Genomic DNA, 59,940 nt, shown 5'->3' with positions numbered 1-59,940 from the left:
ACTTCACTAAAGAGCAAGCACACAACTTTGATAAGCCTGACCAAATTAACACGCTAAAACAGAGCGAGCTATGATATAATCATGTCAATAATCCTGCAAAATCCGTTAAAAAACCATTTGGGACCGTCTTTTTTTCTGTAAATGGACTGCCAAATTTTTTGGACCTGATTCTTGTAATGTAATGTCTTGGAAATACTTATGCTTTAAGACAAACCATGTGCAAATTCGTAATTCAACCCCATTGCTGAGTATTTTCTCCCTAAAACTGCAGTGGACAAAAAATAGTTTTTCTTTTTCAATCGCCCATGCTTTAATTTAACAACTGAAACATTTCTTCGAACAATGATCTCGGGACAGTCACATTGATTCACACGACAGAAATGAATAATATTAGAGTTAATTACAGCTGCGCCACTGCTCAGTTCTGTGTAGTCTTTTGTCTGGCTTTCTTTGTGTGCCTAATAATTTCACGTCGACAAATGTATTATACACGTTATGTTTATTAGCTCTGACAAAAAAGGGCTTAAAAAGTTTCCAACGTGAGGGGGCACCCGGATTTGAACCGGGGACCTCTTGATCTGCAGTCAAATGCTCTACCACTGAGCTATACCCCCATCCGTGTATCAGTTCTGTGTGTCTACATAGTTAAACATCAGCCTAGGATCTGTGTAGCCATGAATCAATGGATTTTCGCAGTTCACATATGCTTAATATATATATTTTTAGAATGCCCTAATATGTGTGTACATATATGTTGTCATAAAAAAATAGCATAACAATAAACTTGCATTAAAAAGGGACCTAAAAAAATATTCATACGTCGCGATCACATGATAACAGCATTTCCGGAGATTGACAGGAAGTGCATTTATGCTGATTGTAAAGACGAAATTCGCTTGAAGATGGTAATGTAGCGCTTCAGTTTGTTATTGAATTTATTTGTTTCCATTTCATCATTTCTTGATGTGTGTTATTGTCCTGCTCTCCATTCAGTGCGAAAGTATGTGCATTTGCTGTTAATAAAGCGCTTGTTTGTTTTGTGCCGGTGTTTAAGCTAACTTACCTAGCATAGCACAACATTTTGTGTTGGTTTATTTATATTCCAGGACAGATTAAGCAGTCATATTTTCTTTTTTTGAAAGTTTCGGTCTTTTATTATTTACCGCGACATAAATGAATAATATTAGAACATTTTTTGCCTCTCAGTTGTTGGCTTATAGATGAATTGTGATGCGTCATGGCCTTACTTTCACTTTGTATTAGTCTTAACGTTCCCTGTAAAGAGTAAAGACTGAAACTTAATGTAGAGTGGCAAATGTTAAACACTCCTTCAGGCCTTTTTAACCTGTGCATTTCCACATAATTTTCATTTTCTGCACATTTCTATAACAATACCGTGTGTTTTGTGCAGAATACTCGTGGCCTGCGCTCTCAGCTGAAGGACAGTGTTCCTGTCACAGGTCTGTGTCCACAGGCTGGCCCTTATGGGGTTCAAGACTCTCTACGCAGAGGGTGAGTTCTGGACAAATAAACCTGGAAATGTTTCTCATGCTTATTTATATTCTAAAGATTTCATTTTGATGTGATCATAGGTTCTCTAGTGTAAAAAATGAGCTTCTACCGAGTCATCCATTGGAGCTCTCTGAGAAAAATGTAAGTAGAAAAGTAGAATGACTGCTTGAGTTCATTGTCCAATGTGCATGGGCCTACAGAAGACATCTAAATGTATATAAATACATGTGCAAAATGGAGGAAAAAAAATTAAAGAACAGAACAAATTGGTGGTAAATGATGAAGCTCTTGCTAAGACCATTAGAGAACATTCACATTATTGTATATGCCATATAGGTATCAGTTCATTACCATAAATTATAAGCCTCAGAAACGTAATAAATAGTCATTAGCTCAATAAGTGTGTATTCGATACACCAATGCTTATTAGTGTTAATAAGTGGATTGTAGAGTTATATGTGGCCTGTCACGATTGATTAATCGTCTAATCATGGTTATTTGATGAGAGGAACCACAATAATTTAAATAATATTTTGCCAAAGAATATAAAAAACACTGTTGTAAAGTACAGTCAAAGGTCTTCCTTCACACATAATGAAGGTTTGTGTGTTTAATCATACTGCATTATATTTAAATATTAATCGTCACAAATTAAAGGGATAGTTCGCCCAAAAATGAAAATTGTCATTCTTTTCTCACCCTCATGTCTTTCTAAACCCGTAAGACTTAGTTCATTTTCGAAACACAAATTAAGGTATTTTTTAATAAAAGCTTAGAGATTTGTCACTTCATTGACAGCCTACACAACTGACACTTCAAAAAGTTCATAAAGAGATAAAATAAGTCAATTTGGACTAAACCGCTTGATTTATATGGATTCGTTTTATGATCTCTTGATTAACTTTTTGAAGCTTAATGACCCCTTTAAACAGTGTAACTCCAGCTTATATTATGTGAAACCAGTTTCAGCTCAACCAGGACAAGATGAATTTCAACACACTAAGGAACATCCAGGGTCTCCACGCACCCCTCAAGCTACAGATGGAGTACAGAGCAGCCAGACAGGTATTGTTTGTCACATGTAAATTCTACCATAAACACCCAATGCCAATCATGACCATTGTATTTAAACTAGGGCTGAACGATATATCGTTATCATATCTATATCTAGATATGAACTTTCAAGATATTACTATCGAAAAAAGCAACGATATAGATTTCCCCTCTCCGCGCTCGCCCTGCATACAACTCTGGCAGTCACAACAAACATCAGTTTTACGAGTGCCCTTGATTGCACCGCTAAAGCCAGCGCGCACTCACTACCAGGGACGTGGGAACTATATTGTGAGAGGGGGGCGGCGTTTCCATGGTGACGCGTCATTGCTTGTCACTTGACACACCGCAGCAGCAACAGCGCTGAATGAATGATGATCGGCTTTTATGTCATCTTTTTACTTTTTTATTCATAATATTCACAAATGTGTTAGCTATGGCATGAAATATCTGATATTCCGATTGTCAAATACATGCAAGTGGAAGTATATTGTTGTTTAAACACCTTTATAACGATCGCGTTAGTTGAGCTGTATGCGCGATGGGCGCCGCCGTGTTAGTTTGGATTTACAACCTCTATGTTCACGTGAATTCATCCACTTCACCCGAAACACTTAAAAGTGGCTGGTGAATTGGGAATAGAATAGAGTAAACATTGAAGTTACTTACACAATGTGTATCTGATATGAATAAAACGTGTGGAGTTATAATGGAAAGGATTATTATTACCTCTTCCATAGACATCAGTGTGTATTTTACAAACTCTAAATGTATTGTTTTTTTTGTACTTATGTGAATTTATATGTTTGAAACCTAAAATAAACAGTATGTGGTTGAAAACACTGAAAAGTTGTGATATATGACCGCTCTCAGCGCGCCTGTCTCTGGCTAAATTCAACATTTGAATTTAGCAGTTGATCATGTGATGCACTTGATCATATGCTCCAGGGACCAGCCTAGACTGATTACACCTGTGATCGTACGTGCGAAAGGCTTAAAAACAATACATTTTCTGAGACAAATTTTTGAAATGTAGGCTTAAATCAAACACATTTTAATTCAGATTCTGGTTTTCACCAAACACGTAGTCATATCGTATTGTATCGATATATCTGGCATGAAAATCGAGATATGAAATTGTCCATATCGTTCAGCCCTAATTTAAACATTGCCTTCTTTCAGATTCAGCGTTTGCCCTTCCTGCCAAGCTCAAATCTGGCCCTGGATACCCTCAGAGGCAGTGATGACACCATTGGCTTTGAGGACATCCTCAATGGTAGGAAGAAAAATCAGACCCGTTCCCTGTCGTGTTCTCAAAAGTTGTATTAATGGTTTTGTTCCTTGGTTGAGTTTGCGTTGTAAAAATCTGGTAATGATGATTGCGTTACAGTTGATTTGACAAGTGATTTTGGTGCAGTATACTAGGTCTTATGTAAACATTTCCCCCCTCAGATCCTGTCCAGTGTGAGATGATGGGCGATCCTCACATCATGACCGAATACAAGCTTGGTGTCCTGTGAGGATGGCGTTTCAGCACGAGCCCGTAGATTGTCTTATATGCATTGTTTGACTGCTATTTCTAATAAAATGTAATAATTCAGAAATAGTTTCTGTGGTGCAAAACATGACATTCAGCAGAACCTGGTTATGAATCTTGTTTATTACAAGAACATTGAAACACTGTAACTGGGCTTGGATGCATTTACACAGAAGTGTTAATATGAGATTACTTACAAATGAAGGCATACAAATGGCATACATATCTTTACAAGCACAATGATCAGGGTAAAATGCTGTATTTTCCTGAATGCTTTAAATCCTCAGGATTTAGACAAATTTGTTACATTTTGGGTTACAGCTTGTAATATTGTTTGTAAATATTGAGTATTGTGTACTGAATTTGTAACAATCATGCAGAAGCAATTTACACAGCAATGACTATAAAATTTAACAGCTAAATCTTCAGGGCACACACTTTTCAACAACTCAAAAGTTAGCCATGCTTTATGACTTAAAAAACAAAATCCAATAAAAAAAGGCAGATCGATGCCATTAGGACAAGTTCAATCCTTTCAGTCCAGCTTTTCTTCCTGGAAGAAATCTGCAGCATTGAGATGCTCTTCAAACTTCTCGTATTGCTAAACGGACAGAAGGAAAGAAAAAAAGCAATCAGTGTGATTGTACACATTTAAAGGGATAGTTCACCCAAAAATGACAATTCTCATCATTTACTCACCCTCATGCCATCCCTGATGTATATGACTTTCTTTCTTCAGATAAAGATTTGTAGGAAAATAATCGATCTCTGAGTCCATATAATGCCATTGAATGGGTGCCGCCCAGTTGACGCTTGAACAACCACGTTACCACGCAGTGATCGTGACTGTAATCCATACATTTTGGGATGGATCAATGTTTTCTGAAGTGAAATGATAGATGTCCCCCTCTTGATCGCTTGTATAACAGTAAACCGGAAGCAATTACTTATAGTTAAAAAGTTAAAAATATAATTTTTCTTACACACACCTGTCATTTCACTTCAGAACACACTGGGTCTATGCACACAAATGTACAGCTGACTAATATAAGGTCTGTATAAAAGGTTTTTATTCTATGGGGCTGTTGAATGCTTGAATCTGATTAGTTGACGAAAGTTCTAAGGTGTGCAATTATTTTCAGGGTAACGCACGGCTTAAGTAATTCCAGGCAGGTCTTGGCCGCATCACAGTTCCATATCACTTCGCCAAATGATTTTTAGTTATTTAAAAAGGTCCAGCCTTTTCTCTCTTCTCTCCCACTCAAACTACGGACACACAAACGCAGAAATGTGTTGTCGCCGCTGCTCTGATGATTTTATCAGTAAAATAGTTTAGCAACTTAAAAAGCTATGTGACATTTCTCACTAGCGAGGTAATAGTTATTTGTCAATTGTAAATAACAATTTTCAGTTTTGTATTATTAGACGCTAGTGCCAAGCACTGTTGAGAGACGCACATTACTGAGGTAATTCACATGCGCTCGCTCTCAATCTTTAATAACTCACTGCATTAATAACTGCATTAGTCTGCTATCAATGGCTCAAGACTGTTACTAGATCTAAAATGACGTTTTGGAATTAGCAATGGAGGCTTGGGTTTAGATGCGTAAGAAATAGTCCTGCACACAAGCGTTTTAAAGGTCCCGTTTTTCGTGTTTTTTTGAAGCTTTGATTGTGTTTACAGTGTGCAATATAACATGTGTTCATGTTTCATGTGTAAAAAAACACAGTATTTTTCACACAATTTACTTATCTGTATACCGCTGTTTTCACTGTCCTCAAAACGGCCAGAGAATTTCCTCGTTCTATGAAGTCCCTCCTTCAGAAACATGTAACGAGTTCTGATTGTGCCAGCGGTTCCCGTGTTGTGATTCGACAGCAGCTTAGCACACGTTGTCCGGGAAGGTCACGCCTCTTACCATAACGGGGAGATGAACGCGCTCAAACTACAGCCCCTGAAGGCCAAACAAAGGTTATTTGACTCCGGGATGAAAATAACAGCGTCTGGACGACATGGCGACAAACGCAACCGAACCGAACGCAACACTTCCTCTTCTCCACGAGGGAGCAACAAGACCACGCCCCCTTTTTCACGTATTCTTGTGGGCGGAGGTTAGTCGACAAACTGTTCTACTGACGTCATTAAAGCAGGGAGTACAGGGATGTAGTCCAAACCGGCCGTTCGCTGTAGGCTTTGAAAGGGAACTTCTGTTAAATAAAATATCTCGCTTGGCATTGAACTTTGAGCTTTATAATTTTACAGGTATTATTTATGCTCTAACAGCAACATTACACACTAATCAAAGTTTGAAAAATGGGATCACGAAGAACAGGACCTTTAAGGCCAAAATCTGACAAATGTCTTGAAATAAATCATCTGAACAATTTTTGTTTGTAACTGTAGTATAAGCTGAATAATTGATGACGGGCCGTTGAATTATTAGGAAAAATTACGCACACTCCGCTTTGTGTCGTGACCGCATTAACACCTTGTAAGGTGTGCATTATTTTTCTAATAATTCAACGTCAATTATTCCTTACTTATTGAGTTTTTAAACTGGTTTTGAGAATGACACACTTGGCATTGCTCGAGGATCTGGCGAGAGCGGCATATGTTTGACGAGAGTGACTAAAAGCTGTAAAGAAAAGGTTTTAAGAAAAGCCTTACATGGAGATGGTTTGGGTGTGTTTTTTGCAAAGTACTAACCTGTTCATTTAAAATACTCAAAATTCCGTAACATTAGAACGAGATTAAGGACAAACTCGTGTGCGTACGCACGTGTTGTGAATTAGCCTGAGATTTTTTTCTTGAGAGGTTCTGCTGTGCTTACAAATATGAAATACTCCACAATATTATTAGTGAATGAGACCCATTGATTCATCCACTGGGGTCGTAAGGTTTACTGTTTGTTTGTTTTTTAAGCGTCAACTGAGTCACCCATTCAGTGCCATTTTATAGACATGCAGAGCTGGAAAAATGTCCTATGTCTGGGGTCGCCAAAGTCTCCTGCAGAGTTTAGCTCCAACTTTCCTCAACACACCTGCCTGGAAGTTTCTACTAGTATGCCTTGTGAGATCTTGATAAGCTGGTTCAGGTGTGTTTAACTGGGATTGGAGCTGAACTCAAGACAGTGGCCCTTGGGTGAACTATTCCTTCAAATAGCTTTTAAAGGCACATAAAGAGCAGGTTCCATATTCCCACCTCACTGATCCAGCCTCCATCCTGCAGTTTGGTAAACACCTTGTTGACGGTCTCCTTAACTGGTTCGTCGTCCTCTCCTGTTTCTCCTTCCTGTACTTCCTTATGAGCTTCTAAAGCTGTACGACACCTCTCGAACAGATGGTATTTAAAGTGCTTAAGAGCATGGTAGACCTCAGTACGACTGGCACAGACTGAGCCAACAAAGAATGTCTGCAATTGTTAACATAAACATTTGATCAAAATATATGCATCTTCGAAAAATGTATGGTCAAAAAGTGATTTGCATGGAAAACAACCTGGGAATCATCAGGCATGAACTGGTCCTCCTGCAGGGAGTTGTTGTGGTACAACTGGCCAGAGAGCCGCACGTTGAAGCGTCCCGTCCTGTGAAGCTCACATGCTTCACATCCCTTCGTCTGAGTCCTTATCATCGTAACCCGCAATTTGGGATAACATTCTACCCTTTCCTTTTTATATATAAAATGGTAAATAGACATGAAAGTATGTATATTTATCTATACCAAACCATAACTGTTTCAAACATCATTTTCAAAAGAAGTGACTAATAGTAAAGCAAGCAATTATACTTAAAAATGTGACATCTTTTCATGAAAAAGACAGAGAAACACAAAGGGTTATCTTACTTTGTAACGTTCTTTCCAGCGGCTCCTTTGCTTCAGGTTCTCCAGGCGGGGAAGAACCAATCGCTCATCAAAATGAAGCAATGATGATTTCATCTCCTGGGCATATCGCTTCGTTCGTTCACCACCTTGTAGTCATTGATACAAAGTGAAATATAAATACACTATTCAAATGTTTGGGATCTGTAAGATTTTTTAAAATGCATTTCAACCTAGACTGCATTTATTCAATCAAAAATAAAATTTTTTTTGTATTTTAATATATTTTCAAAGTGTAATTTATTCCTGGTATGTCAAAGCATCACTACTCCAGTCTTCAGTGTTACATGATCTTTCAAAAATCATTCTAATATGATGATTGATGTTCAAGAAATATTTATTTTCATCAATGTGGAAAACCGGTGTGCTGCTAAATATTTTTTGTGTGAAAACTGTTTTTCCAGGATTCTTTGATGAATAGAAAGTTCAAAAGAACATCATTTATTTCAAACAGATATCTTTTGTAATATTTTAAATGTAACAAATAAAATGTTATTGTAACTTTTGATCTATTTAATCGTTGCTGAATAAAGTATTAATTTATTTTTTTAAACAAAACAAAACATACATATACATACATATGCTGGCAAAAAGAGTTGCAATGAGCAAATTGTCAAAAATTGGTTATTGTTATTTTCATTCTCTATTACAAAAACCTTATTGTAACTTTTGATCTACTTAATCTTTGCTGAATAAAGAATTCATAAATTTTTTTAAAGAAAACAAAACATACATACATGCATGCATGCACACACATACATTATTATATATATATGAAACCGATAATATGGGTAAAAATGGCCAAATAGATATTTTTAGTATTATCTCATTATTTGGCAGCAGGTATATTAGGCTGCTGTCACTTTTAAGACCTAATGCACGGATCCATTATACTGTTACACATGCGTCTTCTTTCTCTTTTTCTCTTCGTTTTTACATTCACTTAAAGGTGCAGTGTGTAATATTTATTAGGATCTATTGACAGAAATGCAATATAATACACATAACTATGTATTCAGTGGTGTATAAAGACCTTACATAATGAACCGTTATGTTTTTATTACCTTAGAATGAGCCATTTCTATCTACATACACCGCAGGTCCCCTTACAGTGAAGTCGCCATTTTGCGCCACGTTTCTACAGTAGCCCTAAACGGACAAACTACTCTACAGAGTGCAAGCTACTCTCTGCTGTCTCAGACGACGACAATTTTGTCCTGTGTCGGCCACCGTATCTTCTCTATGTGCTTCGAAAGGGAGGGGTGAGCGGTGGGCGGTTGCAATTCACAACCTCATTACTAGATGCCACTAAACTTTACACACTGCACCTTTAAAACATAACTGACTGTGTTTATGTGAATACTCGCCAAGACATCATTTTGACATTTTGTGTGTTTTTTACTTTATGCGCGCGCACAAAATCTGCAGGAATGAGTAAAATTATGCGCAATACACACAATCCCACGCCAAAATTCAACCCCTTGTAACAACAACAATATTCATCCGGAGCAAATGAAACAAGTGAGTGAGAGGAGGGTTTGTGTGTCAACTCGCTGTCGGAGAGACGAGAGAGATGAGAGAGCGCAGCTGGTATCATGTATCTATTCTGTGGAAAATGAGTACTGGAAGCATTTCAGATATTTCAGTGTCGAAAAATCTATATTTTTGAGAACACTACATTGCACTTAGTTTATTATTTCAGATGCCTTTTTTAAAGAAAAATTTACATATATATAAAATTCAACCCACCAAAGTGTCTAGTAGGAGTGACTGCGTTACACGGGTTGGGGGGTGTCAATGTCAAGCCCTGTATGTGTGTGTACACACACACACACACACACATATATATGTGTGTGCTAAGAAGTGCTAAGAAGGAAAGGAATAACTTGATGAGCATACTGTAAAGTGAGCTGAGGAAAGTTGAGTCCAGGACATTGATCAGCAAGGCTTTGACCACCACTTGAAAGTGTGTGCGCTGAGATCCTGTGATAACTGTAACGAGAATATAAACATAACAGATTTTTTCATTGGTTTAAACATTAAAGACACATCTACACGTTTCCAAACTGCAAATACAAAACAAAAGCCACAACCACATAGTCTTACACTGGCGTGGAAGATGAGAGAGAAAGGCCATGTCTTTGTCCTCCCCGTCTTTCTCCTGCTCTTTATCATTTTTCTGTTCATCTTCCTCCACAATAAAATCCTTCAGACTGTCACTACTATCAGCCAGTTTTTCCTCCTCGCTGCTGTTTAGAGGATTGTCTTCGCACTCTTTCTCACTAGATTCATCACCAGGATCATCTGCTTTACTTTGCTCTTCAACTTTACTTTGCTCTTCAACTTTACTCTGCTCTTCAACTTTGTCCTCTTTGATCTCCTCTTTCTCCTCTTCCTCTTCTTCTGAACCCTGCAGAAAACAAATAGACAATGGTATCCAGTTAACCAATGCTTTTTAAGTGAACGCTGTTGACTTTGTCAGATTACTATTACGGAAACAAGACTTTATATATGGTTATTAAAGTGTCGACAGTGGAAATTGTAAATGGTTGAAACGTTTTAATTTGTATACAAGCTACTCAGTGAATAAAAAAAGTTACACGAATTGGATAATTGGTGATGCTATAGTATAGATGAAAAGAAACATTTTAGTTTTTTACAGTACAGTACTGTGCAAAAGTCTTAACCATGTTAGTATTTTCAGCAACAACAACAAAAAAGCACCAATGTATCAGCCAATAATCGTTATGGGCTGAATAAATACAATAAATGCCGTTTTGATGCTCTTGAATGTGACCTGACAGATTGCTGTAATGCCTCAGTTCAAGCGGCAGCGTGGCGCGCAAGTCATCTCTCAATTTTAAGATAAATCTCCAAAAATATGCATGAATATTAAAAGGTATGTTGAAAGGTACAGTACAACTTACCGTAACCTATCCAAATCATGACTTGTGTAATCACTCAATAAGTGTTTCAACCGCGGGAAGACGTCAATAAAACAGCTAGGAAACAATAGGTCGCTTACTATTGTATTTAGCCTACCTCAGGAAAGTCATCTGATGAGCACAGTTTGTTAGTTAGCAATAAAGAAACACTAGAGAGGAGCTTAAGTTACTTACTGTTAATTATATATGTATGCTGGAATAAATGTGTCATGAAGACAAGTACTAATGAAAAATACCTTATATGTGCAATTGAGTTGTATACAAACATTTCAGTTTTTTTTTTTACTTGGGTGTAATTAGGTTATTATATCTGAAAACAAATAGCAGTTTAATATAACACTTTTGTTGTTTTCATTGATTGCAACAAATGTTATTGTGTACCAACTGAGAGGGTTCTCTGTATGGTTTGCAGCATTATTTGGGAGAGGGTTCTTTTCCATAAGAAAATTCAAACTATCGGTATCGGCCAATATCATTCTGAATAATCGGCTATCGTATTGGCTAAGAAATGGACAAGGAGTCTGACAACAGCCGGTATAATCTGATTTTACCATCAACGAGTCTGTCTGTGATTGCATGAAGAGAAAGAAAAAAACTGAGACAGACATGTAATCACTGACAGACTCGATGATGGTGAGACAAGATCATACCAGACTTATTTTGCATTCAAAAATCTCACTGGATTGATACTGATACAATTAATGGCAAAAGGAATGTTTGGAAATGTAAACTGATATTTCATGCTGAGTGCTGACACACTACAGCAAAATATATAAATAACTGGCTTAAAACCATTTCTGTGTGAAAATAGTAATGTGCCTAAGACTTTTGCACAATACTGTATTTCTAAAAGGAAAGTTATCCATCATATTTGTAGGTTTCAAATTGGGCAGGCACACATGAAATTGCCTGTAGCTGCATAGCAGTGTAAATAATTAATTTGAAAAAGGTTGAACCCGTGAATAGAAATAAACTGTTTGTTGCTCTGTCCTGGTCAACTTACCAACGTCCTGCGCCTGCGCCGCGGTGTGCCTGACTTTCTTCTCTTTGACAGCTCCATAAGTTTATTCTTTCTCTCTCTTCTCTTGGCTGCAGCTTCTTTAACCTCTGCCGCTCTCTTCTTCTCACGCAGAGCCTCGTCCTCGGAGTCCTCCGGCAGCCTGAGCCGTTTTCTCTGCAGTACTCTCCTGAGCGGCTCTCCGCCGACGTCGCTTGAGGACGCGCTTGAGGAGTCGCTGGAACTATCATCTAGGGCAGCCGGAGGGCTGGCGGGTCTCTTCCTCTGTCGACGGGACACGGTGCGTTTGTCGTCCGTCTCGCTGCTGTCATCCCCGTCACTCTCGCGTGCCCTGTAGGAGCTGTCGGAGGTACCGGACTGCTCTTCGGAGTTCTGGTATTCGCTCCCTGAACTGACGCTGGTCGTGCTGCCGTACGAGCCCTCGTCGCTGTCCTCCAGCATACGATCAATAGGATTCACGCGCGTCTTTTTCTTGTCAATGCGAGACTTTGGGGGCGCGCATTTTCGCCTCAACCCAAACAGCTTTCCTACGCTTTTCATCATTTTTGCGGCGAAAAAGTGACACTTGGTTTAACTACCAAGATAAAATGTTGTTGTTTTTTTAACTTAACCTATTTTAGCCCGTTGTTATGCATCTAGATACATGATGAGCAACAGGATGATGCGTGCGCGTGCTGTCAAATTACATTCCCGTCTCGTGAATGATTATTCAGCTATTTTTCTCATGTTAAATCATTGATCCGAGCATGCAGATAAAGCTCAATCTATAGTTGTAATCAATATTTGACGAGTGATTTGAATAAATATGCTTATCAGCATGTATCATTCTTCTCCAGTGCTACACGCGCCAATAACATGAGGGGGCGTGTCTGTGTTTTTGTTGATACGCACTTCCGTCGCTAGAGTCACATCAGCTCGGACAAACGCGCCACCCAAAGGATAGGAGAATAGCTGGACCAGATTTTTAGTCGCAAAATGCTCAACATTGGAGTTAAAATAGTTTTAGAATAGTATGGTATTCTCTAAAAGCTTTAAGATGCTTTCCTTTTATCGCTGATAACGTTGAAAGCTAAAGTGATTGTATAGCCTGGCCCTTTATCTAAACGCTCAGATTAAATCCTACATTTTCCTATCAGTTCTAAAAAATAATAATAATAATAATTTCTATTTAAAAGAATATTAAAGAATAAGGTTGCACTTTATTTTAAGCTGTCATTGTAACAGCTGTAATATATTTAAGTACTAAGTAATAATAATTAACAACATCTAGGTACTTATACGGTTCGGGTTTGTTTGAGGGTTAGTTGCATGTAATTATGCATAATTTACTGTTATTACTATGTACATGTAACATTTGTAACAAGGATAAGATTAATAATTGACTTATGCACATCAACCCGTTTGTTCCAAATTAATTATTGGATCAAAACAGCAGCGTAAGCTTCCAGCCTTAAACAACCAACCTTTTTATGCTATATAACAGTAATTCAAATGAAAAGCTGCACTAAAGACTTTTAAATACTCTTAAAGATCCTAGCTGCATCCAAACGGTTACCCAGGACTCTCAAACCCGGTAGTATTTCGGTGATGACTTAATGTCTATTTGGCATATTTGGAGATGGCAGACTGTCTCAGACCTGGCTGCAGTCATACTTTAGGTGTGAGAAAACACATGTAAACAAACAAAGCACAAGTAAACTTCATTGCCAAATTTCTTCAACTCCAAAATGCCCTTCTTATTTATTTAGGATTTTTCTGTGATGCAAATAAAAGGGATGACTGCGGCCCTCATGTGGCTGTATAGGAGAAAACACATTTACTTCCCTCCAGACACTGGGTGAATGAAATAACCATGGTCACTGGCCAGTGAATTTCAATAAGAGAATAAGGAATTCAAACCTGAAATATGATCACACTTCGGAAGATAGAAACATCAGAACCATTACATTTTAATGAGTCTTTGTGAAGTTGTCCCAAGGGCAATATCTCACCAACTATACAATTTTGGAACAAACAAAAAAAGTCCAGCTACACAAATGGTTGTCTTTAGCAGTGGTTTTATATGATGGTTTCAAACACTAAATAAGTTTTGTTTTAGGAATTCTGTCCTCCAAACTAAAATATTATATTTTTGTAATATAGGGGGGCCGGTGCAAAGCGAATCGGGCAGCAGTCGAAGGCGGAGGCCTAGACGACCCGATCCCTGGACACGGAAACTGGCTCTTGGGACATGGAATGTCACCTCGCTGGCGGGGAAAGAGCCTGAGCTTGTGCGTGAGGTTGAGAGGTTCCGACTAGAGATAGTCGGAATCACCTCCACGCATGGCTTGGGCTCTGGAACCACACTCCTCGAGAGGGGATGGACTCTTTACCACTCTGGAGTTGCCCATGGTGAGAGGCGGCGGGCTGGTGTGGGTTTGCTTATAGCCCCCCAGCTCTGCTGCCATGTGTTGGAGTTTACCCCGGTGAACGAGAGGGTCGTTTCCCTGCGGCTTCGGCTCGGGGATAGGTCTCTCACTGTTGTGTGTGCCTACGGGCCGAACGGCAGTGCAGAGTACCCGACCTTCTTGGGGTCTCTGGGAGGGGTGCTGGAGAGTGCTCCGACTGGGGACTCTGTCGTTCTACTGGGGGACTTCAACGCCCACGTGGGCAATGACAGTGAAACCTGGAGGGGCGTGATTGGGAGGAACGGCCCCCCTGATCTGAACCCGAGTGGTGTTCAGTTATTGGACTTCTGTGCTAGTTACAGTTTGTCCATAACGAACACCATGTTCAAGCATAAGGGTGTCCATCAGTGCACATGGCACCAGGACACCCTAGGTCGTAGGTCAATGATCGACTTTGTGGTCGTTTCATCTGATCTGCGGCCGTATGTCTTGGACACTCGGGTGAAGAGAGGGGCGGAGCTGTCAACTGATCACCACCTGGTGGTGAGTTGGATCCGATGGCGGGGGAGGAAGCTAGATAGACTCGGTAGACCCAAACGTACTGTGAGGGTCTGCTGGGAACGTTTGGCCGAGTCTCCTGTCAGAGAGATCTTCAACTCCTGCCTCCGGCAGAGCTTCGACCGGATCCCGAGGGAGGCTGGAGATATTGAGTCCGAGTGGACCATGTTCTCCACCTCCATTGTCAAAGCGGCTGCTCGGAGCTGTGGACGCAAGGTCTCCGGTGCCTGTCGAGGCGGCAATCCCCGAACCCGGTGGTGGACACCGGAAGTAAGGGATGCCGTCAAGCTGAAGAAGGAGTCCTATCGGGCCTGGCTGGCTTGTGGGACTCCTGAGGCAGCTGACAGGTACCGACAGGCTAAACGGACTGCAGCCCGGGTGGTCGTGGAGGCAAAAACTCGGGCCTGGGAGGAGTTCGGTGAGGCCATGGAAAAAGACTATCGGCTGGCCTCGAAGAGATTCTGGCAAACCGTCCGGCGCCTCAGGAGGGGGAAGCAGTGCCCTACCAACGCTGTTTACAGTGGCGAAGGGCGGCTGTTGACCTCGACTGGGGATGTTGTCGGACGGTGGAAGGAATACTTCGAGGATCTCCTCAATCCCGCCGTCACGTCTTCCATTGAAGAAGCAGAGGCTGGGGGCTCAGAGGAGGACTCGTCCATCACCCGGGCTGAAGTCACCGAGGTGGTCAAGAAACTCCTCGGTGGCAAGGCACCGGGGGTGGATGAGATCCGCCCTGAGTACCTCAAGTCTCTGGATGTTGTGGGGCTGTCTTGGCTGACACGCCTCTGCAGCATCGCGTGGCGGTCGGGGACAGTGCCTCTGGGATGGCAGACCGGGGTGGTGGTCCCTCTTTTTAAGAAGGGGGACCGGAGGGTGTGTTCCAACTATAGGGGGATCACACTTCTCAGCCTCCCCGGGAAAGTCTATGCCAGGGTACTGGAGAGGAGAATCCGGCCGATAGTGGAACCTCGGATTCAGGAGGAACAGTGTGGTTTTCGTCCTGGTCGCGGAACACTGGACCAGCTCTATACCCTCTACAGGGTGCTGGAGGGTTCATGGGAGTTTGCCCAACCAGTCCACATTTGTTTTGTGGATTTGGAGAAGGCATTCGACTGTGTCCCTCGCGGCGTCCTGTGGAGGGTGCTGGGGGAATATGGGGTCCGGGGTCCTTTACTGAGGGCTGTCCGGTCCCTGTATGACCGAAGCAGGAGTTTGGTCCGCATTGCCGGCAGTAAGTCAGACTTGTTCCCGGTGCATGTTGGACTCCGGCAGGGCTGCCCTTTGTCGCCGGTTCTGTTCATAATTTTTATGGACAGAATTTCTAGGCGCAGCCAAGGGCCGGAGGGTGTCAGGTTTGGGGACCACACGGTTTCGTCTCTGCTCTTTGCGGATGACGTTGTCGTGTTGGCCCCTTCTAACCAGGACCTTCAGCATGCATTGGGACGGTTTGCAGCCGAGTGTGAAGCGGCTGGGATGGGGATCAGCACCTCCAAATCCGAGGCCATGGTCCTCAGTCGGAAAAGGGTGGCTTGCCCACTCCAGGTTGGTGGAGAGTTCCTGCCCCAAGTGGAGGAGTTTAAGTATCTAGGGGTCTTGTTCACGAGTGAGGGGAGGATGGAACGGGAGATTGACAGACGGATCGGTGCAGCTTCTGCAGTAATGCGGTCGATGTACCGGTCTGTCGTGGTGAAGAAAGAGCTAAGCCGTAAGGCGAAGCTCTCGATTTACCGGTCAATCTACGTTCCTACTCTCACCTATGGTCATGAGCTTTGGGTCATGACCGAAAGGACAAGATCCCGGATACAGGCGGCCGAAATGAGCTTTCTCCGCAGGGTGGCTGGGCGCTCCCTTAGAGATAGGGTGAGAAGCTCAGTCACTCGGGAGGAACTCGGAGTAGAGCCGCTGCTCCTCCACATCGAGAGGGGACAGCTGAGGTGGCTCGGGCATCTGTTCCGGATGCCTCCTGAACGCCTTCCCGGGAAGGTGTTTCGGGCATGTCCAACCGGGAGGAGGCCCCGGGGAAGACCGAGGACACGCTGGAGGGACTATGTCTCCCGGCTGGCCTTGGAACGCCTCGGTGTCCCCCCGGAAGAGCTAGAGGAAGTGTCTAGGGAGAGGGAAGTCTGGGCATCTCTGCTTAGACTGCTGCCCCCGCGACCCGGCCCCGGATAAGCGGAAGAAGATGGATGGATGGATGGATATTTTTGTAATAGCTGTTGTGAACACAATAAAACCACACTGGAATACATTCAGACATCATCCAACTCACTATATTGCTAAAAGTTTTGGGACGCCTGCCTTTACATGCACATGAACTTTAATGACATCCCATTCTTAATCCGTGGGGTTTAATATGGAGTTGGCCCACCCTTTGCAGCTATAACAGCTTCAACTCTTCTGGGAAGGCTTTCCACAAGGTTTAGGTGTGTTTATGCAAATTTTTGACCATTCTTCTAGAAGCACATTTGTGAGGTCAGGCACTGATGTTGGACGAGAAGGCCTAGCTTGCAGTCTCCGCTCTAATTCATACCAAAGGTATTCTATTTTGAGGGTTGAGGTCAGTATTTTGTGCAGGCCAGTCAAGTTGCTCCACACCAAACTCGTCCATCCATGTCTTTATGGTCCTTGATTTGTTCACTGGTGCACAGTCATGTTGGAACAGGAAGGGGCCATCCCCAAACTGTTCCCACAAAGTTGGGAGCATGAAATGTCCAAAATGTCTTGGTATGCTGAAGCATTAAGAGTTCCTTTCACTGGAACTAAGGGGCCAAGCCCAACCCCTGAAAAACAATCACACACCATAATCCCCCCTCCACCAAACTTTACACTTGGCACAATGCAGTCAGGCAACAGGCAAGTACCGTTCTCCTGGCAACCACCAAACCCAGACTTGTCCAACGGATTGCCAGACAGAGAAGTGTGATTTGTCACTCCAGTGAACACGTCTCCACTGCATAGTCCGGTGGCGGCGTGCTTCACACCACTGCATCCGATGTTTTGCATTGCACTTGGTGATGTAAGGCTTGGATGCAGCTGCTTAGCCATGAAAACCCATACCATGAAGCTCTCTATACACTGTACTTGAGCTAATCTGAAGGCCACACGAAGTTTGGAGGTCTGTAGCTATTGACTGCAAAAAGTTGGCAACTTCTGCAATTTTACGGGGCCGCTTTGTGGCTGAGTTGCTGTTGTTCTCAATTGTTAAATATTTGTTAAAATGCCAACTCTAAATGATCTTACTGTATAATATGAACCACACAAATATTAATATCCTAAATAAAAATAAAATTAAATGAATTTTTAGTACATACTGTAGCCTATGTGTTTGTGATTTTTTTGATATATAATTTTTATATAGAATGTTTCCTGGACTAGTTTAATCTATGCCATGAATAATTAAGTCAGTTCTAGTGATGGGCAATCCGGCTCTTTTTCATGAGCCGGCTCGTTTGACTCAGCTCACTGAAAAGAGCCGGCTCTTTTGGCTCACAAACGGCTCTTTAATTTTTTTAAATGTTTTGTCTATGATAGGTGTGAAAACTATTCTAATTAAAAGATTAAATTAAATAATAATACTCACAATGTCTCACAATTTCTTTAAAAATGCATTGATTTATGAAAAAATAATACTATTAAACATTTGCATTTGCAACTGGTCCATTATAGAAGACTGCGTTGCTTTGGGTCACGGATTAGGCCTACTTGACTGAGTGGATACATCTCCACGTGAGGTGCTGGCTCCAGTCTCTCCTCCACCACCATCACTAGCAGGACCGCTAGTTTCTCGAAGCTCCGCTAGCTTCACAGTTGGGTGCACAGTTCACATATGCCGGTATAGGTTGTGGGTAGAACCGGCTTTATGTGAGATTTTGTTTTGGCAAATTCTACACTGTGCTTTAACATTGTCTACATCATTAAAATGATTCCAAATGCTGCTGTGTTTCCGACTCATTTTCCTGCTTTTGTTTGAACTTTTCACAGCTGTTTTTCCTCTCCTCTCCTCCGAGTTTGACAGTTGACACTGTGAGTGTGACGCGTGTGTGTGATGGCTCGGCCCCTCCCTCATGCCGTATAATTCGTTGACACCTCGTGTATGATTGACAGGAACAGAATGTGAGGCTGACCAGACAGTCGAAACGAATGTGTGCGCCTTTAGACCTATATCATTTTTTTTTTTGTTCTTTGAATTAGTCAATTATTGTAAATAAAATAAAATTCATTATTTAATTATGACATAATGATTTAATTTCTATAGGCTATATATATTTTTAAATAGAGTCGGCTCTTCAGAAATGCGAGCCAGCTCCCGTCGTTCACCTAAAAGAGCCGGCTCTAAGAGCCGACTCATTCGCGAACGACCCATCACTAGTCAGTTCTGAAGACAAAAGGGGGTCGAATCCGGTACTAGCCAGGTGAATCTCATAAAGTGGCCGATGAGTGTAGATTAAACAGTTTGAAGAAGTTTAATCTTTCAAGATTAACCAAAAGTTCCCTAAATGAAGAATGAATATGAGTATGCAATATTTTATTAATTAAAACAAGCTTTCGGTTGATAATCCTCTCTTTAGATCAGACTTCTCCAGAGCACATCAGCTTTAGAGGACAATCATCTGTAGAGGACAATGATCATCAGGAGCCTCCTTCCAGTAGCCCTGAAGTCTCCCCTACTGTCGAGGACCAACAAGTGGAGGACGTCCAGCCTCATGATCAGGACAGTCCAGATGAGATTATGAGGATCGGGGGGTGAGTTTACTGTTAGAATACAAAATATAACAAACACAGTCTTCTATATATAATAATTATATATTAATTAGAACACCATCCGCAAGAAGAAGGGGGGCGGATAATTTGGCTCCCTCTCTTCAGTGAGGAGTTGGCGTGTCATGTCATGTAGCAGATGATTGACACTGATGCCATGTGCTGTTCCAGGGCAGATTTCAATACGGAGACCCTGGAGGTCAAATTGACCGATTTCGGCTGTGGGGACCCCCTGAAAATCTCATCCTATAAAACCTAGGTTTGTATCTTTCAAACATGTTGTTTGGGACTTGGACTCTAATGACCAGTGTACCATGTCGTAATCAGACGTGATACATCGAGATGTACAGTATAAAAATGCAATAACACTATTCTTAGAAGAAGAAAATGCAATCATAATATTATTTTTATTGACTGATATTAGATGTCATTTCAGTTAAAGTAAGAAAATATGCAGTGGAAAAGCAAACTTAAAGGGTAACTTCAGTGATCTAGCATTAAAGCTTTGTAGAAACCCCGTAGTATATACGAACTATGGTACTTTCCCCCCTCATATGCATTTTATTTCTGGAAAAAAATCCTCAGATGACGCAAATATCGTCATTTTGCGTCGTCTGAGGATTTTTTTTGGCCAGAGGCTAAAAACTACAGCCAGTTGTAGGAGCTGTTCCGCATGTTTTCAACCCGCCCATAGGGGAGAGATTTCACTCACAGAATGTACTTCCCTCTCATACTGAATGAAATCCTACTCCTGCAGCGTTTGTCCTGTGACTTTCATTCGGCTCACTCACACTTTATTGAAAAGACACATTCAGTTTTTAATTGTAGTGTTTGTTCTCTAACTGAACGAAATTATTGTATTATTATGAAGATCAAAATGACGCTGCGGTGTAGGGAGTGGCCTCGTAGGGCAGCGAAGCAAGTGCATTCTTGGAGTTGTTGTCTTTCATCCACATGAGACAAAAATACATTTTCTGTCTTTTCTCAATGTAGAAGGCACATAATTCAGGCAGGCAACAGTGTGGTCGCTGTGGGTGCTGCTGTTTGCCATGTTTACCGGCCTTTTCCCGGAGAGCAGTGATATAAATGTGATGGACACTGATGTCTGGTTCCAGCCGGGCTTCTCAGATGGTGAGAATTTAATTACAATGGAACTATTAATCATGCAAGAAAACTGTGGCTTTAGAAAAGATGTTCTTATGGAGGATGCAGAAATCGCTCTTAATTGTACAGCTTAGAAAGCAGGTGTAAAGTTGAAGGTAGGTACAGTATCTCTCCATCTTTTTGCACAGAATGCAGCCATTTTATTCAAGGAAGAGCGAGCCAGAGCAGAGGCTTCATCTGGAGAAGATGCTCTCTCATGCTTCAAGGTACTGATAAGATAAATAATCTTGAAGATGTATTGACATTTTTTTTGGCTTTTTTGTTGGCTTTGGTTTGATAATCTGAATTTGGACATCAGAATCAGCTTCCTTACATTACCTTTCAATACCTGCTGCAACTGTCATAGAGTCAATCCTCATCCACTGCACAGAAGACTATTGCATTTTTATATCCTGTGAAATATGTCTAATTTGTGCAATTTGTAAATGTGTTTCAGGTCTCCCTGTAGGTCATGGAGAAAAGCGTCAGCCTTGCATCTGCCGGACTGACAGATAAACCCCCCATTCCTCCAGCCTTAGCGTCTTGCATTATAATGGCAGCCCAAAATGTGAAGCCCAAAAAAGTGCATCCATCCATTATAAAAGTAATCCACACGGCTCCAGGGGGTTAATAAAGGCCCTCTGAAGCGAAGTGATGTGTTTTCGTAAGAAAAATATCCATATTTAAAACTTTATAAAGTCAAATATCTAGCTTCCGCCAGACCGCCAGTGTAACGCCTCTCAACGTCATATACTGTATGCTTTTCCCGGTCTAGCGGAAGATAGATATTTGACTTTATAAAGTTTTAAATATGGATTTTTTTCTTACACAAACCCATCGATTCACTTAAGAAGGCCTTTATTAACCTCCCGGAGCTGTATGGAGTACGTTTATGATGGATGGATGCACTTTTTTGGGCTTTAAATTTTGGGCTTCCAATCACTGCCATTATAAAGCTAGGATTAGCCAGAATTTTTTTGATTTAACTCTGACTGTATTTGTCTGAAAGAAGAATGTCATATACACCTAGGGTGGCTTGAGAGTGAGTAAATCATGGGGTAATTTTCATTTTTGGTTGAACTATCCCTCTTAGCTCAGACATTCATGAAGACATAGCTCTTCAACTATGTCTTCATGAACATACATGAACAAAAGTGTCAGATGATTCGCCGTTTTGCGCTCCCCATTTAGGCCAGTAAGCTTTTACTTGGTTATGTCTTCTCATTCGATATGGTAATTTTAACATGTCACTGACAATATTTACAAAACACATTCGATAGCATATAAAAATGAAATAACATTTACAATAATTTAGGAATAAAGGTGGAAATGATGTTAAAAAAACTTTAAAGTTGTCCAGTACAGTTAACAGGTTTGCCCGTATACAATTATTTAGTCATGCTGTTAAACTTTATCTAGAACAAAAAGAAAGAAAAAAAGTCCAAAGCTACCAAGTTGAATATTTGTATCAGATTTTTATTTGCTATAAGGGTTTTACAGGGTTAGTGATTGATTGAGGTCAAACATTGGAAATATAACAAAAGAGCAAATATTCAAGAAAATATGTCATTAGAGCAAGTTATAATGCATGTAGACATACAAATTAAATAATAAGAACATTGTGCATTTATGATTATTAAATGAGTAAATAAAGATTTTATGACTTGACTTGTCAATGTAAAATGTCAAAGCACAACAAAAATGTTATTAAATATTTTTGGAAAATATTCTTGCAAATGCACTGTTTGCTGTTGATTTGGTTATTTAAAGCTTATTATAAAATTCTTCCAGAATTTAGAAGCTTGCGTGCAGGAAAACATGTTTTATTTTTAAACAAATACATGTATATTTTGGATGTATTTAAATTGCAAAACAATTTCTCAGCCATTGTAAATATTTTTTGTTATGACCAGACGTGAATTGCACCATCAGAGCCTGCAGATAGAAGGTATTCCCCTTTATGGTCAAAAATGACACTCTGAACGGCATCATCATGAGCCATTAGACTAGACATATGTAAAGATGCAACTTCTACTATTTTCACAGAGCCATCGTTGCTCGCCACTGTTAGCGTTCTTCCATTTGGACTGAAGGCCACTTGGTTGCTGGGATGAGGCCCAGTGTCTATGGACACCATTGCTGACACGTTCCTCACGTCCCATAATTTGACCACCCCAAAAGAGTCGCACGAAGCAATTGTGTCACCTGTGGCATTGAAGGCTGCGTTGTTGCACGAATGCTTGTGCCCGTAGAATGTTTGCGCACACAATCCAGCACGGGCGTCCCAAAGAGAGAGGGTCTTGTCTGCCGAGCAGGTTAGTAGAATGTTTGAGAAGGGCAGGAAAGAAATGCTGTTCACCGAGTCAACGTGTCCTCGTAGAGTGCAGCGGCAACGCTCGCTATTCAAGTCCCACACTTTAGCAGTGTTATCCATAGAACAAGAGGCCACAAAATCACCACAGGAATGGAAGGAACAGGCCCAGGTGGCGTGGATGTGTCCCTCCAAGCTGAGCACGCATCGACCTTGAGCAAAGTCCCAAATTTTAACAGTGGTGTCCCCACTTGTGGTACCCAGGTAACCACCACTGGGATGGAAGCTACAGGACGACAGCCAATCAGTGTGACCCTCGCCAGTCATGATCATCTCTCCCTCTGGTATTCCCCACAACCTCCAAAGCTGGTCATCACTTGAGGAGGCTACTATCATTTTACGGGGATGGAGAGCGAGGAAGCTTACTGCCATTGTGTGTGCTTTAAAAGACTTTGAGAGAGAGAAGTTGGCTGATTTGGTGTTGACGGAAGATAAAGCTTTGATTTGAGGCAAGTAGGGATTGATGCGCGTGCTGGATGGGAATTCTGAATCTTTAGGATGTTTTGTGTTCTTGTTGGGGTCTTTCATAGCTTCGTACGATGCAATGTTGTCACATGGCGGGCGTGCTCCTTTCGGTGGACTCTTCTGGATTTTTTCTCTTTCCTGTGTAGGGTTTGCAGCTCTTAGAGCTGTCCGAGTTCCTGGGGAAGAGTGCGCAGTACGTAGAGAGCTGTCTAAGTTCTGAACCTGGCTGAACGCTCTGTCTCTCTCCAGACTAACCAGCATCTTCTGACTCACAGCTGTCTGATACTTCTCATTTAGCTGTCTAAGAGCAGGCTCGTAGGATGCGTAGTGTTTCTTCAGCTTTTTTATGTCCTCAATAAGTCTATTCTTCTCTTGAACAACACGCTTGTGCTGCATCCTATGGAAGTCTCGCTCTCGTTGTAGCTTTACTATGGTTTCTCCAGCTTCAAAAGCAGCCTGTTTGTAGCTATCCCGCTCTCTTTGTATGTTTTTTAACTCATTGTCCAGGAGCTGGTTGTGTGTGTAGGCATCAGGTACGACCTCCATTTGGTCTGCTTTCATTAAGCCTTTGTGTATCATCTCAAACCACTCTGTCTGGAAGCAGTCTAATGTTCTCTTCATGCCCATTCTTACTAGATAATTGCGGAGAAAGTCGTCCACCACTTCAGGTATTTTAGGAACTGGAAGTTTGGCTGAACTGACCCTCTGTGCTATGCATTCTGTGGCATCTGTTTGATCCAGCGCTGCTTTAACGGCCGTTTCCAAGTCCTCTTCTCCCTCGGTTATGCTGAGTTCGTCGTCGAGAGTCACTTCATCGTATATATAGTCATCCTCGGAGTCCTCTGGAATCAAAACTTTCTCGAGGTAATATGGACCGTCGACGGATTCTTCAGCTGCCATTTTCACTTCACTTGCTCTGTTGTGCTTTACCAATGTGTGTGTAGGCTACTGTTTCCATGGTGAACACGAGAGCGTGACCTGTCCTGATACCATGTAACTAGCTACAATGCCATGTTATTAAAAAAAAAGAAAAGGAAAAAAGTTATTTTAAAGATATGAGAAACCGATTGAATTAAATTACCCACAAAACTAACATAAACAGTTTGTGTTCAGACACAATAAAGCTATACATTTTAACTAATATTTTAGACGTTTGACCTTGCATATAAGAACGCTTTGTAAATTGGCAATTATTCGTGATTATTTACTCTTAATTTTCTCCCTTTTTTCACGTTTTCTTCTATTTAAAACGGTAAATGTGTTGGCTTCATGCGGTAGATGGCGCTCAAGGCGCGTGCCCCGCTCAAATGCCACACAAATCTGTTTTATAAACAGAAAGTAGCCTACAATAAATCTATGACAGCTATGCAATAATGTTAGTTAAAAATATGTATCTTTCTTTCTGTCTTTCTGTCTGTCTGTCTTTCTTTCTTTCTTTCTTTCTTTCTTTCTTTCTTTCTTTCAGGGGTAAAGAACAAAATCACAAAAGGGATTGCTGGGACTGCTGTTGAATGTTGTAGCTAATTGGTTTGTCAATAGGCTATAGGCAATATTCATAAATATTTTAATATAGCCTATTGTAAAATGCCTATTAATTTAGGCTACAAGTTGTTGCAACAACAACAGTAATAAATAATAATAATAATTATTATTAGCTATTATTATTAGGCTATTATTATTATTATTATTATTATTATTATAGACTACTATTACCTAGCCTATTATTAGCTATTCTGTTATTATTAATGACATTCTGAAGTCAGTTTTAATCTGAAATGTGTCAGTGTAAATTGTCAGATAAAGCGTTAGTGTCTTTAAAGCACCCAGCCTGTGGCAGAGGCTTTTACCGGAGAACCAATCAGATGCTGTAGATTAGTTTTGGAAGCTGAAGCATCAGTACAAAGGTCGGCGTGCGCGAGCTTTCGCAGCGATCAGTCAGCGACAGCACCGGGACGCGCGCACTCAATGGATCTTTGATTTCTGTATCCTTCATGAAAGCCAGAGATATGAGCAACGAAGCAGAGGGGGATAATCCAGACCAAACAAAATGTAAATGTAGATCACCTCTGTTGTCCTCGTACTGCATCGACAGTATTCTAGGAAGGAAAAGTTCCTTAAAAGTTGAAGGTAAGTAGCTTATTCTTTAAAAACTATGATACGTTTCTGTTTTAGTTGTTTATATTAGACTATTGTTTGTAAACTCAAAAAATGGTAGCCTGGCTATTTATGAAATTACCTGCTTTAAATTATAATTTATTTGGACTTGAAATAGGCATAACGATTAATTAGTAGGCCTACAGTGCAACAAATATTGTATGCAATAAATTAATAACAATGTGCAGTTTCAAGTAATGCTAATTATTAAACTGCATGGACATTAAAAGTATTCCATGTTTAATTAAATTATCTAGGCCTAAATTCTTATCTGTAACCTAATTAATCATGTTGATAATAGGCTAATTTAGATACTTTATATTTTTACTGACAGCATCACCAAACAGTTTGTGGCCCCTTCAGCCAGACATGCACCTGCCGCCGAAGCTCCGCCGCCCCTTCGCCCCGTTGACAGGCTCATCCATAGACATTCACACAAACGAAAACGAGGCAAGACTGCTACACACAGCTTGTGAAAAGATCAAAATTGCTGAGGCCTCGCTAGTAAACATCAGTCGTGCAAGATCGTATCAGGAGCACGCGTCTCTACAGTCCAGTCCCACGCCAAGACCGGAGGAGGACGAAGCCGAAAGAGAGACAAATGCGTCTCCGAATCGAATGGGGCTGCCAGAACGAGACGCATATTTGAAGAATTGTGAGGAAACCACTTTATCAGCGGGAAGTGACACTGAAGATGGGATGTTAAAACGAAAACAGAGGAGATACCGGACCACATTTACCAGCTATCAGCTTGAGGAACTGGAAAGAGCTTTTCACAAGACCCACTACCCAGATGTTTTCACAAGGTAAACTACTAGAACTTAATGCTTTAACCTTATGCAATAATAAATAGAAAGCGATTTATTGGTTAGATGTCATTATACGTCACAACTTCATTTAGGCCTACGACAATATCATTTATTTTCAGTAGAATAATAAAAAAAAACTTTTGATGTTTAATAAAAAAGTGTAGACCTATAATTTATATTCCTATATTTTTTCGTTGCAACACGAATATAATATAATATAATATAGCCTATTTTAAAAAAAAATGTAGTTAAAAAAAGTGTCAATGTTAGTAAAAAAAAAACGAGATAAAGACTCGACCTAAAAAAAATTCTCTCTCTCTTTCTCTCTCTCTCTCTAATTAAAGGGAAGAATTAGCTATGCGACTTGATCTTACAGAAGCACGAGTGCAAGTAAGTTTTCTTTCTTATTCATCTCATTCTTTTCAATATTCAGCCTGTTCTCTTTCACTCTTCACGATGGCAAGCATACAAACATTCACATCAATGGTTTCTCAATTCTAAAGGTCACCTTTAAGTCTAAATATTATTGACATTTTTTCTACAACTCTACACAATACTGGCAACAATTCACGCTACAAACTAGCCTATCTGAGATTCAACATACATTTTTCACTGATCGGTAGGATTTGTTTATATAAGCTTTTTTCGATAGCCACATACTATATGAAAAGCACCGTAAAAATTATGATCTATTAGATATTACATCAGAGAAAAAATGTCGCAAGAATATATAAACATTCGCGGTTCTTTTCTGGAGAGTTACTTTTTTGTATCAACTAAATGCAACTTTACACATACCTAAAAATATTTACTAAAGCGTTATTGTCAATTTTTCGTTATATTTGCACTATTTACACATTTTCTTCGGTAAACAACCTTCTTAAACAAAGTTCTGTCATCATTGACATTTACTCACCATCACTTTATTTTTCTTCAGAATACAAAAGGAGATATTTTAGATTTTTTCAGCTGCTTTGCCCATTCACTCTTAAAAATAAAGGTGCCAGGAAGAACCAAAAAGGGGGTTTCACAGCGATGCCATAGAAGAACCACTTTTGGTTCCCTGGAGAACCGATTTGGGAAAGGTTCTTTAAAGAAAAAAAAAATTCGAACCCTTTTATAGTCTTAAGAACCTTTCTATGCTATAAAGAACCTTTTGTGCAAAGGAAGGTTTCTTTGGATATTTACGGTTCTTCGTGGAACCATACACCTCGCCAAAGAACCTTTATTTTTAAGAGTGTACAGTGAAAGTCCAAAGCACCAGGACCAAACTATATCTGTACCTTTAAACGTATAGGAGGAAAAACACTGAGAGATTTTATCATTTTGTATTGTGCTACACAGAAGACAAAAAGACTAAGTTTTAGAAAGACATGAGAGTGAGTACATTTTTGAGTACAGTTATTCTCAGTCATAAGATGCATGAATAATACAAGTTCTGTAACATTTTCAAGATTATTCTAATTAAGCCTGCAGTCTAGCTTTAATTTATCTTTGACTTAGGGAACAATTGCTTGTGCTTTCATGGTGGTGGGACAAGATTTCTTTGCCAAATGTACAAACTGCTCTTTTTACTTATTTGTAACTGACAAATGCATTGTTTTCCTCTCAAGGTCTGGTTCCAGAACCGACGTGCAAAATGGAGGAAAAGGGAAAAGGCGGGGGTCCAGTCACACACTCTGAGCCTACACTATCCCGGGACCCCCTCTGCTCCACAGTCCTTATGTCATTACCTGAGTGGGAATCCTTTTGTCCCAAACCCGCATCCAGCTATTGATTCAGCTTGGCCTGCCCCCCTCCAAAGACTGGCTCAGCCTCCCCCAAACTCTGTTTCCCCTCACGGCTTCAGTGCTCTGTTAGGGGCGGCTATGTTTAGACATCCCGCTTTCATCAGTCCCACTTTTGGAAGGTGAGCCTCGTCTCCATGTTCAACACAAACCATTAAGTTACTTTCACACTATAATATTCTGTTTCTACATTTCTCAACAGACTGTTTACAAGCTTAGGTCCAATGGCACTGCAAAGGATACCCCTTCCTGCCATCGAGAGTCCAATTCAACGCTCCCACCTCACCAACAACCTTCTCTCCTCTTCACCACCCTTACCTTCCCCCCCAACAGTGGACTTCCGTGCCTCCAGCATAGCAGCACTGCGGCTCAAAGCAAAGGAGCATTCTGCTCAACTGACTCAGATCACATTGGCTGGAATGGCTGGAAAAGAGGAGTGCTGAGACTCACTCTCACTTGAGAGATGGCAAAAGACCAAAGTCAAGCAGAAGCACTAATATCTACAGAGTTGTTATTATTAATAGATAGACACATGTAGTCTTCAGTCTCTGGAAGTTGAACTGTAGCATTCTAATAATTCTTTCTTTGTTTATTGCTGGTTGTTGATGAGTGCTGAATGCTGAACGCTTTTGTTTCAATAGTTGTTGAATGATCCTTCTAGATATTTTCATCCTGTTTTCATAATAGTAAATGGATATAACAAACATAAAACAGCCATATTTGAGCAAATTAACATGCAAACTGCTTTTACGTGTTACTGTTACACATCCAACACTTTCGAGGTTTGTTCTGTAAAAGTTAAGGAGTGTTTTACAAGTATCTATTTACATCAGACATACAGTATTATGATTTTTGAAAAAGGCTGCACTTTCTCTGTTCACAGGATGGGTAAAACAGTTATGGTTGCAATGTATTACCATGAGTTTTATTTATATTTATTAAACATATGAGTCACAATTCAGGGAAGGAAATAAAATAACCATATGCTTATCTTGATGAATTAGCCAGGGAAAATATTAAGATAATGTGAAAGTAAAATAAACTGAATCGAAAATGCTTTGTGTTGTCTTAAAATGACTTCTGTATTTAATGCTGTAAATAAATGGACGATGGACAGGTTACAAACTGTATAAAGACGTATTGTTCAATTTCGTGAAATTTAAATGTATTTATTTATTTTTATCCTACTATATATTAACTTTTGTTAGATGCGATTAAGCGCGATATGCGATAAAATAAACATTTGTTTGATAATGAATTCTATATTATATTATATTTAGGCCTATATGGCCAATATTAACTTTTTTTTAGATGTGATTAATCAAGATATATATGCGAGAAAATAAACATTTGTTTTATAATGAATTCTATATTGTATTATATTGTATTTTAGACATATACATAGCCTATATAAACTTTTATCAGATGCAATTAATCGCGATATATTTGCGATAGTTTTTTTAAAATAATGAATTCTATATTGTATTATATTGTATTTTAGGTCAATATATAGTCTATATAAACTTTTGTTCGATACGATTAATCGAGATATATATATGCGAGAAACTAAACATTTGTTTTATAATGAATTCTATATTGTTATAGGCCTATTATATTTAGGCCTATATAGGCATAGCCTATATAAACTTTTGTTAGATGCGATTAATCGCGATGGGCATCCAACACTGTCAAGGTTTGTTTTGTAAAAGTGAAAGGAGTGTTTTACAAGTAGGCCTATTTATTTACATCAGATATAGTATTATGATTTTTGAAAAAGGCTGCACTTTCTCTGTTCACAGGATGGATAAAACAGTTATGGTTATGGTATGGTTACATATGCGTCACAATTCAGGGAAGGAAATAAAATAACCATTTGCTTATCTTGATGAATTATAAGGGAAATATTAAGATAATGTGAAAGTAAAATAAACTGAATCGAAAATGCTTTGTGGATGCTTCCATATAGGCATTGCGACAAAACAAATATTTATTTTATAATGAATTTTATTTCCTTATTACCTTCCTGCTCATTATAAGAACAAATGGTCGTTTTTGCAATCATGGGAATTGCTGTGGAGAAAGGCGAAATTTAGAGCTTAAACACCTCCATAGGTGTCCGTGTAATCTTGGCATTAATGCACAATACTTGTTTTCACTATTCACGCAAATTAAGAGGCTTACGCTTGTCTCAGCTTCCTGCTTTCCTTTTTTTCTTGTCAAAGGCAGTTGTTAAGTCGATGCCATTCGTAAACCACTTTTTAAAAACTAGTTTAACTCATTCGAACTAAGCTTCATCCAATTAGTTTAGTGTATACGGTGATTTGTCATCTGATCAGTGAAAAACAGCATGTCGTTGGACCAGCGTGGGACTATGTGTAGCATCTTTGACCTAACATTGAAAGCAATGAATAATATAGAATAGCCTATAATGTCCTACTTAAGATCTGAAACGCTATTCAGAAACCACCATTCAGAGGCCTGCCTGTAATGACGTAGGGCTTACCGTGTTAAAATGTTTGAATGGTCAATTTAAACCACTGATTACCAATCACGGATTAAGAGACTTTCTATAAAGAAAGGAACTGAACATTTTTTGCGGGTTTGCTATTGTGAGACCTCTGGTTATGGTGACTTGAGGAGTAGAAGGATTAGCAAGTATTACTATGGAAGTGCAGGTGTCTTTATAGAAGCCTATTTTTCCTCTCTTTTTTACAATCACAAACCGTATCACCAACTGATGAAGTTGTATAAGAACCCAGAAGAGATTTGAGACACATATTAATTATATTATAGTATATTATATTATATTATATTATATTATATTATAGATATAATATTATAGATATAATATTATTATAGTATAATGTTATTATATTATTTAGGGCTGGCCTATATGTGTGTGTGTGTGTGTATACAGTACATATTAAGAATATATATTTAATATACAGTATTTAAGAAATTTTGCATGTATATACTGTATATTTATATCATTTATATTATAAATATTTTGTTCTTAAAACCCTTAAAAACCGCACGTATCATATTTGATACACGAGTTCTGTTTCATTCCTCCTGACCGCCAGAGGCGGTGCTAAGCACTAGTGGATAATCGCTGCGCCAGCTCGATAGGTCGAGAAAATTATAACAACAAAGTCACGTCATGACGCAGACCGAGACGCGAGGATATAATCCCCAGCAGCTCGGTGCCCAGCCTCTTTCGCTTTCTCGCTTATGATAGGTCATTATTTCGCGCTGTCCTGTACAGTTTACCTGAGTTGCGAGGATTCGCCCTCCTAAACTGTGACAGCACGCTCAACGCTATCTTCGGGACGGATATCTCGGATTCCATTTCTACGTGAGTGCATACTATTATATTTTATTGTTGTGTCGGCGATACCCTGTGCTTCACGGTACTACCGGTGGCTGGTTTCGACCACGCTTGGGTAGCGTTTTCACCGCAAACCTATATATTATTATTTTACATTTTACTATCTTGGACGTTATAATCTTCCGGTTCTATCCGAAGATTTGAGGGACGTCTGACCTCCGGAGTGTGTGTTATTACAGTTCTGAGTGCCTACGGTGCTACCGAGGACGCGTTATTGACGGAGTCATGGATCATAGCCCTCTCATCCCCGTTTCAAGCTGCAGATTGTGTCCGAATTCGATGCTTCCCGACGACGGACATGATGTATGCCCATCTTGCTTAGGGATTCAACATTTGAAGGAGGCTCTAACTGATCCGTGTTTGCATTGTAGTATGCTACCACTGTCAGAAAGACAGCTTCGCTTGGCTGAATTAGACACTAACTCACCTGTTAGTCTTGCGCAACAGCCGCGACGCGCTCAAAAGCGCCGTGCTTCGGCAGCTGCTGGCGCTCCACCGAGTAAGAAAAAATCTTCACGACAGACGGAAACTTCTGAACATATGTTATCGAAGACTGTGGCTACTCTCTCTTCAGAAATGATGGAGATGAAACGTCTTCTTCAGTCTCTTCAACCCCCAACGCTAACCACCCATACTGGGAACACACCAGTGGATGAGAGTGATTTCCAACCCTCAAACGATATGGATATGGATTTGGACGCTCTCTCCATGAGCGCGTCTAATTCACATTTTCTCGATGCAGAGTTGGCGGAACCTGCCACGCAACCCACCCTCCCACATGATGTTTTTTCCAACCTGTCAGCTACAGGTGGTTTGAGTGGTGGGTCTGTACATTCATCGGGCGCAGGCCCATCTTCTCCAGATGATATTTTATCTATTCTGCAGATGGCTGTGGCTCGTTTGGGTCTTGACGAATCACCTGTGCAGCCCGTTCAAGCCAATGTGTTTTTCAGACAAGCTGCTGGTAGTAATGTGTTTGCAATGCCACCATGCAAGGACTTTGTGACAGAATTCTCCAGTGCACTTACAAGTCCTAACGTACCTAGAAGAAGATCAAAGACAGCCCGCACACTGGCTTCAATGGCCGAAGCTGACTCCATTGGTGTAGGACGGGCACCTGAAATTGAACAGCCAGTAGCAGCACTGGTGGTATCACCAGATGAGGCTTTAAGAGGCAATGTACGCTGCCCAAGCGCGCAGTGTGGACGTACTGACTCTTTCCTAAAGAAGGCATATGAGTCTGTAGCATATACAACGAGGGCTGAGAATACTATCTGCCAGCTGCTTCTTGCCTATAATAATATGTTGGAGTCCGCGAGCGTGGATGCTTCCATTCCTCGGTTCTTACAGACGGCTCTGCTGACTATGGGTCATGTGACGCGGGAACTTGGTACACTTTCATCGACCCTTCTAACAGCCAGTCGCCAGGTATGGCTTTGCCCAGGCAAGATTATCTGAAGATTGTAAAAAGACGCTGAGAGAACTGCCAATCGTACCGGGACACCTTTTCGGCCCCAATGTTTCTGAGGTATTGGAGAAGAGAATGAAGTTGTCAGAAGCAACACGACAACTAACTCAAGTACCACGGGCACCACCGTTTAGGATGCCATTGGCTCCGGCTCACCCACGCTACCACGGCTCAGAGCAACGAGTGCGTCAACACAATGTTCATCAGTTTCAAGCACCACAGCGATATAATATAGATATATCTCGGATTCCATTTCTACGTGAGTGCATACTATTATATTTTATTGTTGTGTCGGCGATACCCTGTGCTTCACGGTACTACCGGTGGCTGGTTTCGACCACGCTTGGGTAGCGTTTTCACCGCAAACCTATATATTATTATTTTACATTTTACTATCTTGGACGTTATAATCTTCCGGTTCTATCCGAAGATTTGAGGGACGTCTGACCTCCGGAGTGTGTGTTATTACAGTTCTGAGTGCCTACGGTGCTACCGAGGACGCGTTATTGACGGAGTCATGGATCATAGCCCTCTCATCCCCGTTTCAAGCTGCAGATTGTGTCCGAATTCGATGCTTCCCGACGACGGACATGATGTATGCCCATCTTGCTTAGGGATTCAACATTTGAAGGAGGCTCTAACTGATCCGTGTTTGCATTGTAGTATGCTACCACTGTCAGAAAGACAGCTTCGCTTGGCTGAATTAGACACTAACTCACCTGTTAGTCTTGCGCAACAGCCGCGACGCGCTCAAAAGCGCCGTACCGGGTCACCTTTTCGGCCCCAATGTTTCTGAGGTATTGGAGAAGAGAATGAAGTTGTCAGAAGCAACACGACAACTAACTCAAGTACCACGGGCACCACCGTTTAGGATGCCATTGGCTCCGGCTCACCCACGCTACCACGGCTCAGAGCAACGAGTGCGTCAACACAATGTTCATCAGTTTCAAGCACCACAGCGTCATAGAGAGACTGAACAGGCTCAGGGACCCCGCCCTTTTCACCGTCACCGTCAGGGGGGGCCACGTCAGCGCCCCCCCACAGGTCCTAAAACCAGAGGCCAAAAACCCTGAAGCAATGGGGCCGGCAGTCGGTCGTTTTACAGTGCAACACCTAGATTACTGGGAAAATTCAGTGTCCGACCCCTGGGTTCTGGCAACCTTGAACAGGGGATACACTCTGCAGTTCCGACGCCGGCCTCCCAAGTTTTCAGGAATCCTTCGGACAGTTGTCAAAGATACAAACAGTTCAAAGGCCCTTTCCTTAGAAATTCATTCACTGTTGCTGAAAGGAGCCATAGAAAAAGTTCCTCCCCTCAGTCAGAGGGACGGGTTTTACTCCATGTACTTCCTTGTTCCGAAAAAGGACGGCAGTTTTCGGCCAGTTCTGGATCTGAGACACCTAAATGTGTTTTTAAAGTCTCTTCCTTTCCGAATGTTACGCACGGTCGATGTTCTTCGATCTGTGACGAAAGGAGACTGGTTTGTGAGCGTGGATTTGAGGGATGCTTACTTCCATGTTCCCATTGCTCCCCACCACAGGAAGTTCCTAAGATTCAGTTTTCAGGATCAAGCCTATCAATTCAGAGTCCTACCATTCGGTCTATCTCTTGCTCCTCGCGTTTTCACAAGATGCATGAGTGCAGCCCTGTCTCCCCTTTGGTCCAAGGGCATGAGGATTCTGCCCTATTTAGACGATTGGCTGCTTTGTGCCCCAACAAAACAACATGCTATTCGCAACACCAAGGTTGTGCTGGAGCATATTCAGAGGCTGGGTCTAACTGTGAACGACACAAAGAGTCATCTGGTCCCAGAGCAAACCCTAACCTTCATAGGTATAACACTCAACTCCATCACAATGTCTGCCACATTGTCCCAAGCTCGGACGGACAAGATTTGTCAGCTACTGACTCGTTTCCGTCTGGGAACAAAAGTTTCTTATGGTGTCCTTCTGCAACTAATGGGGATGTTAGCTGCCGCCACATCCGTGATTCCCTTGGGCTTGCTTCACCTCAGGCCCCTTCAGAGGTGGAGCAACAGCTTGGGGTTGGACTCAGCAAGACACCGTCATCGCATGATTTCCGTTTCTCCTGCTTGTACCCGTGCACTGAGACCCTGGAAACGAGTGACGTTTCTGAGAGCCGGAGTGCCTCTAGGGGTGGTGCCCTCCCGTCGAGAAGTGATCACAACCGATGCTTCTCTAACAGGATGGGGGGCAACTTGGAGTCAGAGGGGAATCAGTGGTCACTGGTCACCAAGGGAAGCCTTAGAACATATCAACATCTTGGAACTGAAGGCAGTGTACTTAGCTCTACTACACTTCTTACCAAATCTGGTGGGTCGTCACGTGCTTGTCCGTTCCGACAACACGTCAACGGTTTTTCACTTGAACCATCAGGGCGGCACCAGGTCACTTGCGTCTCTACAGCTAACTCGCAAGATCCTTACATGGTCTCAGGGCCGGCTAGCTTCGTTAAGGGCAGTTCATCTCCCAGGATCAGACAATCAAGTGGCGGATGCTCTGTCCAGGGATCTACTGCTCCCGGGGGAATGGAGACTTCACCCGGACGTGGTGCAGTTGATTTGGCAGCGGTTTGGCAAGGCGGAGGTCAACCTGTTTGCATCAGAACTGACCACTCATTGCCGCTGGTGGTTCGCGAGAGCCGAGAAGTCCAGCCCATTGGGTCAGGATGCATTAGCCCACGAGTGGCCGAGCTGCCTTTTGTATGTGTTTCCCCCTTTTCCACTTCTGTGGGAAACACTGCACCGAATATACCTATGCAAGCACAGGGTGCTGTTGGTGGCACCTCGATGGCCAGCCAGGCCATGGTTTCCCCTCCTTCTGAGTCTACTACAGGGCGAGCCGTGGCAGCTTCCCGTCAGAATGGACCTCCTTTCTCAGATGCATGGCCGTGTTTGGCACCCAGACCCGTTTCGCCTTCAGCTCTGGGTCTGGCCGTTAGGCCTAGTTCACAGTTAATGGCTTGTGAACAAGCAGTAGTGAACACCATCAGCAACGCTAGGGCTCCTTCAACACGACAGATTTATGCTGCTCGTTGGAGGATCTTTTCTTCTTGGTGTGGGGATCAAGGAATTGACCCAGTTCACTGTACTGTGCCAAAATTTTTGAGTTTCTTGCAGCATCTGTTAGATGACAAAAAGGCGGCCTCCACTTTAAAAGTTTATGTTGCTGCCATATCTGTTTATCACGACCCAGTTGATGGTGCTTCATTGGGGTCTCATAACCTTGTTTGCAGTTTTTTGAAGGGAGCGAGGCGTTTAAAACCTGTTCGTTCTACTCCCTTTCCGGTCTGGGACTTACCGCTTGTTCTAGAGTCCCTTTGTTCACCACCATTTGAACCACTGGCTGTTGCGGATATTAAGTGATTGTCATTAAAAATGTCATTTTTGTTGGCCGTTGCTTCCACTAAACGTGTTGGTGAGCTTCATGCTCTATCAGTGAGTGAACTGTGCTTACGCTGGTTGCCAGAGGATTCCGGGGCCATTCTTCGACCCAATCCAGCTTTTCTCCCTAAAGTTTTGTTACCACAATTTGTGAATCAGTCTATTCATCTGGCTGCTTTTCAACCGCCTTCCACTCACTCAGGGACAGATGGGGGAAGGTCTCATCTTCTGTGTCCTGTACGAGCTTTAAAGTGCTATGTTAATTCTACCGCTTCTTTCAGACAGACGGATCAGTTGTTTGTTTGTTACGGTGAAGTACGCAAGGGTGCGCCTTTGTCCAAACAGAGACTATCACGCTGGATTGTTGAAACGATAAAGTCGGCATATAGCAAATCTCATCAGCCCTTACCAGCAGGTGTTACTTGTCACTCCACTAGGGCAGTCTCGTCGTCTTGGGCTGCTTTTCGGGGAGTTTCCTTGGCAGATGTATGCGAGGCTGCTACCTGGTCTTCTCCATGTACCTTCGCAAGGTTCTACAAGGTTAATGTTGCTGCTTCCCATGATGTGAGCTCTGCAGTCCTTCTGGAGCAACCCTGATGTTGCAGGTGGGTGGCATTCCTCATGACCTTGTTGATATGTGTCATCCACTAGTGCTTAGCACCGCCTCTGGCGGTCAGGAGGAATGAAACAGAACGCTAGTTACGTATGTAACTGTGGTTCTGTGAATTCCGGATGACCGCCAGAGTTCCTTGTCATTCGGAATGCGCGAGAAAGCATTCCGAGGCTGGGCACCGAGCTGCTGGGGATTATATCCTCGCGTCTCGGTCTGCGTCATGACGTGACTTTGTTGTTATAATTTTCTCGACCTATCGAGCTGGCGCAGCGATTATCCACTAGTGCTTAGCACCGCCTCTGGCGGTCATCCGGAATTCACAGAACCACAGTTACATACGTAACTAGCGTTTCTAAGACATATATTGAATCAGTGAGAGCAATACTTTCTTTGAAAACCTATTGTATCTATTTTGGTACGTGTATTCTGCCATATTGTGGAATTTCACTGTACTGCAGGCAGTAGAGGGGTGATTTTTTAGCTTTTCAAAATGGCGACTGCGATTGGATCAAGACAGACGCTTTCGGCAGGAAATAAAGGCTAATTTCAAGTTGTTAAGGTAAAAAATAATATTGGATTGCGCCTGATATAATTAATTGAACACTTTCTGAATTGAAATAATGCATAATTACTTAATAATTGAATCGTTAAATTACAAGTAAATCGTGTTGGAAATTGTGTATCAAATTTGATACTGCAGGTATTAATGGTGCTACCACAATGCAAACACACACAATATTGGGATGATTCAATTAATGGTAATAATGACTGAAATGCCATATTAAAATATATATTGTGTTAAAAATGCACATATTAAATTTAAAACTGCAGGAATAAGGTTCTTTATCCCTGAATAGTCGTGTCACATTTTTTTTAATGTAATCTACAATATGCCTATACCACAATGTCATCTTACAATACATTTAGGTTATTTTTACAGTAACAATTCCTCTAAAATTATACTCAATATGCTGGAATCATCAATTTTTTATGTGTATTTTTAGATGTCAAAAAGATTAGAGGAAGAAGAGAGAAAAAAAAAGCATCTTCAAAATGTAATCGACAAAATAATGGATGGCAATTCAAGTGACCTAGAGCAGTTAGAGGAGGAGGAGGATGATGATGAGGAATGGATTCCTCAGGCCATGCATGATGATGGAAGTTCACAGTAGTGATGAGGAAGATTATCAAGCATTGCACCAACAACCACTTCTCGCATGTGTACTGTGAGAAGTGCAAGGTGCATCTTTGCCTCAACAAAGACAGAAACTGCTTTCGTGACTACCACAAAGTGAAATAAAAGGACTGGAAAAAAGATCTATGTAAAAAAAAAGAGAAAAACTGCCTAAAATGTTCTCTGTTTTCAAAATGTTAAAGGCATAATTTATTTTTTGTATCTGGAAAAAAGATCCATGTAAAAAAAAAAGAGAGAGAGAAAAACTGCCTAAAATGTTCTCTGTTTTCAAACTGTTAAAGGCATAATTGATTTTTTGTATCTGGAAAAAAGATCTATGTAAAAAATAAAAGAGAGAGAGAAAAACTGCCTAAAATGTTCTCTGTTTTCAAAATGTTAAAGGCATAATTGATTTTTTGTATCTGGAAAAAAGATCTATGTAAAAAATAAAAGAGAGAGAGAAAAACTGCCTAAAATGTTCTCTGTTTTCAAACTGTTAAAGGCATAATACACTCTAAAAAAAAAGGCTCGTAATCATAGGGGAACCTTTTTTAGTGCTATATAACACCAATTTTGGTGCTTCAGTGGTTCTTCAGCGGTTCTTCAGAGGTGCTATATAGCACCTTAGTCAAAGAACCGGTGAAGAACCTCTGAAGAACCGCTGAAGAACCACTGAAGCACCAAAATTGGTGCTATATAGCACTAAAAAAGGTTCCCCTATGATTACGAGCCAAGAACCATTTTTGGTGCAATATAGAACCTTTTTTTTTTTAGAGTGTAGATTATTTGTATATAAGGTCTACACTGTTGTAAGCAAAACGTTCCCCAAAAGCCTGATGTATCAAATGTGATACAAAAAATATATCATAAACAAAATGAGTTGGCAAAAAAATTTTTTTGGATTCAAGGCTTAATAAACATCTAATTTCCAAAAATATATAATTTTCTGCCATTTTTTTAATGTGTCAGGCTTTAAAGGGTATACAGGCATGTGTGTGTATTTATATATAGCCTACATAATCATTACACACAGTACACACACATATATTATGTTAACACAAACTTTTATTTTGTATGTGATTAATCATTATTAATCGTTTGACAGCACTAATATATATATATATATATATATATATATATATATATATATATATATATATATATATATATATATATATATATATATATATATATATATATATATATATATATATATACACACATACACAGATCAGGCATAACATTATGATCACTGGTGAAGTGAATAACACTGATTATCTTTTCATCACGGCACCTGTTAGTGGGTGGGATATATTAGGCAGTTGATGTGTTAGAATCAGGAAAAATGGGCAAGCGTAAGGATTTGAGCGAGTTTGACAAGGGCCAAATTGTGATGGCTAGAAGACTGGGTCAGAGCATCTCCAAAACTGCAGTTCTTGTGGGGTGTTCCCGGTCTGCAGTGGTCAGTATCTATCATTAGTGGTCCAAGGAAGGAACAGTGGTGAACCGGTGACAGGGTCATGGGTGGCCAAGGCTCATTGATGCACATGGGGAGTGAAGGCTGGCCCATGTGGTCTGATCGATCAGACGAGTTACTGTAGCTCAAATTGCTCAAGAAGTTAATGCTGGTTCTGATAGAAAGGTGTCATAATACACAGTGCATCGCAGTTTGTTGCGTATGGGGCTGCATAGCCGCAGACCAGTCAGGGTGCCCATGCTGACCCCTGTCCACCGCAGAAAGCGCCAACAGTGGGCATGTGAGCACGGAGAAATGGAAGAAGGTGGCCTGGTCTGATGAATCACGTTTTCTTTTACATCACGTGGATGGCCAGATGTGTGTGTGTTGCTTACCTGGGGAACACATAGCACCAGGATGCACGAAGAAGGCAAGCCGGTGGAGGCAGTGTGATGCTTTGGGCAATGTTCTGCTGGGAAACCTTGGGTCCTGCCATCCATGTGGATGTTACTTTGACACGTACCCCCTGCCCAAGCATTGTTGCAGACCATGTACAGTACATCCTCTCATGGAAATGGTATTCTCTGGTGGCTGTGGCCTCTTTCAGCAGGATAATGCGCCCTGCCACAAAGCAAAAATGGTTCAAGAATGGTTTGAGGAGCACAACAAGTTTGAGGTGTTGACTTTTCCCCAAATTCCCCAGATCTTAATCCAATCGAGCATACAGTGTGTATATATCAATCGGGATTAATCGCATTCAAAATAAAAGTTTATAAAATGTGTATAATTATTATGTATATTTAAATACACACACAAACACGCGCACACGCACACACACACACACACACACACACACACACACACACACACACACACACACACACACACACACACACACACACACACACACACACACACACACACACACACACACATTATATACTTACAAATGTTTATGCTAGATACGATTAATCACGATTAATCAATTTGACAAAACAAATTATATTATATATTATAGCCTATTATATTCACAATATATATTATCATGCACAGTAAAAAACTCTCAATATTTAATAATTCTATCAAACTGACAACATCAGGTTACAGCAACAAAAGTCACTTTAAAGAGTTATATCTGTGTAGAAATATGCCCACAACAGTGTGATTTCAAAAGTCACAATATCTCGATCCTAAAATGTTTACTTTTGTCTCTTGTTTATCAAATGTAAACCCTTTTTCTCTACTAATTCCCTGCTAAGAAACAAGCCAGGTTAACCCCACATGTCAAAAAGAAAAGGATAGAGAATTGCAAATGCAAAGAAACAGAATATGCCTACCTCGCAAGAGCAAACTCTAACTTGGTAGATAAGACCATATGTTTTTGAAAGCAAAGATATGTTTTAATAAAGCGTGAAGGTTTGGAAAACATGATTGGGCAGACTGTATGTTTACATTCAAATATTATGAAATTGTACATGAAGTATAGTGCCTCATGGAACAAGTCTTTAAATTGTATATATGCCACCTTAACCACTTTCTTTCTTTTATTTTCTTTCTTTTTTGATTTCAGAGTCATCTCGTTCGCCACCACCTTTTAATGACCCGTTAGGCCTTCTTCTCCTCCTCCTCGATAACCGCTTTACCACATCTGCTGCACTGACCCCTCGGCTGTCTTTTGAAAATCTTAACCCCACAGCCCTTTCTGTTTCCCTCAGCAGAAAGTGCTGCATGTAAATTTCCCCCAATCACAGCAATAGCAGGAATCTCCACTGGCTGCACTGTGAAGGGGAGCAATCAGGGATAATTGAGTGCCTTTCAGAGGGAGCCTGGAGCATTCACTCCCATTCAACACCCGTCCATTCACCACATAATCACTCTTTAAACACACCCAATTTTCTGGGGAGCAAAGTCCTGTTATAATTTTGCTTAAGTGTATTCGGAAATCATACCCCCTTTGAGCCGAGATAATTGAAATCAAATCCTTTTCACGGCTACTGACATTTTTTGCGCTGCCAATCCAGTGTAATTAATTGTTGAAAATTGAGCCTGAATATCGCTAAATAGAAGGCCATTATGTTTTGAAAGGGGTGAAATGATCTACCACGCAGTGTGGAGATGTCAACGTGTGCTTCAGTTAAATGTCTTTGTTTCCCACACTGTTTGCTTTGTAAAGATTAACATAAATTGACTCATAGCATAAGTTTTACTTAAGTCTTGGAGGATGGACCCTTTCTTATTATTTGTTCTTTGAGCACTTCAGATTTCTGTATATGCTTTTCCTTCATGAATGTCATGTGCAGCTGTGCTTATGGTTGTCACATGATACAATTCATTAGTTTATGACTGGGCTGAGTAAATTCTACATAACACAATTTGCTTTGAGACCGAAAAAGTATAATATATGCAAAAGTCTTTATTTAACATGTTGTATTGAACCATTTCATTCTAGATTGTTTCAAGGGGTTTATTTCAGACTTATTAATATGATAGTTTTATGCACAATCTCCCTCATACAGTTCGCCATGCACCATTTATTCTGCGTATTCATCTGTTTTTGATTGGTTAGAACCACAGTTGTTTTTTCCGTATTGCCGTATTTCAAATTCTGATTGCTTTGAAGCTGCATTGTCAGTTCCATCATTTCGATCTTCGGTCATTTACTCGTGTTTTCTAGCTCTCGCTCATTCTCTCAGCGGTACTTCTATAGTCATTTGAATTCTGATGTGACTCCTGCTGGGTTGAAAATATTGGGCAGTTCGTAGCAAACAGAGCAAAACAAACTCATCATATTTTATCGTAATGGTAAGGCGATTAGATCTGAAATAAAGAATTTGAAATATGGACCAATCAGTGATCAGCTGACTGAAATCAATATTCAGATTATGGTTCCGGCCAATGGGACTGATGCCCTGGGGTCTCTAAGATAATGTTGTTGCTCTATTACTACGGTTCTTAAAGCGGAAAGAAAATTTTTAGTTTTAGAAGTGTTTTAGCGTTAACTCTGTGTGTTGCTTCAGCTGGTCAGAGGTCAGAACCTCATCACCTTTATGCAATTGTTCCACACAAGAACAAATCTCTTTCTCGCCCTCTCCCTTGCTCTCTTACCTTCTCCTTCCGCAATCGTGCTCAGTGTCAGTTTCCATTCTATGAAGTCATTGTAAAAGTGATTGCTAGCCTTTGAAAATCAGCGATAGGTAGTCAATCAGCTGCGGCACTCAAAACGACTCTAGTGTGATTACCTGGCTGAGGGTGTGAAGTGTACAAGGCTTCTCTGCTCTGCCAGGGTTAGTTAATATGTCTCTTTTGAGGCCTTTTCTGTCTGTCAGTGTGAAAGTGACGAAAATTACAAAAACGTGGCTTGCTCATTTAGGATTTTAAAGCACTCCCTCATTGGTCAGTGGTTGACAATCATCTTTTCTGTGTAAAATGTGGATTACTTGCAGTGCATAAAATTTCTCTTCAGATTGTGTGAAGCAATTCTGGCTTTTGTGGAACTGGCACCATACTGAGGGAACTGGTTTAAGGACAAATACACAGTGAACAGTGCAGAAGACTGACATGGAAGATATTGTTGAATAAAGTCGTTATTTTTGTCTTTTTTTGAGCACAAAAAGTATTCTCGTCGCTTCATAACATTAAGGTTGAACCACTGTAGTCACATGGACTATTTTAATTATGTCTTTACTATCTTTCTGGACCTTGAAAGTAAAAATGTTGCTGACTATGGGGGGTCAGAAAGCTCTCAGATTTCATCAAAAATATCTTTGTGTTCCGAAGATGAACGAAGGTCTTACGAGTTTGGAACGGCATGAGGGCGAGTAATTAATGACATAATTTTCATTTTGGGGTGAGCTAACCTTTTAAATGTGTGCATACAGGCTTAATACCATACACACTGCCAGTATTTGGGATTATGAAATGTCCTGTTCACACAGCAGTTTACATTTAAGGCTCGAGTATGAACGTGCAACGGGAGTCAAGCCCGTATCCATTCTAAGGTCTCAAATACAAGACTCACCACCGTATTCTGCTGAGTGTGAACGTAACAGACAATCAAATTAATCGTTATAATATGAGCTTGCAGTGCCAAACAGAGGTAAACTCATTTCTGATCTGTGTAGGAACAGACTGAAGGAAATGAAAATAAAATGCAAGAAAGAGGACGGACAAAATCTATTCCAGCTGGTGGTGGCTCCATGGCTGTACTGTACGTACACCATAGCAGACATGAATATAGCAGTCCAACACTAAACCGAACTATATTGAATTAATAATACTTTTTTTATATAGTTTGCTTGTTTCTTACTTACTATATCTTTTTTTCAGTTTGAGCATCTTTCTACGTCCTTTTATTTTAACATATAGGCCGACTGTCCACATTTATGCAACTATGTCCCCTTCCTCCATCGGCTTATAGCAGGTAACGTTTATGCATCACTGACTTTTTGTCGTTGGTTGACAATATTTAAGCTAGACTGGTCTAACAACTGTGACTGAAACACTTTTCTTTTAGAGACAGACCACATGTCCATTCTAGCATTCTCACTCTCAGTCCCCCCACTAACTATGTCATTTAAATGGAATTACATCTCCTTTCCTAACCACTGCTGCCCAGCTGGTGCCCACGGGCAATTAGCCCAGTAAGCATAATTGCAGTAATTTGTTAAGCGCTATGGCAACCTCCATTTAGTCAAGAGGTAAATATATGTCTCCAAGTGTGCAAGACTTTTATGGATGTTTAAGACAGACATACATAGGGCTTGGGAATGTACACATTCTAATGTAAATTTGCTTTAGTACTAGAAAAAAAGAAAACTGAACAGTAACCATGTGTCTAGTACAGTTAATACCAATGATGATTAATGAGAGTCTTGTGTTTAGACAGTCTGCTTGTTAAATGCACTCACTGTCACTATGTAAATACAACCAGCGCTATGAAGATTACTTTTGTTTTCTTGTCAAACAAAAAAGGATAAACTAAGGGAGAAACTTCTTGTCTTATAGGAATAGTGCTAGGATGACTCTCTTTGCCGTTTGTCTCCCAGCGTTACAGCGAAATGAGAGTAAATGTACAGCTGTGGTCAAAAGTATTGGCAGTGAATTGTTTCGCTTCAAAATGTTATATTGGAAAACAATGATAAATATTTGTATAAGTTTTAAAGGCTTTTATTTGCAAAAACATTTAATATATGAAAAGAGTGAATCAAAGTTTTTTTTTTTACAGTGTTGATCCTTCTTCTTCATGATATTTAATGAACAAAGTTCGGGAGGAACACGTTTAAATGATATGTGACCCTGGAACACAAACCAGTCATAAGGGTAAATTTTTTTAAATTGAGATTTATACAGTTGTGGTCAGAATTATTGTCACCCCTAGTAAATTTGATCAAAGATGACTGTAAAAAATAAATCTGCATTGTTTATCCTTTTGATCTTTCATTGAAATGAGCAAAAATCTAACCTTTCATTGAAGTAAAAGAATTGAAAGTGGGGGGGTAAATCACATTATAAAATAAATAATTTTCTCCAAAACACGTTGGCCATAATTATTGGCACCCTTTTATGAAATACTTTTTGCATCCTCCCTTTGCCAAGATAACAGCTCCTCTCCTATAATGTCTGATGAGTTTGGAGAACACCTGACAAGAGATCAGAGACCATTCCTTCATACAGAATCTCTCCAGATTCTTCAGATTCCCAGCTCCATGTTGGTGCTTCTTCTCTTCAGTTCACCCCACTCATTTTCTATAGGGTTCATGCCAGGGAACTGCATGGGACGTCATGGCTGAAGCTTTATTTTGGTTTATATTTATCTGTTGGTATTTGCTAGAATCCATGATACCATGTATCTGCCCAAGATGTCCAGGACCTCCAGCAAAAAAATAGGCCCACACCATTAAAGATCCAGCGGTATGTTTAACCGTGGACATGGGGTACTTTTTATCCCTGTTTGCACCAAAACTCATCTGGTGGGTTTGCTGCCAAAAAGCTCTTTTTATAGTTTCATCTGACAATAGAACAAGATCCTTTTGAATTTCCAGTCGTGTCTGACAACTGAATATGCTGGAGTTTGTTTCTGGATGAGCAAGAAGGATTTTTCTTGAATCCCTCCCAAACAACATGTGGTGATGTAGGGGTTGTTTGATTTTTTTTTAGGCTTTCTGACTGCAAGACTCAACTAATCTCTGCAATTCTCCATCTGTGAGTCTTTGGCCACTCAAACTTTCCTCCTCGCTGTGAGACAATATAGACACACGTCCTCTTCCAGGCAGATTTGTAACATCTTTAGTTGATTGGAACTTCTTAATTATTGCCCTGATGGTGAAAATGGGAATTTTCAATGCTTAAGCTATTTTCCCACAGCCACTTTCTATTCAACAATCTTTTGCTGCAAATCAGAACTATTGTTATAGTTCTATAGAACTATTGAACTAGGAGATCGTGGATGGCGAAGCTGGGGAGCGAGGGAGCAGACACGGTGGTGTGGAAACCAGTGGATGGAGCAAGACGCGGAGAGGATGATGAGGAACCAGCATGGATGACGAAGGAGACACGGAGAATCAGGTAGGAGAACTGTAGCAGGTAACACAGGTACGATACAGGGAGTGGAGTCCTTACTCTAACGAGACCAGACAGTGAGTGAACGTGAAGTGTGTGCTTATATGTGTCCGTGCTGATGATGCTAAAAAATGTAAATATTAATGGGAATATATATCAGAGATATTTTACTCATAATAAATTCTAGGGGTGCCAATAATTGTGGCCAACGTGTTTTGGAGAAAAACATTTATTTCATTAAGTGATTTTTCCCAGACTTTCCATTATTTTACTTCAATGAAAGGTTAGGTGTTTGTACATCATTGAATGATAGATCAAAAGGATAAACATTTTTATCGCCATTTTATAGCCATCTTTGATCATATTTACCAGGGGTTACAATAATTCTGACCACAACTGTACATCAGCTGAAAGCTGAGTAAATAAGCTTTCCATTGGTGTATGGTTTGTTAGGATAGGACAATATTTGGCATACAACTATTTGGAAATCTGGAATCTGAGGGTGCAAAAAAAATCTAAATATTGAGAATATTGCCCTTTAAAGTTGTCCAAATGAAGCAATGCATATTACTAATAATAAAAAATAATAATAAAAAATAAATAATTATATATGTAATGTAGGAAATTGACAAAATATCTTCATGGAACATGATCTTTACTCAATATCCTAATGATTTTTGTCATAAAAGTACAGTGCATCCGGAAAGTATTCACAGCGCTTCACTTTTCCACATTTTGTTATGTTACAGCCTTATACCAGAATTGATTAAATTCATTTTTTCCCCTCAATTCTACAAACAATACCCCATAATGAGAAAGTGAAAGAAGTTTGTTTGAAATCTTTGCAAATGTATTAAAAAATAAAAATCACATGTACATAAGTATTCACAGCTTTTGTCATGAAACTCAAAATTGAGCTCAGGTGCATCCTGCATCCTGTGCAACTTGATTGGAGTCCACCTGTGGTAAATTCAGTTGATTGGTCATGATTTGGATTGTATCGAGGCACAGAAAAATTTCTGCAACATTGAAGCGATCGGGGGAGAAGGGCCTTAGTCAGGGAGGTGACCTAGAACCCAATGGTCACTCTGGCAGAGCTCCAGTGTTTCTCTGGAGAGAGGAGAACCTTCCAGAAGAACAATAATCTCTGCAGCCCTCCACCAGTCAGGCTTGTATGGTAGAGTGGCACAAGACAGCCCCTCTGGAGTTTGCCAAAAGGCACCTGAAGGACTCTCAGACCATGAGAAACAAAATTCTCTGGTCTGATGAAACAAAGATCGAACTCTTCGGCCTGAATGGCAAGCGTCATGTCTGGAGGGAACCAGGCACCGCTCATTACCTGGCCAATACCATCCCTACAGTGAAGCATGGTGGTGGCAGCATCATGCTGTGGGGATGTTTTTTAACGGCGGGAACTGGGAGAATAGTGAGGATCGAGGGAAAGATGAATACAGCAATGTACAGAGACATCTTTGATGAAAACCTGCTCCAGAGCACTCTGGACCTCAGACTGGAGCGAAGGTTCATCTACCAACAGGACAACAACCCTAAGCACACAGCAAAGATAACAAAGGAGTGGTAATGGGACAACTCTGTAAATGGCCCTGAATGGCCCAGCCAGAGCCCAGACTTGAACCAGATTGAGAGAGATCTCTGGAGAGATCTTTAAATGGCTGTGCATCGATGCTCCCCATCCAACCTGATGGAGCTTGAGAGGTCCTGCAACGAAGAATGGGAGAAACTGCCCAAAAATAGGTGTGCCAAGCTTGTAGCATCATACTCAAAAAGACTTGAGGCTGTAATATCCGACTTTAACGTTGTATTTATGGAGTAATGTTTGTAGAATTGAGGAAAAAATTATAATAGAATCCATTTTGTAATAAGGCTGTCACATAACAAAATGTGGAAAAAGTGTGAATTCTTTCCTGATGCACTGTACAGTGTATTGTTGGCTATTGCCACAAATATACCCGTGTGACTTATGACTGGTTTTGTGGTCCAGGGTAACATATATCCAACCAGCACTAGAGGAGGCCTATACATATCCGACTCACCTATGTTTCCCTTGCGTTTCAGAAACAATCTCTGTCTACACTGCACAACCGAAAAAGCATGTCACATGACCGTTCTTAGAGCTAAACCTTGACTCACTAGGGCCCAGGTCAGGAAGCAGACAAACTGGCTAAACCGACCGTCTGCTAGCTGTCTCACGTTACCGGAGTCAGATAAATCCCAGCACATAGAGACTCTTTCACCTAGATATTATCATATAGAGACTGTGTCTGTTCCCCGAATTAGTAAATACAAAAAAACATCAAAACCATTCAACAGTAAAAATGTAATTGACGTCCAACAAATAAACAAAATATATAATACAGATGAACAATTGATAAAGCTTGGGTTGCTGAATATTAGATCCCTTTCCCCAAAAGCGCTTATTGTTAATGATATTATTACAGATAATAATCTAGATGTGCTCTGTTTGACAGAAACCTGGCTAAAACCTGACGACTACATTACCTTAAATGAGTCCACCCCCCAAGATTATTGTTATAAACATGAGCCGCGTCTGAAAGGTAAAGGGGGAGGGGTTGCTGTAATTTATAATAATATCTTCAGTATTACTCAGAAGTCTAGTTTCAAATATAATTCCTTCGAAGTTTTGGTGCTTTATGTAACGCTATGTAGTGTACATGATAAAACCCGTTCAACATTTGTGTTAGCTACTGTATACAGGCCACCTGGGCATAATGCAGACTTTATCAAAGAATTTGCTGATTTTCTATCAGAGTTAGTACTGGCCGTAGATAAAGTACTAATTGTTGGTGATTTTAATATCCATGTAGACAACGGAAAAGACGTATTGGGATTAGCATTTAAAGACACACTAAACTCTATTGGAGTTAGGCAACACGTGTCAGGAGCCACTCATCGCCATAATCATACTTTAGACCTAATATTGTCACATGGAATAAATGTTGATACCGTTGAAATTCTGCAGCAGAGCGATGACATCTCAGATCATTACTTAGTATCATGTATACTTAATTTAGCTAAGGTTGCAAAGCCGCCCCCTCGCTTTAAAAATGGCAGGACAATCACTGCCGCTACTAAAGATTGCTTTTTAAATAATCTCCCTCATCAGTATCATCTGCTCAGCATCCCAGATAGTATAGAAGAACTCGATGTTGCAACAGAAACTATTGACTCTCTCTTTTCCAGTACTTTAGACACAGTTGCTCCTCTGCGCTTAAAGAAGATTAAAGAAAATAGTCCAACGCCGTGGTACAACGAGCACACCCGGGCCCTTAAAACAGCAGCCAGAAAAATGGAGCGCAGCTGGAAGAAAACAAAATTAGAGGTATTTCGTAATTCGTGGAAAGAGCACATGATCACATACAGAAAGGCTGTAAAAACTGCTAGATCTGCTTATTTCTCAACTCTCTTGGAAGAAAACAAACACAACCCAAGGTATTTATTCGATACAGTGGCTAAATTAACCAAAAATAAAGCTTCAACTTCTGATGATTGTAAACAGCACAGCAGTAATGACTTTATGAACTTCTTCACATGTAAGATTGATAATATTAGGAAAAATTTTTTAACCATGCAGCCGTCTAATACAGCATCACATCAGACAGAGCATTGTAGTGTCACTGAGGAAAAATTACACTCATTCACTGCTATAGGAGAAGAAGAATTGCCTAAACTCATTAAATCATCAAAATCGACAACATGTATGCTCAACCCTATACCAACTAGGCTATTAAAAGAGATGCTACCAGAGGTCATAGATCCTCTTCTTAATATCATTAATTCATCTTTGTCATTAGGATATGTACCGAAAACTTTTAAGTTGGCTATTATTAAACCACTTATTAAAAAACCACAACTTGATCCTACAGATTTAGTCAATTATTGACCAATCTCAAATCTACCCTTTCTGTCAAAAATACTTGAAAAGGCAGTGTCTTCACAATTATGTTCCTTTTTAGAAAGAAATGGTATCTGTGAGGATTTCCAGTCAGGATTTAGACCGTATCATAGCACTGAGACTGCTCTCGTCAGAGTTACAAATGATTTGCTCTTATCATCCGATCGTGGCTGTATCTCTCTATTAGTGTTACTCGATCTTAGCGCTGCATTTGATACTATCGACCACAACATTCTTTTGAATAGACTCGAAAATTATGTAGGTATTAGTGGAATTGCATTATCATGGTTTAAATCATACCTATGCGACCGTTATCAGTTTGTAGTAGTAAATGAAGATATGTCACACAGATCGCAAGTTCAGTATGGAGTACCACAAGGCTCAGTGCCCTGTACATGCTACCACTGGGAGATATCATTAGGAAGCATGGCGTTAGTTTTCATTGTTATGCTGACGATACTCAGCTCTATATTTCTTCACGCCCTGAAGAAACTTACCAATTCACAAGATTAACGGAATGCATAGCTGATATAAAACATTGGATGACTGGTAATTTCCTGCAACTCAATTCAGAAAAAACAGAATTTTTAATTATTGGACAAAAAAGCTCCACAAGTAGTAACCTAGAATACTGTCTAACACTTGATGGCTGTTCTGTCAAGTCCTCGTCGTCAGTGAGGAACCTGGGTGTACTCTTTGATACCAATCTTTCGTTTGAAAGCCACGTTTCTAGCATCTGTAAAACTGCTTTCTACCATCTTAAAAATATATCTAAATTACGGCACATGCTCTCAATGCAAAATGCTGAACAGTTAGTTCATGCGTTCATGACCTCAAGGTTAGATTATTGTAATGCTCTACTGGGTGGTTGCCCTGCTCGCTTAATAAATAAACTCCAGCTGGTCCAAAACGCAGCAGCTCGAGTTCTTACTAGAACCAGGAAGTATGACCATATTAGCCCAGTTCTGTCAACACTGCACTGGCTGCCTATTAAACATCGCATACATTTTAAAATCTTACTTATTACTTACAAAGCACTAAATGCTTTAGCTCCCCAATACTTGAGCGAGCTCTTAACATATTATACTCCATCACGTCTACTGCGGTCTCAAAATTCTGGCCAGTTGATCATACCGAGAATATCCAAATCAACTGCAGGCGGTCGATCGTTTTCCTATTTAGCTCCTAAACTCTGGAACAGTCTTCCTAACATTGTTCGGGAAGCAGACACACTCTGTCAGTTTAAATCTAGACTAAAAACACATCTCTTTACTGTGGCATACACATAAAACACTTTTTCAATGAAATGATTGTTAGGCTGCATTAACTAGGTCAGCCGGAACCGGGAACACTTCCCATAACACCTGATGTACTCGTTACATCATCAGAAGAATGGCATCTACACTAATGATAGTCTCTCTGTTTTATCCCGAGGTTTACTGCAGTCAGCCGGATCCGGGCCGTATCCAGTTCAGATGGTGGACCTGCGCCCAGAGAAGACCAACACAGGACCCCGAAGTGTCTGGGAGACCGTGATTAGACTCCCCCTGCAACTGCCTCATCGACACGGCATCTCAATAAACCCGTCTCCGGCGTGTTTACTCAGATTGTTCGAATATTACAATTAAATAATACTTAAATCGATATGTCATCCTCAATAAACCCGTCTCCAGCGTGTTGCCTCCGATCATTCGAATATTGCACTTTAATAATTATTTAATCAACATCATCCTCAATAAACCCGTCTCCAGCATGTTGCCCCCGGTCCCTCGAATATTCTGATCTATTATGACCTCCGAGCTGTAAAACTGCCAGAATAATAATAATAATACGCTGTTTGTTAATTGAACTGAGGAGGACTGGCACCCCGACTGAGCCTGGTTTCTCCCAAGGTTTATTTTTCTCCATTAGGTCACCTAATGGGGTTTTGGTTTCCTTGCCACTGTTGCCTCTGGCTTGGCATGCTCAGTTGGGGACACTACATTTTTCAACTAAACATCGAAATACATCTAAATAATAAACTAAATTAACCATTTAAACTAAATTACTGATCAAATTATTGATCTAAAGCCCACACTGTCACTGTATGATACTTGAAATTTTTCCAGAATGGCTATACAGCTGAATAAAATTATGCTGCATTATTTTCCTGTTTAACACTGTAAAGCTGCTTTGAAACAATCTACATTGTTAAAAGCGCTATATAAATAAAGTTGACTTGACTTGACTTGACTTCATACACACTGGGCATGCACATACAAGTGTAAACCCTAAACAGGTACCTCTTGCGCATGCAACGTTAGTGTTATGGAAGTAGACTCAGAACACACAGGATATCGTTGTGCAGGGAGTTTATTGACAACAACAGAAGCTGAAGAATCGTGGATGGTAAGTAAACAGATTGAAGATACTTTAACTGTGCTAATGAAGATGGTAAAGATGATCTTTGCCTTACAGTACCAGGAGATCATGGATGGATCATGGATCACACACGGAGACGTTGGAGACTGCACAATGGGAGACGCTGAAGAGGAGAACACGGAGGAGGATCACAGGAGGTAGGTAGCTACAGGAGAATCGCTGGCGATCAGAGTCTGGGAAAGAGTCCACAACGTATAAATGAGAGTGAGGTGAGGTGTGTGACTGTAACCATCTTGATGAGGGAGATGATGAGGTGCAGGTGTGTGTGGTTAGTACTCAGGGGATGGTGTGCACTGTGATTGGCTGGTGAGTGAGCCTGGTGGATCTGTCACAGAACCCCCACTCCACGGCCCACTCCTGAGGGCCGCGGAACCCAACGTTGTGGTGGTCTACCTCTTCCTCTGGGTGCAGGATGGTCTGGACGGTTGGAGTGGAAGGTTTCCAGCAGTGTGGGATCAAAAATATAATCTCTAGGAACCCACAATCTCTCTCCTGGGTCGTAGTACTCCCAGTCAACAAGATATTCTAAGAGACCACCACGGCGCCAAGATCTCTTTGACCTTGTAGATGGCACCCTCTTCCAGGATTAATGGAAGGAGGGGGTTCCTCTGTTGGCCCAGGCTCTGTGGAAACAGGAGAGTGACAGAGATTCAATAGTGATACATGGAATTAAGGGTGAATTCTGTAGTGAGAGGAATGTTGAAGTTGATACGAAGTTTATCTGTTTAGTGATGGTGAAGGGGCAAATATATCTGGGACTGAGCTTCTTGCAGGGCAGGCACATTCTGATGTCCCGTGTTGACAGCCAGACCTTCTGGCCTAGTTGGTAAGAGGGTGTTGCATCTCTACAAAGGTCCACTGTCTTCTTACGTCTGCGCACTGCCCTCTGAAGCTGATGGTGATCTGGGTCCCAGACCCGCTCGCTCTCTCTGAACCAGTGATCAACAGTTGGGACATCCGATGGCTCCCTGGACCAGGGGAACAGAGGTGGCTGGTAACCAAATACACACTGGAAGGGAGTGAGTCCAGTAATTGGCTGACGAAGAGAGTTCTGTGCATACCAAGGTTATAATCATTAACAAAAACGAACAAAAAAAACTAAAACTAGGTGGGAAAAAACATTGTCGTTAACTGAAATAAAAAAAAAAACGAGGCATTACAAAAAAACGACAACTAACCAAAACTGTAATGTGTGTTTGGCAAAACTAACTAAAATGAAATAAAATTATAGATTAAATGTCCTTAGTTTTCGTCTTTGTCAATGTCTTTCATAGAGCAAATAACGTTCAGCTGCATTTCCTTTCCCTGTCTCTCACTCACGCGTCTCTCTCTCTCTCTCACACACACACACACACACACACACACACACACACACACACACACACACACACACACACACACACACACACACACACACACACACACACACACACACACACACACACACACACACACACACACACACACACACACACAGCCCCTCCCCTACGTGCACTACGCGTCTCCATGAGAACGAGTGTTCGATGTTGAAAGCAAGTTCGCGAAAGGTTGGTATCTCTTGAACACCTTTACACAATCACACATTAAAAAGTGGTATAAAAATATTTTTAATTCTGAATATAATTTTGCCAGTGTGTAAACGTCGACCCGAGAAGCAATTGCTACTTTAGAAAGTTAACTAGTCGCAAGTTTGAGGTAAAATGCACTTGGGTTGTCGATGTCAGAAAACTATATAAGCTGTGATTCAAATATTAAATATTGTTATGTCATTTGTTTACTCTTCCACTGAATGTTGCTGCTTCAATCCAGATGAGTAGGCTATTGTATATGGTAAATTTAGTATAGGGTGTGAAGTACAATTGTACAGCTGTGGTATTTTTATAGGTTTAGCTCAATTTAGCTGAACTTTTTTTAGTCTTCTTTAGTCTGTTGGCTCTTTAGGTTTTTTACTGGCACACGTCACTTATACATTTTGCACTTACTGAGTGTTGAGACTGTTTATATCTTTGTGCCCATATGTAAATTTTATGTACTGGTTTATTTTTGAATGAATATTTTCTAAAATGGTATGATGTTTTTGTTAAGTTATTGTTACACAATACTTTTTCTGACCTTTTTGAATCTTGCCCCTTACAAATAACCCAAATTACAAAAAAAGACTAAAACTAACACTAAAACTAAAAAAAAACTAAACTAAAACTAAGCATTTTCAAAAAATAAAAAATAAAATAAACTAGCAAACCCACTTTGAAAACGAATTAAAACTAAACTGAATTTGAAAACATGACAGAAGGCCATGACGTGGCCATGACAGAAGGTTAATAGGAAACGTCCAATCTCCTGAATTGTCCTCTCCGTCTGCCCGTTCGACTGAGGATGTTATAAAGAAGAGAAGCTAACGGTCACATCTAGGAGAATAAAAATGGCAGAGGAGCCTTCGAGATGGCAGTCGGCGCAACCTTGGACAAAGCTTCTCACATCCCTGGCCATGTTAGGCAATCAGAAGCGATTTTTTTTGCAGCAAGAGGGTGCTATTGGCCCCTGGGTGGCCAGTGCCCAGAGAATAGTGAGCGAGGTGGATCAGTGGAGTGCGTTGACGTCTGGGAACGTATTGCAAACCGGGTGCACAGCCCGGCAGAGTGGCGTTGGAGGCATTGGAAGGAGTGGTTGGACTGGAGGACCACTGGATTGGACTTACAATCATTTCCTTGGGAATGATGGGTACTGGTTCTTCACTGACCTCTTCTGTAGTGTGGGTGTGAGAAAGAGCCTCAGCTTTCACATTCTTGGGACCTGGGCGATAAGAGATGAAGAAATTGAAGCGTGTGAAGAACAGTGCCTAGTGTGCTTGGCAAGGATTGAGTCTTCTGGCTTCTCTGAGATATTCTTTGTTTTTATTATCAGTGAGGACAATGAAGGTGTGTTGATCACCTTCCAACCAATGCCTCCATTCTTCTAGGGCCAGCCATGCTCGGGGAGTAAATGAGGATATCATCTATATAGACGAGAACAAAATGGTGGAGGTATTTTATATGTCACAAGCTTCTGATTGTCCCTGATCTTTTTCCGCTATTCTTGCATACTAACCCTCGTCCTTTTCTTTTCTATTTCTGGTCCTAATTAGGTGACGACAAGCACATGAACTGTAATGCAGTGCTACTTATTTTTGTATTAATTGCACCCAAAACAAGGTGTCTGAGGATAAGAGACCGAAACAAGGACTGGTGGGAAAACAGAATTTTAGAATGACAGGAAAATCGTTCATGACACTTTATCCAACAGGAAGAACAGCTTGTTTCGCACGTCATTCCGCTATTTCTACGTCATTGAACATCAAGTGTTTACATGATCGGGTTACAAAAGGAATAAACCACCCCTTACAATCTGAATTCAATTTTAATCAGATCTGGCCAATTCATTCCGATTGACTTGGTTACATGTGACTTTTTTGTTCCAATTGTGCTACTAGTCCGGTTAATAGGATTATGAGGGTTCATGTAAACGTAGCTACTATTGGCATGGCACAGGACAGGGGTTCACCTTTTCTTCTCTGGACAATCGATTTTCCAGCTGTCCCAAACAGTCGGAAGGGGTTTTCATCAGAGAAAATAACTTTGTGCCAGTTTCCTGTGTGCAGAATTTCAGTCTGTCCTTGATGTTTTTCTGGGAGAGAAATGGCTATGCTACCCTTCTTTAACACAAGGCTATTGTCCAAAGGCCTTTGCACTCACACCCACCTGCTGCCAATACTGATCAAGCTCTGCACTGCTGGTGACATGATTCCATAGCTGACTCCTCAGTAGGAGACGTTGTGGCGTTTGCTGGACACTCTGGGACGTCCTGAAGCCACAGTTGAACCTCTCTACTTGAAATTCTTGATGATCCGGTAAACGGTTCTTTCAGGTGCAATATTCTTTGCAGCAATTTCCTTGCATGTGAAGCCATTTTGATGCAAATAAATGGCTGCATGTCTTTCTTTGGAGGTAACCATTGCTAACATAAGAACACAATGATTGGAAGCACTTCTTTCTTCCTTTTGTAGTAATCAGTGTACTTTAATAATCCAATCAGAATGATACCGACTTGTACTCGTTCACACTTTCCCATGTGCTGATTATGATTAATGAAATTATGTTAGCTGTCATTTTGTGCCAGGGCCACAAAAAAAAACAAAAAAACATTGAAATTTGGGTTTTGGCTATTAATTAAAATGCATAATCACTCTGCATAATAATCTAGAAACAATGTGAATCAAAACCACAACAACTGAAGCTGCAAACATTGCAAAACACATGTCTTTCTGTCATCTGTGGAACATAAAAGAAGATTTTGAAAAAGGTTTTAACTTATTTTGCCCACATAATGAAAGTCAGTGGGGTCCAAAACAACACCGGACCCTGATGATTTTCATTGTGCATGTGAACAAAAAACATTGAGACATTTTTCAAAACGTCTTTTATGTTCCACAGTTGAAAGAAAGTCCTACAAGTTTGGAAAGACATGAGGGAGAGTAAAAGATGACAACATTTTATTTCTGAACTATTCTTTAATCACAATTGTTGTATTTGAAATAATGTTGCATACTGCCTATTATACTACTATACCGTGAACAAAAAATGCTACCCAATACAGTGCAGAGAGTGCAACGCCACATGTTTTATATTGATTTGTGCTGAATCGAGGTTTCAAATTGATAGTGTTTAATGTAAAAAAATTACCACAGCTAGCACTGGACACTTCCAAGAGGATCGATCAAAAGCATCAGGACATTACAGCATGTGAAAAAATGGAAAATAAAGATCCTTTCCTACAGATAAAATTAGTAAACAAGTCAACAAATAAAATATTCATCATGTGGAATATGAGGGTATAAAACAGTTACCTAATCTAAAAAGGAACAGGTGCAATCAAAGCCTGAAATGTGACCCTGGAGCACAAAACCAGTCATAAATTGCACAGGTATATTTGTGGCAATAGCCAACAAAACATTGAAAAATTCTTTTATGCAAAAAATCATTAGGATATAAAGTAAAGATCATGTTCCATGAAGATATTTTGTAAATGTCCTACTGTAAATATATATAAAAAATTATTAATATTAGTAATATGCATTGCTAAGGACTTCATTTGGACAACTTTAAAGGCGGTTTTCTCAATATTTAGACTTTTTTGCACCCTCCAATTCCATATTTTCAATTAGTTGTATCTCAGCCAAATATTGTCCTATCCTAACAAAGGATATTTATTCAGCTTTCAAATTATGTATAAATCTCAATAATAAAAAATATACCATTATGACTGGTTTTGTGGTCCAGGGTCAAAAAATAATGCACACAGTAATATTGTGAAGTTAGGGACCTCTGGTGGTGAACTTGGAACATTTTGGGCTATGTATGACTCTGAAAACGAAACACTATTCCGGTGTAATTGGTATATTTTTCTGTGGAATTCAATGTTTTAGGCCAGGGAAGGAGACAACATTGAGCTCCACAAAAGTAATCTCAGATATCACTATGTTGCAATGTCATTTTGTGCACGCTGTAAAATTGCCTAAAGCTATTTGAGAATATGAATTTATGAGAGGGGGTATATGTTAGCTGTGATGGACTGGCAATCCGTCCAGCATGCTATCTATGGCCTGAGATGCTGGGATAGGCTCAAGCTTCCCTTAGGTCAAGTGGTTTGGAAAATCGGCAGCTTAGGATGGATAGATATTGTGTGCAGGTGTGTTTGTGTGCAGAATAAACACCTGTGACAATTGCTACTCCACACGAGAGGTTCATGTGTCCATTTGTAGGCACTAGATTAGCACCATTATTTCTGAACAAACACATACCACCTGTCCAAATCCCTCTGCTGTAGAGGTCACCACATGTAAACAAATCAATTCCAGTATCTAGCAGACACACACACACACGTTTACTTAGCTATATGGGGACACTGCATTGACTTCTGTTGTTTTTATATACAGATAATTGTACATTTTATAACTTAACCCGAACAAACCCTAATACTCATCATAGAAAACTTTCTGCATTTTTACATTTAAAAAACCCCAGCTTAAATTACTTTATTTGTATACAAGTTTTACAAATGAGGACATCCCCAAAGGGAGGTTTTTGGAGATTTTGTTTCAAGTTTTGCTCACTTGGGTACAAATTTGTTCCAGAAATATGGTCAAGCAGGTACACACACACACACACACACACACGCACACACATGTCTGGTTCTCTATCTTTGTGGGGACTCACCATTGATGTAATGGTTTTTATACTTTAAAAACTTTATATTCTATCCCCTTACACTAACCCACCTAAACCAACCCATCACAGAAAACTTTCCGCATTTTTACATTTTCAAAAACACTGATTCTATATGATTTATAGGCTTGTTTCCTCATGGGGACCTCAATTTAGGTCCCCACGGTGACACGAGTCCCCATGAGTGTGCATTCAGTTTGAAGTCCCCAATGGGCTAGAAAAACATGTACACATATACAAAAAAATTTAATTTACCCAAATATTACTATTTTATGCATATTTATAATCATACTTTTTACAGTATAAATTTGGTCTTTATATATGAAAATATATAGCTGCCTTTTTTAGGATGATGGGGCCCTTGCACCAGGACAATCATATTTGTGCGTCCATGACATCCAAAAGATTGTAAACCCCTGCTCTAAATACTCCAAACACATAACACACAAACACATTCATCACTACCTTTCAGCATATTGTTTCATAAACAAATTCATTAAAATATGCTGTGTGATTTGGACCCAAACATAGATAAGCTGTTCCACAGTCACTGTCAGAAACAATATTTATCATTGGATAAGTCCATGTACCTTGATGAAATTATGTTTTGAACAAGACAAAGAGCATTGGCACATCTTCATTTTGAGTATTCAGAAATAGGTAATATTCAAATATAATATTTTGTTCTGGCTGCATAACCTGCAGCTACTTCATTGTTATACTATCTGTCTACAGGTCTGATTTAAACATATTTACTGTCTCTCATTAGACTAATGCAGGTATGTTTACAGCCTTTTGCTCTCTGCCAGGACATTGCACACAGTAGGAGTATGTCGGTGACCGATAAATGGAGAATGATATGTGAGAGGAATCACAGGGCAGGCA

General features: G+C 40.5%; 4 protein-coding genes and 1 long non-coding RNA gene across 6 annotated transcripts; 3 read left to right on the top strand and 2 right to left on the bottom strand.

The window, feature by feature from the left end:
* Positions 1-838: 838 nt before the first annotated feature.
* Positions 839-4,224, top strand: pomp (proteasome maturation protein). Its single transcript, XM_079835585.1, has 6 exons — positions 839-905; positions 1,412-1,512; positions 1,593-1,653; positions 2,476-2,577; positions 3,748-3,841; positions 4,018-4,224. The coding sequence occupies exons 1-6, from the start codon at positions 903-905 to the stop codon at positions 4,083-4,085; spliced, it is 429 nt and encodes a 142-aa protein (XP_079691711.1). The 5' UTR covers positions 839-902; the 3' UTR covers positions 4,086-4,224.
* On the bottom strand, positions 4,207-12,836 carry ccdc82 (coiled-coil domain containing 82). Of its 2 annotated transcripts, none has more exons than XM_079835559.1 (7): positions 11,933-12,836; positions 10,091-10,394; positions 9,884-9,976; positions 7,949-8,073; positions 7,601-7,771; positions 7,305-7,514; positions 4,207-4,703 (listed from the first exon to the last, which is right to left on the bottom strand). In XM_079835559.1, exons 1-7 carry the CDS (start codon positions 12,488-12,490, stop codon positions 4,638-4,640), a joined length of 1,527 nt encoding a protein of 508 aa, XP_079691685.1. In that variant the 5' UTR covers positions 12,491-12,836; the 3' UTR covers positions 4,207-4,637. The 2 variants fall into 2 exon arrangements, with proteins under 2 accessions (XP_079691685.1, XP_079691686.1); XM_079835560.1 differs by having other exon boundaries at positions 7,344-7,514.
* Positions 12,837-19,460: 6,624 nt separating this feature from the next.
* On the top strand, positions 19,461-22,514 carry LOC307137729. Its single transcript, XR_013817947.1, has 4 exons — positions 19,461-19,909; positions 20,644-20,781; positions 20,943-21,020; positions 21,251-22,514. It is a non-coding gene; the product is annotated as an uncharacterized lncRNA (long non-coding RNA).
* A 182-nt stretch (positions 22,515-22,696) lies between these two features.
* spag16 (sperm associated antigen 16) lies at positions 22,697-24,529 on the bottom strand (the record flags this gene model as incomplete). Its single annotated transcript, XM_079835557.1, has 1 exon — positions 22,697-24,529. One exon carries the CDS (start codon positions 24,527-24,529, stop codon positions 22,697-22,699), a length of 1,833 nt encoding a protein of 610 aa, XP_079691683.1.
* A 1,032-nt stretch (positions 24,530-25,561) lies between these two features.
* arxb (aristaless related homeobox b) lies at positions 25,562-29,525 on the top strand. The gene is made up of 5 exons (XM_079835136.1): positions 25,562-25,756; positions 26,118-26,589; positions 26,937-26,982; positions 28,206-28,501; positions 28,582-29,525. The coding sequence occupies exons 1-5, from the start codon at positions 25,621-25,623 to the stop codon at positions 28,820-28,822; spliced, it is 1,191 nt and encodes a 396-aa protein (XP_079691262.1). The 5' UTR covers positions 25,562-25,620; the 3' UTR covers positions 28,823-29,525.
* The last annotated feature ends 30,415 nt before the right edge of the window (positions 29,526-59,940 follow it).

This window comes from Gobio gobio (assembly GCF_949357685.1).
Source record: "Gobio gobio genome assembly, chromosome: 14".
NCBI lineage: Eukaryota > Metazoa > Chordata > Actinopteri > Cypriniformes > Gobionidae > Gobio > Gobio gobio.
This window is presented reverse-complemented; position numbering and strand designations above follow the sequence as displayed.

What these genes read in the sequence shown, in the direction of transcription:
- ccdc82 (XM_079835559.1), bottom strand. Translation starts at nt 12,490, where the DNA reads ATGATGAAAAGCGTAGGAAAGCTGTTTGGGTTGAGGCGAAAATGCGCG. An exon ending in GGCGCAGGCGCAGGACGTTG is followed by an intron (nt 10,395 to 11,932) that starts GTAAGTTGACCA and finishes TGTTTTCTGCAG; the next exon opens with GGTTCAGAAGAAGAGGAAGA. An exon ending in GCTGGAAAGAACGTTACAAA is followed by an intron (nt 7,772 to 7,948) that starts GTAAGATAACCC and finishes ATATATAAAAAG; the next exon opens with GAAAGGGTAGAATGTTATCC.
- arxb (XM_079835136.1), top strand. Translation starts at nt 25,621, where the DNA reads ATGAAAGCCAGAGATATGAGCAACGAAGCAGAGGGGGATAATCCAGAC. An exon ending in AAGTTCCTTAAAAGTTGAAG is followed by an intron (nt 25,757 to 26,117) that starts GTAAGTAGCTTA and finishes TTTTACTGACAG; the next exon opens with CATCACCAAACAGTTTGTGG. An exon ending in TACCCAGATGTTTTCACAAG is followed by an intron (nt 26,590 to 26,936) that starts GTAAACTACTAG and finishes CTCTAATTAAAG; the next exon opens with GGAAGAATTAGCTATGCGAC.
- pomp (XM_079835585.1), top strand. An exon ending in TGGAGCTCTCTGAGAAAAAT is followed by an intron (nt 1,654 to 2,475) that starts GTAAGTAGAAAA and finishes ATGTGAAACCAG; the next exon opens with TTTCAGCTCAACCAGGACAA. An exon ending in AGTACAGAGCAGCCAGACAG is followed by an intron (nt 2,578 to 3,747) that starts GTATTGTTTGTC and finishes GCCTTCTTTCAG; the next exon opens with ATTCAGCGTTTGCCCTTCCT.